Raw genomic sequence first — 72089 nt, 5'->3', positions numbered from 1 at the left:
AGGTGTCCCCACACTTGGACTTTGCTCCATGTGCTTCTCTTCTATTTCTTCTTGGTGAACTTCAGCTACAGTTTCATCAATAATGTCGCACTGGAAGATAGAATGATCTTCCGGAGGGTGCTTCATAGCTTCATTTAAACTGAATTTCACTGCTCTGCCATCTATCTCAAAGGAATAAGTTCTTGAAAATGCATCCAGCTTGAATTTCGAAGTCTTCAGGAATGGTCTTCCAAGCAAGATTGATGATGGTCTTCCTGAGTCATTAGGGGGTATTTCCAGGATATAAAAGTCAATGGGAAATGTGAGCCCCTTAATGCTCACTAATACATCTTCAGCAATTCCAACTACTGTAATAATGCTTTTATCTGCTAACACAAAACGAGCTGCCGACCTTTTTAAGGGAGGAAGCCTCAAAGTATCATATATAGACAAAGGCATTATACTAACACACGCTCCTAAATCGCACATGCAGTCAGAAAATATTACACTTCCAATGGTACAGTTAACCATACATGGACTTGGATCACTACATTTTTCAGGTATACCTCCCATTAAAGCAGATATAGAACTACTTAAAGGAATGGTTTCTAATTCATTAATTTTATCTTTATGTATGCTCAAATCTTTTAGAAACTTTGCCTATTTAGGTACCTGCAGAATAACATCAAAAAGGGGAACAATTACTGGTGAACAAAATTGTGATCCCTGGTAACGGCGCCACAAACGTAATATGCACGTTCATAATCTCAATTCTTTTTCACAACTCCGCACAACTAACCAGCAAGTTTACTGGGTCGTCCAAGTAATAAACCTTACGTGAGTAAGGGTCGATCCCACGGAGATTGTCGGCTTGAAGCAAGCTATGGCCATCTTGTAAATCTCAGTCAGGTAGATTCAAATGGTTATGAGGTTTTGATAATTAAAATATAAATAAAATAAGATAGAAATACTTATGTAATTCATTGGTGAGAATTTCAGATAAGCGTATGGAGATGCTTTGCTCCTTCTGAATCTCTGCTTTCCTACTGTCTTCATTCAATCATTCATACTCCTTTCCATGGCAAGCTGTATGTTGGGCATCACCGTTGTCAATGGCTACTTCCGGTCCTCTTAGTAAAAATGGTCCAAATGCGCTGTCACCGCACAGTTAATCATTTGTCGCTTCTCGATCATGTTGGAATAGGATCCATTGATCCTTTTGCGTCTGTCACTACACCCAACACTTGCGAGTTTGAAGCTCGTCACAGTCATCCCTTCCCAGATCCTACTCGGAATACCACAGACAAGGTTTAGACTTTCCGGATCTCAGGAATGGCCGCCAATAATTCTAGCCTATACCACGAAGGTTTTAATCTTAGATTAGAAACCCAAGAGATACACATTCATGTATAGAGACTCTTTTTGGAGTTAAACGCCAGGTTGTAGCCTGTTTCTGGCGTTTAACTCTGATTTGCAACCTGTTTCTGGCGTTTAACTCCAGAATAGGGCAGAAAGTTGGGGTTTGAACGCCAATTTGCGTCGTCAAAACTCGTGTAAAGTATAGCCTATTATATATTGATGGAAAGCCCTGGATGTCTACTTTCTAACGCAATTGAGAGCACAAAAATTGGGTTTCTTTAGCTCCAGAAAATCCATTTCGAGTGCAGGGAGGTCAGAATCCAACAGCATCTGCAGTCCTTCTTCAGCCTCTGAATCAGATTTTTGCTCAAGGCCCTCAATTTCAGCCAGAAATTACCTGAAATCACAGAAAAACACACAAACTCATAGTGAAGTCCAGAAATGTGATTTTTATTTAAACACTAATAAAAATATATTAAAAACTAACTAAATCATACTAAAAACTCTGTAAAAACAATGCCAAAAAGCGTATAAATTATCCGCTCATCACAATACCAAACTTAAATTGTTGCTTGTCCCCAAGCAACTGAAAATCAAATAGGATAAAAAGAAGAGAATATACTATAAATTCCAAAATATCAATGAAACTTAGCTCCAATTAGATGAGCGGGACTAGTAGCTTTTTGCCTCTGAATAGTTTTGGCATCTCACTTTATCCTTTGAAGTTCAGAATGATTGGAATCTATAGGAACTCAGAATTTAGATAGTGTTATTGATTCTCCTAGTTCAGTATGTTGATTCTTGAACACGGCTACTTTATGAGTCTTGGTCGTGGCCCTAAGCACTTTGTTTTCCAGTATTACCACCGGATACATAAATGCCACAGACACATAACTGGGTGAACCTTTTCAGATTGTGACTCAGCTTTGCTAGAGTCCCCAATTAGAGGTGTCTAGGGTTCTTAAGAACACTCTTTTTGCTTTGAATCACGACTTTAACCGCTCAGTTGATGCCAGGGCATTTTGGCCAGTTTCACTGACCTTTTCTTTACTGTTTTAGGGTAGTTTCATGCATTTTCTTAGGAAATAAGCAAGTTTTAGGTAGAATTTCACTTACATCTTGATTCAAGAAAACATTGTGAATTTTATATGATTTCATGAGAATTATGCATGAATTTAATGACAAATTGGATGATGCATGACTCATAACTTGGATTAGAGCTTTGATGCACTTTATTTGCTTGATTTCAGGACAAAGGACGCAAGGAAAGCCACGTTAGTAGCCATGTTAGTCTAACTAACGTGTCCACTAACGTGGAATGGGAGCCAGCTTGCAACGTTAATGAGAAAAGTGATCGCTGATAAACCACTATTTTATGGTTTATAATGTGTTTAATTGTGTGGTTTTATCATGATCTTTACCCACTTATTCATATAATCAGCATGCATTTATATTTCCTTCCTAAAATTATTACACGATTGAAAACTTGCTTCCTAGAGACTTTTAATTATGTATTTTAATTCTCTCTTATTCCATTCGATGCCGTGATCTGTGTGTTAAGTGTTTCAGGCTTTATAGGGCACGAATGAGTTGGAGATTGGAAAGGAAGCTTGCAAAAATGGAAGGAACACAAGAAGTTAAGGAGATGGCCAGCGAGAAGTGACGCGGCCGCATGGCTCACGCAACCGCGCGAAAGAGAGGAAATCGTAGTGACGCGGCAGCATGGCTCACGCGACCGCACGGATTGTAATAGCACGAGTGACGCGGAGGCATGGACGACGCATCCGCGTGGAAAAGCAAAATGCCAAATGATGCGTCCGCATGAATGACGCGATCGCATGATGTGCGCGATCTGCATAATCTGCAGAATCGCTGGGGGCGATTTTGGGCCCTGTTTCAACCCAGTTTTTGGCCCAGAAAAGCAGACTAGAGCAAGGAACATGCAGAAACCAACAACAACATTTATTCTGCATTGTTTTAGTTTTTCAGATCTAGTTTTCCTCTCCTCTAGGTTTTCTTTTCTCTCTACACATTCATAGTTCTTAGGATTTTTATTGCTTTTTGCATTGGGATTTTGAGAAGAGTTATTACCTCATCAAGACTTCGTCATTTTGGTTTGTTTTCTTTACTTGGCTTTACTTTTCCATGTCCTTTAATTTACTTAATTTTACTATTGGATTATTTTAGAATTTATTAATACAAGAGTTATTTTTATTTTTAATTAATTCCTTTGAGTTTTATTTATCATGTCTTTCTTTAATTCCCTTCCCTATGTTATGAATTCCACATTCACAATGAGTGAATAGTTCCCTAACTTGATGGGGAGTTGATTGAAAGGAACCCTTGAGTTGGAATGCTCAAAGGAGAAATTGTAATTGGGTTTATTGTTGGATTGCTCTCTAGTCACTAACGCTAGTCCTTCCAGGTAAGCGGACTGGAACTTGTGAATAGAAACAACATTCCAACTTGTTTGAATTTCCCTTACCTAGTAAGGGATAACTAAACAGAACAACCCCCAATTATCAATTAATCTTGAAAGTACTGCAACAAGAATAGGGCTTCCAACTAATCTACTCCCAGTCAAGGCTTTTATTTAAATTACATTAATTCTCTGATTTAATTTCCTGTCATTCAACTCAAATCTTTTTTGAAAACCATCTGATTAATAAAATAGCACACTTTCCTTTAAGTCGTTGGAAGACGACCTGGGATTCATACTCCCAGTATTTTAACTTTAATTTTTGTGACACCCTTTTTAAATTGATAAGCAGATTTCTGGTTGGTTGAGAACTATACTTGCAACGCATATCTTATAACAATTCTTAACTCGCCAATTTCTGCCACCATCAATCGCCAATAACGTCTTCAAAGCCATCATAGCCCACGTTAATTACCACGTTAACTACATTAACGTGGTAGTTAACGTGGAGGAAAAGGAAGCTCCAAGCGTTAGTGGTAAAAGTGAGTGCCACTAACGCTCCAAAAGGGCAATTGGCCACATTAAGAGTCACGTTAACTCAGTTAACGTGAACTCTAACGTGGAAGAGGAAGATAATGCCAACGTTAGTGACACTCACCTTTGTCACTAACGTTAGACTAAGCCTATATTGGCTACGTTAAGAGCCACGTTAACTTAGTTAACGTGAACTCTAACGTGGAAGGAGCAAGGAATCGCCAACGTTAGTGACACTCACCTTTGTCACTAACGTTGGACTAAGCCACTATGAGCCATGTTAGTTACCACATTAATTACATTAACGTGGAAGCTAACGTGGAGGAAAGGGATGATGAGCCAACGTTAGTGACACTCACCTTTGTCACTAACGTTAGAGATGGCAATCAACACCACGTTAGTGGTCACGTTAATGTAATTAACGTGACGCACTAACGTGGAAAAGGGGCGTTTTGGAGCGTTAGCGAAAAAGGTAGCTGTCACTAACGCTCTCAAAGATTTGGCAAGCCTACGTTAAAGGTCACGTTAACTATACTAACGTGAACTCTAACGTAAGGAGAAAGGGGTACTCTCAACGTTATTGGGAAAGGTAAACCCCAGTAACGTTTGCAAAGGGCCAAGATGCAACATTAGTGGTCACGTTAGTGCCACTAACGTTGAAGTTAACGTGGACCATTTTGGGTTAGGAACGTTAGTGAAAAAGGTGATTGTCACTAACGTTCTCGACCCCACATTTTCACTTAACGTTAACACCACTAACGCCCTAAGCTAAGGTCCATTCCTACTGCACACTTACTCTGCAAGTGAAGCTGAGCCCACTAAAGATGATAAATGCTTCAACTCAAGATCCAAAGGCCCATATCCAAGACTTGAAGAGCCATCTAGAAGATCAAAACAGTAGTATAAATAGGAGTAGTTTTGAACTAGAGAGGAGCTTTTGGGATTGAGAGGACTACTCTCTGTATAATTTTACTTTCTCTGCAACTTCTAGTTTTACTTTCAGAATGCATTCTCCATCTTTGTTTTCCATTTCTAGAGCCATGAACAACTAAACCCCTTTCGTTGGGTTAGGGAGCTCTGTTGTAATTTGATGGATCAATAATAGTTTTCATTATTATTCTTCTTTCTTTTCTCTTGATTTTACTAGAAAGCTTTCAATCTTCATCCAATTGTGTAATTGTCTTGGAAAAGAAGCTATTCATACTTGGATCTCTTCGGAACCTTGGAAGAGGAATGAAGGGATCATCCTAGAAATGCTTTCTCATGTTGGACCAAATTGGGGGTTAGGCGGATATGGTGACATATAATTCTCCCAATACTTTGATTTGGAAATACATGTGGTACAATCAGTGACCATACTTTATCTCTTCTCATGAGCAATTAGACCAAGAAATTGGCTATTGATCAAGACTTGAGAGATTGAATTACCAAGGAATTGGAATTCAATCACTTAAGATTGCCAAGGAGATCAATGAATGCATTGATTGAGGAAGAGATGAAAATGAACTTGATCCGGAGAATGCAACATCTCCTAAGCCCAATGAATCCCCCATTTCTAATCTTACCCGTTCTCTTTACTTTCTGCCATTTACTTTCATGCTAAATTCCCCATTCCCCATTTAAGATTCTGCAATTTACTTTCCGTCATTTATATTCAGCTCTTTATTTCCAGCATTTACATTTTCTGCCATTTACTTTCCCGCCATTTAATTTCCTACAATTCTCAAATCAAATTCTGCTTAGCTCAACTAGAACATTCCTCCAATTAAAGTTGCTTGACCAATCAATCCCTGTGGAATTCGACCTCACTCTATTGTAAGTTTTTACTTGACGACAATTCGGTATACTTGCCGAGGGAAATCTGTTGAGAGACAAGTTTTCGTGCATCATCAGTCTCAAGCTTTTCACTTGACACCTTCACGCCACAAGCACATGGTTAGGGATAGCTTGGTTTAGCCGTTTAGGCCAGGATTTTATTCCTTTGGGCCCTCCTATCCATTAATGCTCAAAGCCTTTGATCCTTTTTTTATTACCTTTGCCTTTTGGTTTAAAGGGTTACTGGCTTTTTCCTCTTGCCTTTTGGTTTAAATAGCTATTGGCTTTTTCTGCTTGCTTTTTCTTTTTCTTTCTTCTCTTTTTTCTTTTATTTTCGCCATATTTTTTTTTGCATGCCTTGTTATTCACTACTTTTTCTTGCTTCAAAAATCAATTCTTTGATTTTTCAGATTATCAAATAACTTTTCTCCTTTTTCATCATTCTTTTAAGAGCCAACAATTTTAACATTCATAAATAACAAATTCAGAAGACATATGCATTGTTCAAGCATTCATTCAGAAAATAAAAAGTATTGTCTCCACATCAAAATAATTAAACTAATTTCAAAGATGAATTTGAAATCATGTACTTCTTGTTCTTTTGTGATTAAAAGATTTTTCATTTAAGAAAGGTGATGGATTCATAGGACATTCATAGCTTTAAGGCATAGACACTTAAACCCTAATGATCACGTAATAAAGACACAAACATGAATAAAACATAAAGCATAGAGAACGAAAACAGAAAAATAAATAGACAAGGAGATTCAGGAACGGGTCCACCTTAGTGAGGGTGGCGTCTTCCTCCTCTTGAAGAACCAATGGTGCTGTTGAGCTCCTCTATGTCTCTTCCTTGCTTTTGTTGCTCCTCCCTCATAGCTCTTTGATCTTCTCTAATTTCATGGAGGAGGATGGAATGCTCTTGGTACTCCACCCTTAGTTGTCCCATGTTGGAACTTAATTCTCCTAGGGAGGTGTTAATTTGCTCCCAATAGTTTTGTGGAGGGAAATGCATCCCTTGATGCATCTCAGGGATTTCATGATGAGGAATTTCCTCATGCTCTTGTTGAGGTCCATGATTGGGCTTTCTTGTTTGCTCCATCCTCTTCTTAGTGATGGGCTTGTCCTCTTCAATGAGGATGTTTCCCATTGAGCTCCTTCCACAGAATTGTCCTTAAGGACTGGGTCCAACCTTTGATCAAAATTGACCCTTCTAGTGAAAGGGTAAGGATCACCTTTTTCTTTGCCACAACTTCATAGAAGTGGCCTTGATGGACCTTTGAGATGAATATTTCCATCTTCCATGACTTAGAGGTGGAAGCAATTGCCTTCCCTTTCCTCTTTCTTGAGGTTTCTCTGGCCTTAGGTGCCATTAATGGTTATGGAAAAACAAAAAACAATGCTTTTACCACACCAAACTTAAAATGTTTTCTCGTCCTCGAGCAAAAGAAAAAGGAAAATAGTAGAAGAAGAAGAAAATGGAGGAGATAGAGGGGAAGTGTGTATTCAGCCAAGAGGGAGAATAAGTGTTTGTAATGTGTTAAAATGAAGTAGTGTTAAGGGGTTTATATAGGGGTGGGGGGAAGGTTAGGTTTTGTGTATTAGAGTTGGGTTTGGGAGGGAAATGGATTTTGAATTTAGAGGTAGGTGGGGTTTTTGGGGAAGAGTGGATGAATGTGAGTGGTGAAGGGTATTTAGGGAAGAGATATGGAAGTGATTGGTGAAGGGTATTTGGGGAAGAGTGTTATGAAAGGGTGTAAAGAGGAGAGAAGAAGAGGTGGGGTAGGTGGGGATCCTGTGGGGTCCACATATCCTGAGGGGTCAAGGACTTAACATCCCTGCTCCATTTAGGTGTGCAAAATGCCCTTAGAGTGCATTTCTGGCATTAAACGCCAGGTTGCTGCTTGTTTCTGGCGTTTAACGCCAGCTTTTCTCCCATTCTTGGCATTAAACGCCAATTAGATGCTCTGTTCTGGCGTTAAACGCCATTCTGGTGCCTGTTTCTGGCGTTAAATGCCAAGAATGGTGCCAGACTGGGTGTTTAACGCCCATTCTGCTACTCTTACTGGCGTTTAAACGCCAGTATGCTCTTCCTCCAGGGTAAGCTATTTTTTATTATGTTTTTCATTCTGTTTTTGATTTTTCAGTTATTTTTGTGACTTCACATGATCATCAACCTAAAGAAAACATAAAATAGCAATGGAAAATAAATAGATATAATTAAATAACATTGGGTTGCCTCCCAACAAGCGCTTCTTTAATGTCAATAGCTTGACAGTGAGCTCTCATGGAGCCTCACAGATAATCAGAGCAGGGTTGGGGCCTCTCAACACCAAACTTAGAGTTTGGTTGTGGCCTCCCAACACCAAACTTAGAGTTTGAATGTGGGGGTTTTGTTTGACTCTGTATTGAGAGAAGCTTTTCATGCTTCCTCTCGATGGTTACAGAAGGAGAACCTTGAGTTTGATATACAAGGTAGTCCTCATTCAACTGAAAAACCAACTCTCCTCTATCAACATCAATCACAGCTTTTGCTGTGGCTAGGAAAGGTCTGCCAAGGATGATAGATTCATCCTCATCCTTCCCAGTGCCTATGATTATGAAATTAGCAGGGATGTAAAGGCCTTCAACCTTTACTAGCACGTCCTCTACTAGTCCATAAGCCTGTTTCATTGATTTGTCTGCCATCTCTAGTGAGATTCTTACAGCTTGTACCTCAAAGATTTCCAGTTTCTCTATTACAGAGAGTGGCATGAGGTTTATCCCTGACCCCAGGTCACACAGAGCCTTCTCAAAGGTTATGGTGCCTATGGTACAAGGTATGAAGAATTTTTCGGGATCCGGTTTCTTCTGAGGTAATGTCTGCCTCATTAATGCATTTAGTTCATTGGTGAGTAAGGGGGGTTTATCCTCCCAAGTCTTAGAACCAAATAACTTGGTATTCAGCTTCATGATTGCTCCTAGATATTTAGCAACACTCTCTTCAGTGATGTCTTCATCCTCTTCAAAGGAAGAATATTCATCAGAGCTCATGAATGGCAGAAGGAAGTTCAATGGAATCTCTATGGTCTCTTTATGAGCTTCAGATTCCTTTGGTTCCTCAAAGGGAAACTCCTTTCTATCCAGAGGACGTCCCAAGAGGCTTTTCTTACTGAGACTCACGTCCTCCTCACTCTCTCCAGGTTCGGCCATGTTGGTCATGGTTATGGCCTTGCACTCTCTCTTGCGATTTTCTTCTGCATTGCTTGGGAGAGTACTGGGAGGAGTTTCAGTAATCTTCTTACTCAGATGACCCACCTGTTCCTCCAAATTTCTAATGGAGGACTTTGTTTCATTCATGAAACTTAGTGTGGTCTTGGATAGATCAGAGACTATGGTTGCCAGGCCAGAATGGCTTTGTTCAGAATTCTCTGTCTGTTGCTGAGAAGATGATGGAAAAGGCTTGCTATTGCTAAACCTATTTCTTCCACCATTATTATTGAAGCCTTATTGAGGCTTCTGTTGATCCTTCTATGAGAGATTAGGATGATTTCTCCATGAAGGATTATAGGTGTTTCCATAGGGTTCTCCCATGTAATTCACCTCTGCCATTGCAGGGTTCTCAGGATCATAAGCTTCTTCTTCAGAAGATGCTTCTTTAGTACTGTTGGATGCAGCTTGCAATCCATTCAGACTCTGAAAAATCATATTGACTTGCTGAGTCAATATTTTGTTCTGAGCCAATATGGCATTCAGAGTATCAATTTTAAGAACTCCATTTTTCTGAGGCGTCCCATTGTTCACAGGACTCCTGTCAAAGGTGTACATGATCTGGTTATTTGCAACCATTTCAATGAGTTCCTGAGCTTCTGTAGGGGTTTTCAGATGAAGAGATCCTCCTGCAGAATGGTCCAATGACATTTTTGACAACTCAGACAGACCATCATAGAATATACATATGATGCTACATTTTGGAAACATGTCAGTAGGACACTTTTTGATCAATTGCTTATATCTTTCCCAAGCTTCATAGAGGGACTCTCCTTCCTTCTGTCTGAAGGTTTGGATTTCCACTCTAAGCTTGCTCATATTTTAAGGTGGAAAGAATTTGGCCAGGAAAGCACTGACCAGCTTTTTCCAAGAGTTCAGGCATTCCTTAGGTTGTGAATCTAACCATGTTCTAGCTCTGTCTCTTACAGCAAAAGGGAAAAGCATAAGCCTGTAGACCTCGGGATCAACTCCATTGGTCTTGACAGTGTCACAGATTTGCAAGAATTCAGCTAAGAACTGATGAGGATCTTCCAATGGGAGTCCATGAAACTTGCAATTCTGTTGCATTAAAGAAGCTAATTGAGGCTTAAGCTCAAAGTTGTTTGTTCCAATGGCAGGAATTGAGATGCAATGAAGTCACCAAGCATCTTCCTTGCATTCTTGGCATTGTTGTTATTTTTGGCCATGTCTCCTTCTTTTTCGAAAAATTCTGTCAGGTCCTCTCCAGAGGGTTGTGCTTTAGCTTCTCTTAGTTTCCTCTTAAGAGTCGTTTCAGGTTTAGGATCAGCTTCAATAAGAATGTCTTTATCCCTGTTCCTGCTCATATGAAAAAGAAGAGAATAGAAAAGAAGAGGAATCATCTATGTCACAGTATAGAGATTCCTTTATGTGAGTAGAAGAAGAGAAGAATAGAAGAAGGAGATGAGAGGGGGAAGAATTCGAAAATAAAATAAAAATATTTTTGTTTTTATTTTAAATATTAGTTATAATTCAAAAATTAAAAAAATTAAATTAAATTAAAATTAAAACAATTAGTTAATTAAAATGAATTTTGAAAAAGTGTGAGTGATTTTCGAAAATCAGAGAGAGGAAAGTAGTTAGATAGTTTTGAAAAAGATAAGAATTTTAAAATCAAACAAAAAGTCAAGTGGTTAATTGAAAAAGATTTTGAAAATCAATTTTGAAAAGATAAAAAGTTAGAAAAGATTTTGAAATTGAGTTTTGAAAAAGATACGATTGAAATTTATTTTTAAAAAGATTTGAAAAAGAAATTTAAAAAGATTGAATTTTGAAATTAAAGTTGATTACTGACTAACAAGAAACTAAAAGATATGATTTTAAAATTTAAAGATTGAAACTTTTCTTAATAGGCAAGTAACAACTTAAAATTTTTAAATCAAAATATTAATTGTTAGCAGATAAAATAAGAAAAAGATTTTGAAAATTAAAATTTCAAAAAAATTCAAAAAAATATATAAAAATAAATGAAAAAGATTTGATTTTTGAAAAATATTTGAAAAGATAGAATTTTTAAATTGAAAATTTGACTTGACTTATAAGAAACAACTAGATTTTTAAAAATTTTTGACTAAGTTAATCAAAATTTTTGAATTTTATGAGAAAAATAAGGGAAATATATTTTTTTGATTTTTAAATTTTTAATGAAGAGAGAGAAAAACACTAAAATGACGCAAAATATGAAAATTCAAGATCAAAACTAATAATGCATGCAAGAACACTTTGAATATCAAGATGAATACCAAGAACACTTTGAATGTCAAGATGAACACCAAGAACTTATTTTTGAAAATTTTTAAGAAAAGAAAGACATGCAAGACACCAAACTTAAAAATTTTCAAAATTTAGACACTAACAAATTGAAAATGCAAATGAAAAATAAGAAAAGACACAACATGAAAATGCAAAGATCAAACAAGAAGATCATCAAGAACAACTTGAAGATCATGAAGAACACTTTGCATGAATTTTCGAAAATAAGAAAATTGCAATTGACACCAAACTTAAAATTTGACACTAGACTCAAACAGGAAACATCAAATTATTTTTAGTTTTATGATTTTATTAATTTTTTTGGATTTTTCGAAAATAATTTGGAAAAAGAAAAATAAGGATTGAAGAACATAAAATAATTTATTTTTTTTTTGAAAATTTTTCGAAAATAAAAGCTTTAAAATTAAAATAAAATTACCTAATCTGAGCAACAAGATTAACCGTCAGTTGTCTAAACTCGAACAATCCTCGGCAACGGCGCCAAAAACTTGGTGCACGAAATTATGATCTCTGGTAACGGCGCCACAAACCTAATACGCACATTCATAATCTCAATTCTTTTTCACAACTCCGCACAACTAACCAGCAAGTGCACTGGGTCATCCAAGTAATAAACCTTACGTGAGTAAGGGTCGATCCCACAGAGATTGTCGGCTTGAAGCAAGCTATGGTCATCTTGTAAATCTCAGTCAGACAGATTCAAATGGTTTTGAGGTTTTGATAATTAAAATATAAATAAAATAAGAAAGAAATACTTATGTAATTCATTGGTGAGAATTTCAGATAAGCGTATGGAGATGCTTTGCTCCTTCTGAATCTCTGCTTTCCTACTATCTTCATTCAATCATTCATACTCCTTTCCATGGCAAGCTGTATGTTGGGCATCACCGTTGTCAATGGCTACTTCCCGTCCTCTCAGTGAAAATAGTCTAAATGCGCTGTCACCGCATGGCTAATCATCTGTTGGTTCTCGATCATGTTGGAATAGGATCCATTGATCCTTTTACGTCTGTCACTACGCCCAACACTTGCGAGTTTAAGGCTCGTCACAGTCATCCCTTCCCAGATCCTACTCGGAATACCACAGACAAGGTTTAGACTTTCCGGATCTTAGGAATGGCCGCCAATAATTCTAGCCTATACCACGAAGGTTTTAATCTTAGATTAGAAACCCAAGAGATACACATTCAAACTTGTTTGCATGTAGAACAGAAGGGGTTGTCAGGCACGCGTTCATAAGTGAGAATGGTGATGAGCGTCACATAATCATCACATTCATCATGTTCTTGTGTGCGAATGAATATCTTAGAGAAGAAATAGGCTTGAGTTGAATAGATAAACAATAGTACTTTGCATTGATTCATGAAGAACAGCAGAGCTCTACACCTTAATCTATGGGGTGTAGAAACTCCACCGTTGAAAATTACATAAGTGAAAATGGTCCAGGCATGGCCGAATGGCCAGCCTCTAAGGTCTAGGGACTAAATGTCCAAAGATGGTCAAAAAGACGACAATACAATAGTAAAAAGTCCTATTTATACTAAACTAGTTACTAGGGTTTACAGAGATGAGTAAATGATGCAGAAATCCACTTCCGGGCCCACTAGATGTGTGCTTGGGCTGATCATTGAGCTTTCATGTGTAGAGACTCTTTTTGGAGTTAAACGCCAGGCTGTAGCCTGTTTCTGGCGTTTACTCTGATTTGCAACCTGTTTCTGGAGTTTAACTCCAGAATAGGGCAGGAAGTTGGCGTTTGAACGCCGGTTTGCATCATCAAAACTCAGGCAAAGTATGGACTATTATATATTGCTGGAAAGCCCCGGATGTCTGCTTTCCAACGCAATTAAGAGCGCGCCAATTGGATTTCTGTGGCTCCAGAAAATCTATTTCAAGTGCAAGGAGGTCAGAATCCAACAGCATCTGCAGTCCTTCTTCAGCCTCTGAATCAGATTTTTGCTCAAGTCCCTCAATTTCAGCCAAAAATTACCTGAAATCATAGAAAAACACACAAACTCATAGTGAAGTCCAGAAATATGATTTTTATTTAAAAACTAATAAAAATATACTAAAAACTAACTAAATCATACTAAAAACTATGTAAAAACAATGCCAAAAAGCATATAAATTATCCGCTCATCAGTTACCTCAAGGTGGATGTGAATATCTCAGGCTCCTCCCTGCTTGGGGCAACATGACTCAGAGGCTTCTTGAGGTGGGTGTATCGGCGGTGGTTGCGCCGCTCATACCTATCCAGCTTCCGGTGAAGATCTTCTATCCTTTGATTTGTGGATCTCAGTGGTGGTGATGATGAGCTCGAGGGACAAAGAAGTGGCAGGACCATGTCGAGGCTTGGTTTGTTCATGGGAAGATATTGGTATTTTCCGCTTGGGACCACATCGCCCTTAGCCGGAACCATGATCTTCTTATCCTTGACTTCCCAAGAAACACCCGCAGCAGAAACTAAGTCAGATACCAAAGCTGGAAATGGCAGGTTACCTCGGTCGTGGACTTGACTCATTGCTCGCTTGACAAGAAATAGAATGTTCACCGGCTTCTTCGTGAGGATACACCAGACAAGCAAAGCAAGGTCCGCTGTGATGGATGACCTGTGAGTGCTAGGTAACACATAGTGGGAAAGGATCTGTGCCCAGGTTCTAGCTTCCATAGTGAGGGAGCGAGCATTGATACTCTTGGGCCTCATCCGCTGGCTACCATGGATCCAAAATGCTTCAGGCTCAGCGATGACTTGGAGAATTGATTCCCAATTAAATCCGTACTCCACTCACTGACACAAGACTTCTTTGTATCCATCCATGTCAATTGGCACTGGTAAAACATTGAGCACCTGCTGAATAGCCTCTTCTGAAACTGAAACTTGCTTCCGGCGCATATACACCGATCGAAGAGAGGAGAGATGGTAGTTAGTGTAAAATTCTTCCACCCAAGAGAGGTTGATTTCCCTTGGTTTCCTCAAAAGAAACCCCCATCCTCACTTTTCGATACGGGGTAGGATATAAGGAGCAACCTTATCCGGCGGAGCGAGTAAGTGCTCAGGATGATAGTTCCTTACCGCTATGGAGGGGAACCAAAGTTCACAAAAGCGGTTAGGGAACCTTGATGAGTCTCTTGCCGGTTTGCCCTTGTTATCCTCATCAATAAGAGCGGGTGTCTTTCTGTTCTTTCATAAAGGTTTGGCTCCTATTGAAGAACGCGCCTTAGAATTTGATCCTTGGGGCACCCTTTTTGCGGCCGGTTTCCTCGAAGCTACCTCCTTGCCCTTTTTGGTGGCCATCCTAAAAGGAAAGGGGAGGAAGGAAAACATTAAACCCAAGAAACAAATTGATGAAAACATGCAAGTGATTTGTCATGCCCATGATGAATATGAATGCAGGGGTTATATCACTTGGCATGTGATGCAAGAGAAGGTAAGGCATGCAAAAGCATGAGAAGAGTAGTCTCAAGCATCCTTAGTAAAAGCAAGTTATGTTCAATTAATATGGGATTGGCAAGTATGAACCTTAAGCACATAAATTAGACTCAATGCATTTAAGAGGAAGCAAGTGAATGAGAAGGGAGCACCAATTTGAAAGTGTATGACAAAAAATGAGCCAAAATGGTAGTTGTGCATTTCGTCGAACACTTGGCGTGCAATAATCAAGCAATGAGAAATTATAAAATACTAAACCAATCTAAAGCCCAAAATAGAACATCAATCACCACATAAACATCACACAATGGTAAAAGAGTGACAAAAGATCTAGTAATGCAAATTAAGTTCAAGTTCAACATCCATGGATAAACAAAGAAAAGAGAGGGAAAATAAGCAAACAAAAACAAGAAATATCATTAACAAGCAAAAGAGAAACTAAGTAAGATGGCAAGAAGCAATTGATTAAAAGAAATAGCATAAAGGAAAGTGGAAGTAAAGGAAAGGAATTAGTTGAACCTTGAAGAGTATGAAAAAGCAAGGTTGAATCTTCTTTTGTGAAGATGAGAGAGGAAATAAGAGAAATGTAGCGCCACCGGAAAAGGTGGTTGTCACCGGTGAGTGGCCGGAGACAATGGTGTGGGTTGTGGAAGAAGAAGAAGAGAAGAGAAATGATGAAGAGAGGGGAAGAGTGAACTAAGAAAGAAAAAGAAGAGAATGTGAGTGAGAAAGGAGTGAAACGGCGCAAAGTATTAAACTGATTCGCGTAGATGGCGCGCGCGCGCAAGATGCGCTGACGCGTCGTGAAGGTGCTAACTGAGGGCGCATGCGCGGCAGTGGCGCGCGCGCGAGAGGAGTTGTGCCCCAGGCACAAAAGTGGCATAAACCTGGCTCAAGTCTCTGGTTTTTGTACCAGGGTGACCCAGGGAGGCATGCGCGCGGACGCGCACCATGCGCGGGCGCGTGCTTGTGGTATTCGAGAGCTGGCGCGGGCGCGCACTACGCGCGGACGCGTCAGCTTCGGCACAAAGTTGGCCCAATTGTGGCACAACTCTCTGGAAAATGTACCAGAGACTCCACAAAGCCCCATCGGCGTGCGCGCGCACTGTGCGCTTGCGCGTCGATGATCAACTGGCAATGTTGCACGCAGGCGGCATGTACGCGAACGCGTGGGTGCCTGGCGCGAGTTGGGCACAAAGTTGGCCCAACTCTCGGGTTTTTGGCCTGAAAATGGGAATTCGCAGCCGGCGCGTGCGCGCACTGTGCGCTTGCGCGTCGGTGCTCTTTTTTGAAAGAAAAAAATTGTGTTTTCTTTACCTCTTTCACAACCTATCTAAATGAACATTCTATCTATCTAAGAGAATCAACAAAGCTAGCATCTCTAAGCACTCAATCAATCATCAAAAGATCATAAAATTCAAGGAATTAAAGATACTACAAGATGGTATAAACAAGGAAGATCTTACCACGGTGGGGTGCCTCCCACCAAGCACTTTTCTTTTACGTCCTTAAGTTGGACGGTCCTCTTGTCAAGCTTCATCTCTACTTGGTGCATCCTCCAATATGTACACCTCTAGCTCCCTTGGAGGTTTGCAACCATGATATTTCTTCACTCTATACCCATTCACCTTGAAAGTCGCTTCACCTTTGGGATCAAACAATTCCACCACTCCGTAGGGCTTCATTTCTTTCACCTTAAAAGGTCCTTCCCACCTAGAACGGAGCTTGCCAGGCATAAATCGGAGCCTTGAGTTGTAGAGGAGGACTTCATCTCCTTCTTTAAAATCCTTCTTCCGAATGTGATGGTCATGGAATGCCTTAGTCTTCTCCTTGTAAATTTGGGCATTTTCATATGATTCGTTCCTCAAACACTCAAGCTCTTCTAATTGTAACTTCCTAGCTTCACCCGCCTTGGCCAAATCCATGTTGCACTGCTTTACCGCCCAGTATGCTCGATGCTCAATCTCCACTGGAAGGTGGCATGCCTTACCATAGACGATCCAAAAGGGACTCATCCCTATCGGAGTCTTGTAAGCCGTTCTGTATGCCCATAGTGCATCTCCTAGCCGAAGGCTCCAATCCTTTCTTTGTGGATTGACCACTTTTTCCAAGATTCTCTTGATTTCCCGGTTGGAAACTTCCGCTTGCCCATTTGTTTGCGGATGATAAGCAGTAGCAACCTTATGCGATACTCCATAGCGCTTGAGCAATGCTTCTACCTTCTTGTTACAAAAGTGGGATCCTTGGTCGCTCACGATTGCTCGTGGCGACCCATAACGGCATACAATGTGATTCCTCGTGGCGTCGTCAAGGCAGGTGGGTATGGCCTCCACCCACTTTGACACGTAGTCAACCGCTAACAGAATGTACAGATACCCACCAGAGTTAGGAAACGTTCCCATAAAGTCAATGCCCCACACATCAAATATCTCACAGAATAACATAGGTTGCTGAGGCATTTCATCCCTTTGGGATGTGTTTCCTGACTTTTGACACTGATGACAAGACACACATAGCCGTTTAGCATCCTTGAATAAGGTTGGCCACTAGAATCCGCAATCCAACACCTTTTTGGCGGTCCTTTGTGGGCCAAAGTGGCCACCACAGTCGGACGAATGACAAGCATCCAGAATTGGTTGAAATTTGGATTCCGGGACACACCTTCGGATTACTTGGTCTACACCTCTCTTCCACAAGTGAGGGTCATCCCAAATGTAGTATTTGGAATCACTCCTCAACTTGTCCCTTTGATTTTTCGAAAAGTTGGGAGGGAAGATTCTTGCAACCAAGTAGTTCGCCATTGGGGCAAACCAAGGAAAACTAGCTGACACAGCATGCAAACTTTCCAATGGAAATGAGTCATTGATCGGAAATGGATCAGTTTTTAAATTCTCAATGCGGCTTAAGTGATCCGCAACCAGGTTTTGAGATCCACTCTGGTCCCTAATCTCAATGTCGAATTCTTGCAAAAGCAAGATCCAACGTATGAGTCTAGGCTTTGACTTATTCTTTGTCAATAAATACTTCAAAGCTGCATGATCCGTGTATACCACTATCTTTGAACCTAGCAAATAAGATCTGAATTTATCTAAGGCATGAACAATGGCTAAGAGTTCTTTTTCGGTAGTGGTATAGTTAGATTGTGCGGCATCTAGCGTCTTAGAAGAATAAGCAATAACATAAGGAAGTTTACCCTCACGCTGTGCAAGCGCGGCACCCACAGCATAGTTTGACGCATCGCACATTATCTCAAACGGCAACGTCCAGTTGGGGCCTCGCACAATCGGTGCTATGGTGAGAATTTTCCTCAAGTCTTCAAAAGCTTTTACACATTCACTGTCAAACTCAAAATCCACATCTTTTTGGAGTAGGCGCGGCAGTGGCAAAGCAATCTTACTGAAGTCTTTGATGAAGCGCCTATAAAATCCTGCATGTCCCAAAAACGAGCGGACCTCCCTCATGGATGAGGGGTGAGGCAGAGTAGTAATAACATCGGCCTTAGCCGGGTCCAGAGAAATGCCTTCATGAGATACTACATGTCCTAACACTATACCTTGTCGTACCATAAAGTGACCTTTTTCAAAATTTAAGACAAGGTTGGTGTCAACACATCTAGCTAGGTCCTTGGCCAAGCTCTCCAAACAACAATCAAATGAGACACCATAAACACTGAAATCATCCATAAAAACCTCTAGACAATTCTCCATTAGATCGGAGAAGACACTCATCATGCACCTCTGAAAAGTGGCGAGTGCGTTACATAGTCCAAATGGCATCCTTTTATAGGCAAAGGTGACAAACGGACATGTAAACGTGGTCTTCTCCTGATCTTCAGGAGCAATATGTATCTGAAAATATCCAGTAAATCCATCAAGAAAACAGCAGTGAGATTTACCTGCCAAATGGTCTAGCATCTGATCGATGAAGGGTAAGGGGTAATGGTCCTTCCGTGTGGCGGCATTCAATCTTCTGTAGTCAATACATACTCGCCACACATTTTGCATCCTTTTAGTGACCATTTCTCCGTCTTCCTTCTTGACCGTTGTGATGCCCGACTTCTTGGGAACAACTTGAACCGGGCTCACCCACTCACTGTCGGAAATAGGGTATATGATATCCGCATCCAGTAGTCGGGTGACCTCTTTCTTCACTATGTCGAGGATGGTTGGGTTGAGCCTCCTTTGCGGTTGCCGAACCGGCTTGGCTCCATCTTGGAGAAATATCCTATGCATGCACTTATGCTGGTCAATCCCCACAATATCCGCAAGGCTCCAACCTATCGCTTTCTTGTACTTTCTTAGAACGTCTAGGAGTTTTTTCTCTTCTTCACTTGAGAGTTCGCTAGCAATAATAACCGGAAACCCACAGTTGTCTTCTAAGAACGCATATTTCAGATGAGAGGGAAGGGGTTTCAGTTCACTTGCTACCTTAAGATGAGGTTCCTTTTCATCAAGCTCATGGGACTCATTCTTGGCAACTTCTTTAAGTTCATCCTCTTGGTCATCTATCTCCTCAACAGTGGGGTAGCACGACTTGTCATGATCTTCTTCTTGTACTTCCGCTACCACTTTATCAATTATGTCACATCGGAGCATAGAATGTTCTTTGGGAGGATGTTTCATGGCTTCCTCTAAATTGAACTTGATAGTCTTGTCTCCAACTCCAAAGGAATATATACCAGTGAAGGCATCTAGCTTGAATTTGGAGGTTTTGAGGAAAGGTCTACCAAGTAGGACGGAGGATGAGCTTCTACCTTCCGTTGGGGGTGATGCGGGAAAAACTTGTCTCTCAACAAATCTTCCTTCGGCAGGTGTACCGAAGTTGTCATCAAGTAAAAACTCACAATAGAGTGAGGTCGAATCCCACAGGGATTGATTGATCAAGCAACTTTAACTAGAAGAATGTTCTAGTTCAGCGAGTCCAGAATTTGGGTTGAGAGTTACAGAAAATAAAATGGCGGGAATGTAAATAACAGAAAAGTAAATGCTAGAATTAAAGAACTGGAAGTAAATGACTGAAAATAAATTGCAGAATTATAAATGGGAATGGGGGATTTGCTCATAAAAGTAAATCGCAGAAATTAAAGAGAATGGGTAAGATTAGAGATGGGGAGTTCATTGGGCTTAAGAGATGTTGCAATTCTCCGGATCAAGTTCATTTTCATCTCTTCCTCAATCAATGCACTCATTGATCTCCTTGGCAATCTTAAGTGATTGAATTGCAATTTCTTGTAATTCAATCTCTCAAATCTTGATCAATAGCCAATTCCTTGGTCAATTGCTCATGAGAAGAGATGAAGTATGGTCACTAATTATACCACATGCATTTCCCAAACCAAGTATTGAGAGGGTTACAGTCACATACCCATCCAAACCCAATTTGGTCCAGCATGAGAAAGCATTTCTAGCTTGATCTCTTCATTCCTCTTCCAAGGTTCAAAAGAGATCCAAGTTTGAATAGCTTCTCTTCCAAGATAACTACTCAATTGGATGAAGATCGAAAGCTTTCAAGTAAAATCAAGAGGAAAGATAGAAGAAGAACAATGAAGATTAGTATTGATCCATCAAATTACAACAGAGCTCCCTAACCCAATGAAAGGGGTTTAGTTGTTCATAGCTCTTGAAGATGAAAACAAAGATGGAGAATACATCATAAAACTAGAAATTGCAAAGAAAGTAAAATACAGAGAGTGGTTCTTCAGCCTCCAGAACTCCTTTACAATTCAAAGCTACTCCTATATATACTTCTCTTCTCAGCTTCTAGTTCACTCTCCAAGTCTTGGGCCTTTGGATCTTGAGTTTGAAGCAGTTCCTTTCTTTATTTGGGCTTGGCTTTACTTGTAGAGAGAAAGTGCGGAGTGGGCAGAGACTTAAGCTCAGGGCGTAAGGAGTGTTAATCATTTAGTGAAAGTCCAAGTTCGGGAACGTTAGTGACACTTAACATTGTCACTAACGTTCCAATGCACCCCTTTTTCTTCACGTTAAAACCCACGTTAATTAGGTTAACGTGGCTTTTAACGTTGCCTTGTCAACCTTCGAGAACGTTAGTGACACTCAACATTGTCATTAACGTTCCAGTGTGCCCCTTCTTGCTTCACGTTAAAGCTCACGTTAACTAGGTTAACGTGGCTTCTAACGTGGCCTTTGCCATCCTTCGAGAACATTAGTGACATTCAACATTGTCACTAACGTTCCAATGTGCCCCTAGGTCTCACGTTGGAGTCCACGTTAACTAGGTTAACGTGGCTTCTAACGTGGCCATCTTTTAGCCATCCCAACATTAGTGATAATGTTGAGTGTCACTAACGTTGGCTCATCCTTCATTTCTCATCGTTAGCTTCCACGTTAACCAAGTTAACGTGGAAGTTAACGTGACTCTTGGGGGTTGTGTGGTTGCTTCAACGTTAGTGACAATGTTGAGTGTCACTAACGTTGTCGACAACTCTTCATCCTCTACGTTAGTTCCCACGTTAACCAAGTTAACATGGGAGTTAACGTGGTACTTTGCACTATAGGCCAACGTTAGTGACAATGTTGAGTGCCACTAACGTTGGCTTCTCTTCCCCCCTTTAACATTAGAGGCCACGTTAACCAGGTTAACGTGGCTTCTAACGTGGCCACTTATGAGTGATTGCCAACGTTAGTCACAATGTTGAGTGTCACTAACGTTGGCTCATCTTCTCTTCTTCACGTTAACTTGGTTAACGTGACTCTCTAACTTGGGCATTGATGGCTTTTTGAAAGTGTTATTGGCAATCACTTTTCTCATTATCCTTGCAAGTTACCTCCCCTTTTCTTGCTTCTTTTTTGTCCTTAAATCAAGCAATAAAGTGCATCAAAGCTCTAGTCCAAGTCATGAGTAATGCAACATAATATTTGTCACTAAACTTATGCAAAATCCTCATGAAATTATGTAAATGCACAATGTATGCTTGAATCAAGGCATAAGTGAATATCTACCCAAAAGTAGCTTATTTCCTAAAGAAATGCATGAAACTAACCTAAAAACAGTAAGGAAAAGGTCAGTGAAACTGGCCAAGATGCCCTGGCATCACAACACCAAACTTAAAGCATGCTTGTCCCTAAGCAAGTACTGGAACAAAAAAATGATGAATGGAATATCCAGAGGAATGAGTCATTCTTGTGGAAGTCATATTACTGATTTTATGGTGGTTTCATGCATAGCAACTTAGGTTCATTCCATTACTGGCTTTCAGACCTTTTTTCTGTCCTAAAACACCCACTTTGTTCATATCCCATGAGAATTTTATTCATTGATCCTTTTATTGTTATTACAAGGGTTGTTTGTGTTATTTAGGCTAAGTGCTCTGTAAGGGGGCAACTCTTTAAGATAAGCTTTCAGCCAACACTCCCGAACCAGTTGGTTCAAGGTGCTAGGTGTTGAGACACCCCTAAGGACTTACTCCCTCAAGCCTATCCCCCATACATACACACTACAGGCATTTAGTTTATTTATTTTCTTTTCTTGAGACCTTGGTGTCCAGCACCTCTTTGGGTTATTAAGTGTTCTGTAGTGAAGGTTACTCTTGATAGTGGACTTTCAGCTGATAATCCCGAGTTAGTTAACCCAAGTTACCAAGTGATAAGGCACCCCTAAGAGCTTATTCATCCAAGTAGATCCCTCACACAGGAGCACCACAGACACTTGCCTCAAGCTTAAAACCATTGATGCCTAGCCTTATTGCTTACTCTTTTTCTTTTGTTTTTCACTTCCATTGTTCTTTCCCTTTTCTTTTCTTAGGATCTTGTTATTAACCTAGTCTCACGAGTGTATCCAAAGCAAAGTATTCAGGATAGATAGTTGTCCTCCTAGCCTTGTGGTTGAACCAACTTAGCTAACTTATGACTACCCCAAAGATTCATGAATGCACTTCCACAATATGAACTCCACTCTGGTCTTTTAAAAACATAATCCTTTTCTTCTTCAATTTGATTTAAAAAGGGACAAGCTTACAAGAAAGCGAAGTAATGATGCAGTGACATAAAGACCAGTAATCATGGACCTATTCAGAAGGAAAAACTTAAAAGAAAGAATTTTTTAAAAAGAGTTCAACTGCAAGTAACTACAAATCAAAAGTGCAATTCGGAACTCCAACTTTCAACAATTCTAAGTACAATGGAATCAGGTAACAATACAACCTTCGGGTGATGATCTCTGGTCCCCCTCTCTCTTTGTCATCCTCCTAGTTTTTGCTGCCTCGCTTCTTTGGGTGAAGGTGCACCATTTCCTTATAAGATTCCTACAAGGTCACTGGAAGTTGCTTGTTCCCAAAGCACTTGAGACATAGTTAGCTTATATGTATGCTTGTGCCTCTTGAACTCAGTTTGGTGTGTGAACACCAAACTTAGTTCTTTGCCCAGTACACAACATTGCATATATGCAGAGACCCTCATATCTTGTTATCAACAAAGCAATGATCACCTATAGTCTAACTACACCTAAGTGGTTTCTCTTGGTTGGATGGAGCTAGCAATGTTCTTTTGGGAGTGGGGTGTAATTCTAACCAATGTCCTTTAGTGGAACACCAAACTTAGAATTACACCATCACTCTTGGATTGTTCTTGTGTGGAACACCAAACTTAGCTCCTTTCAATACAGGGGAAACCACTTGTGACTTTTATTGAAATAAAGATGAAATTGAAACTACCTGAGGTTGGGTTGCCTCCCAACAGAGCGTTCTTTTATCGTCGCTAGCTCGACGAGTTCTTAATTATTTGAGATGGTACTTTACTCTGGGGTCTTTCCCCATGTTGCCCAGATAATGCTTGAGTCTTTGTCCATTCACTGTAAAAGTCCTCTTTGAACCTTCATCCGTGATTTCGATATGGCGATATGGTGATACTTTTGTAACCAAGAAAGGTCCGGACCACCTTGACTTGAGTTTCCCTGGGAACAGCCTTAATTTAGAATTGTAAAGGAGTACTTGCTGCCCTTTTTCGAAACTCCTGGGTGCCAAATGCATGTCATGTTTTCTTTTTGCCTTCTCTTTATACATCTTAGTGTTTTCATAGGCTTGTGACCTGAATACCTCCATCTCTTGCAGTTGCAAGATTCTTTTTGCACCAGCAGCAATGCTGTCAAAATTTAGTATCTTGATAGCCCAAAGAGCTTTATGTTCCAGCTCCAGTGGTAAATGACAAGCTTTCCCATAGACTAATTGATATGGAGACATTCCAAGTGGGGTTTTGAATGCTGTTCTGTATGCCCACAGAGCATCATCCAACTTCTTCGACCAATCCTTTCTAGATGCGCCCACAGTCTTTTCCAGGATCCTCTTCAGTTCTCTGTTGGATATCTCAGTTTGCCCACTTGTTTGAGGATGGTAAGGTGTGGCTACTTTGTGTTTTACCCCATATCGTAAGAGGAGAGCTTCTAGTGGTTTGTTACAAAAGTGGCTCCCTCCATCACTGATGAGGGCTCTTGGGACTCCAAACCGGCTAAAGATATTCTTCCTGAGGAAGTTCATGACTACCTTGTTATCATTAGTTGGGGTTGCAATAGCCTCTACCCACTTGGAAACATAATCTACTGCTACCAGGATGTAATTGTTTGCATATGAGGTTGGGAATGGTCCGATGAAATCAATTCCCACACATCAAACAGTTCAAGTTCCAAGATGAAATTTTGTGGCATGGCGTTTCTTTTGGGCAGGTCTCCAGATCTTTGGCATTCATTGCAGCTTTTTACTAGCTCTTTGGCATCCTTGAAAAGAGTGGGCCAAAAGAATCCGTTTTGTAAAACCTTTGCTGCAGTTCTGTCCCCTCCAAAGTGCCCGCCATAGCATGAACCGTGGCAGTTCCACAGGACTTCTCTCCCTTCCTCTTCCGAGACACATCTTCTAAGAATCCCATCTGAACATTTCTTGAAGAGATATGGCTCGTCCCAGACAAAGTATTTTGCATCATTCATGAGCTTCCTCTTTTGGTGTTTATTGATCCCTGGGGGTAATGCCCCAGTTGCCTTAAAATTTGCAATATCTGCGAACTATGGTGCTTTATGAACTGTCATCAACTGCTCATCAGGGAAGAGCTCGTTAACATTTGTATCATTTTTTCCACCTTGATCATGAGGGATTCTAGATAAGTGATCTGCCACCTTGTTCTCCACTTCCTTCTTGTCTCTGATTTCAATATTGAATTCCTGCAACAGTAAGATCCACCTTATTAGTCTTGGCTTCGATTCTTACTTGGCAAACAAATATTTAAGTGCTGTGTGATCTGTAAAAACGATCACTTTAGCACCAATGAGGTATGATCTAAATTTGTCAAATGCAAAAACTATTGCTAGCAACTCCTTTTCAGTAGTGGTATAATTTCTTTGAGTTTCATTAAGGACTTTGCTAGCATAGTATATCACACGAACTAGGTTATCTTTCCTTTGTCCTAACACTGCCCCAACTGCAAAATCAGATGCATCGCACATCAATTCAAATGGTAGGTTCCAATCAGGTGGGGAAATGATAGGAGCAGAGGATAACCTCATTTTCAAATGTGCAAATGCTAGCATGCAGGTTTCATCAAAGATGAATGGTGTATCAGACACAAGGAGATTGCTTAAGGGCTTGGCTATCTTTGAAAAATCTTTAATAAATCTTCTGTAAAAACCAGCATGCCCTAAAAAACTTCTAATTGCCTTGACATCACTGGGTGGGGGTAGCTTTTCAATAAGTTCCACTTTAGCTCTATCAACCTCAATGCCTTGGTGAGAGACTTTGTGACCAAGGACTATTCCCCCTGTCACCATGAAGTGGCATTTTTCCCAGTTCAAGACCAAATTGGTCTCTTGGCACCTTTTCAATACCAAGGCGAGGTGATGTAGGCAACTAGGAAAAGAATCTCCGAATACCGAGAAATCATCCATAAAAACTTCAATGAATTTTTCTATCATATCTGAAAAGATAGAAAGCATGCAGCGTTGGAAAGTTGCAGGGGCATTACATAACCCAAATGGTATGCGCCTATAGGCAAACACTCCATACGGACAGGTAAATGAGGTTTTCTCTTGGTCTCTTGGATCAACCACTATTTGGTTGTATCCTGAATAACCGTCGAGAAAACAATAATAAGCGTGCCCTGCAAGTCTTTCCAACATCTGATCCATGAATGGAAGGGGAAGATGGTCCTTTCGTGTAGCCTCATTGAGCTTCCTGTAGTCTATGCACATCCGCCATCCTGTGACGGTCCTTGTAGGTATGAGCTCGTTCTTCTCATTGGTAACCACAGTGATCCCTCCCTTCTTTGGTACAACATGTATGGGGCTAACCCAAGGGCTGTCCGAAATTGGGTATATGACTCCTCCTTGCCAAAGCTTCATAATCTCTTTCTATACCACTTCCTTCATGATTGGGTTCAGCCTTCTTTGGGATTGAATGGATGGCTTGGCGTCATCTTCCAACAGTATTTTATGCATGCATATGGCTGAACTGATTCCCTTCAAGTCAGCAAGGGTCCATCCAATGGCATCCTTATGCTCCCGCAGCACCTTGAGTAGCTCGTCCTCTTGATCTTGACTGAGGGATGAATTTATGATCACTGGGTAGTTTTCATTTCTCCTAGATATGCATATTTGAGAGTGGGTGGCAATGCCTTGATTTCAAGTTTGGGTGCTTCTGATTTTTCGTTCCCTTCCTTTGGTGCATCTAGTATATGTGTTTCTGTTGTAGCTACCTCTTCACTTGATTCAGATTCTTCCTCCACCAATCTCTCGTTCTCTTCAGGTTTATCTTCTTCAAAATTCTCCTGCACTTCATCCTCAAGTGCATCTAACCTCATGCATTCCCCCAATTGTTCCGGTGGATAACTTATGGCCTTGAACACATTGAATGTCATCTTTTCATTGTGTAATCTAAGGGTGAGGTCACCCTTTTGAACATCAATGACAGCTCCAGCAGTGGCCAAGAATAGCCTTCCCAAAATGATGGAGGTTTTGGCGTCTTCCTGCATGTCCAGCACCACAAAATCTGCTGGGAATATGGAATCTCCTACTTTTACTAGCAAATCCTCCACTATCCCGTGAGGGAATTTGAACGATCGGTCTGCCAGTTGTAGAGCCATTTTTGTTGGTTTAGCCTCCTCAATTTTCATCTTTCTCATCATAGCTACTGACATCAAATTGATGCTGGCCCCTAACTCACAAAGAGCATTTTCTACTGTGATTTCTCCTATAATGCAAGGGATCTGAAAACTCCCAGGATCCTTCAGTTTCTGAGGTAGTTTATGCTGAATGATAGCACTGCACTCTTCAGTTGGTATCACAGTCTCATTGTTCTTCCAGCTTCTCTTCTTAGTCATTAGCTCCATCAAAAACTTGGCATAAAGTGGCATTTGTTCTATGGCTTCAGCAAATGGTATGTTGATTTGTAGCTTCTTGAAGATTTCCAAAAATCTCAAGAACTGGTTGTCATCTTCCTTTTTCTTCAATAGCTGGGGGTATGGAGCCCTTGAGACGTTGAGTTGGGGTATCTTTTTCTCTTTCTGCAAACATGGCGTGGGGGTTTGCATTCCATCTTGCTCCTCTTCCTCTTCAATTGAGCTTTCTTCTAGTGGTTTTTGGGGATGTTCCTTCAGTTCCTTCCCACTCCTAAGTGTGATAGTTTGACACTCCTCTCTTTTGCTTGAATGGGCATCATAGCAAAAATTGTGGTTCGGAAGCTGCTTAAAAAGATAGCTGATTTGTGTCTCCAGTTTTGTGATGGCAGCATTTTGATTCTGCATGTTTGACTGCACTTCCTCTCTGAATGCTTTACTGTCTTGAATGTCTCTGCATATTCCTTCAATGAAGGTTTCAATCTTAGAGAGCTTGTCATCAATTGATGAGTGGTTCGGAGCAGATGTGTTGTTTTGGTTTTGATAAGTATGTGGAGAAGTGTTGTTGTGGGGGTGTTGAGATGTCCTCTGGGTGAATTGTTGGTGAGCTGCATTGTTGTTGGAGTTGTAACGTCTCTGGTCTTGGTTTTGATCTTGCTCACTTCCCCACCCAAAGTTCGGGTGATTTCTCCATCCAGGGTTGTAAGTCTTGGAGTATGGATCATAGTTTTTCCTTGGTGAATTCCCAATGTAGTTGGCTTGCTCCTGACTCCCTTCTGCTTCTTGGTTTTCTCCTTCTTGTGTTGTTGATGAAGTGGAGATTGCTGCTACTTGGTTCATCTCTATCTTCTTGGTGAGGTCAGCCAGCTGCTGGGTAATGAGCTTGTTTTGGGCCAACAGAGCGTCTACATTGTTTAGCTCCATCACTCCTCTTGTGTTCCCTCTTTCGGAAGCATAGAAGTAGTCGTTTTCTGCTACTCTTTCAATAACATCTATGGCTTCCTCAATGGTCTTCTTCTTGTTCAAAGATCCTCCAGATGAATGGTCTACGGCCTTCTTTGACTCATAAGAGAGCCCTTCATAGAAAATGTGCAGCTGCACCCATTCGTTGAACATGTCAGGTGGACACCTCCTTGTTAAGTCTTTGAACCTCTCCCATGGTTCATACAAAGTCTCACCATCCTGTTGCCTGAAGGTTTAAACCTCAGCTCTTAGCCTATTGATTCGTTGAGGAGGGTAGAATCTTGCTAAGAATTTGTTCACCACATCCTCCCAAGTTGTCAAGCTCTCCCTTGGGAAGGATTCCAGCCACTTGGCTGCCTTGTCTCTGAGTGAGAAGGGAAATAAGAGCAATCTATAGGCGTCAGGATGAACAGCATTAGATTTCACTGTGTCACATATTCTCAGGAAGGTGCTCAAATATTGGTTGGGATCTTCTTGAACTCCTCCTCCAAACGAACAGTTGTTCTGAACAAGGGTGATGAGCTGTGGTTTAAGTTCAAAGTTGTTGGCATGGATTGTTAGCTTTTGGATGCTACTTCCACAATTGCCTGGGTTCGGATTAATGTAAGAGCCCAAAACTCTTCTATCCTCCCCAGCATGATTTGCTCCACCTCCTCTGCCATGGTTGTGAGTCTCTTCTTCATGATGATTTTCCATGTTTTCTTCCATGTTTGGTTCAAAGTATTCCTCAAACTGTTCCTCCTCTTCTTCAGCACCAACTACTCATTTTTCTTTTGCCTCCCTCCTTAGTCTAAGGAAGGTTCTCTCCGGTTCAGAATCAAAGAAAGTTGAAGCCGCACTTCTTCTCCCTGTCATACAACCAGCAAGTACAAGCAGAGAAAATAGGTGCAGACAGTATTTGTGTCAGAATTGATGTTAGTTGTGGGTGATGCAATATATCAAACAGTTAGTGGGTTAGCAAATAGAATTGAAAATAACAAAGAAAAACAAAAGAGTGGATGGAGAAGGGAAGAAGTTTAACTAAAACAAAAAGTAAATCACTCAAACAGAAAATGAAATTCACAAAATAAAATGCTCAATCTAGTGATCTTCCAATCTAATCATTGTTGATGCACAATCAATCCCCGGCAACGGCGCCATAAACTTGATGCGGGAAAAACTTGTCTCTCAACAAATCTTCCTTCGGCAAGTGTACCGAAGTTGTCGTCAAGTAAAAACTCACAATAGAATGAGGTCGAATCCCACAGGAATTGATTGATCAAGCAACTTTAATTAGAAGAATGTTCTAGTTCAGCGAGTCCAGAATTTGGGTTGAGAGTTGCAGAAAATAAAATGGCGGGAATGTAAATAACAGAAAAGTAAATGCTAGAATTAAAGGACTGGAAGTAAATGACTGAAAATAAATTACAGAATTGTAAATGAGAATGGGGGATTTGCTCATAAAAGTAAATCGCAGAAATTAAAGAGAATGGGTAAGATTAGAGATGGGGAGTTCATTGGGCTTAGGAGATGTTGCAATTCTCCGGATCAAGTTAATTTTCATCTCTTCCTCAATCAATGCACTCATTGATATCCTTGGCAATCTTAAGTGATTGAATTGCAATTTCTTGCAATTCAATCTCTCAAATCTTGATCAATAGCCAATTCCTTGGTCAATTGCTCATGAGAAGAGATGAAGTATGGTCACTGATTATACCACATGCATTTCCCAAACCAAGTATTGAGAGGGTTACAGTCACATACCGATCCAAACCCAATTTAGTCCAGCATGAGAAAACATTTCTAGCTTGATCTCTTCATTCCTCTTCCAAGGTTCAAAAGAGATCCAAGTTTGAATCGCTTCTCTTCCAAGATAACAACTCAATTGGATGAAGATCGAAAGCTTTCAAGTAAAATCAAGAGGAAAGATAGAAGAAGAACAATGAAGATTAGTATTGATCCATCAAATTACAACAGAGCTCCCTAACCTAATGAAAGGGGTTTAGTTGTTCATAGCTCTTGAAGATGAAAACAAAGATGGAGAATACATCATAAAACTAGAAATTGCAAAGAAAGTAAAATACAGAGAGTGGTTCTTCAGCCTCCAGAACACCTTTACAATTCAAAGCTACTCCTATATATACTACTCTTCTCAGCTTCTAGTTCACTCTCCAAGTCTTGGGCCTTTGGATCTTGAGTTTGAAGCAGTTCCTTTCTTTATTTGGTCTTGGCTTTACTTGCAAAGAGAAAGTGCGGAGTGGGCAGAGACTTAAGCTCAGGGCGTAAGGAGTGTTAATCATTTAGTGAAAGTCCAAGTTCGGGAACGTTAGTGACACTTAACATTGTCACTAACGTTCCAATGCACCCCTTTTTCTTCACGTTAAAACCCACGTTAACTAGGTTAATGGTGCACAAAATTGTTACTTGGTGCACAAAATTGTTACTCTCTTACAATTTCGCACACATTACTCTCTTACAATTTCGCACACATGACCAGCAAGTGCACTGGGTCGTCCAAGTAATACCTTACGTGAGTATGGGTCGAATCCCACGGAGATTGTTGGTTTGAAGCAATCTATGGTTATCTTGTAAATCTTAGTCAGGAAGTCAATTATGTTTATCAGTTGAATTATGAATATCCAGTAGAGCATAAATTAAAAGTTACTTGTTGTGTAGTAATGGAGAATATGTTGGAGTTTTGGAGATGCTTTGTCTTCTGAATCTCTGCTTTCCTCTGTCTTCTGATTCACGCACGCACGTCCTCCTATGGCAAGCTGTGTGTTGGTGGATCACCGTTGTCAAGGGCTACCTTCCATCCTTCCAGTGAAAACTACGCTCACGCGCTCTGTCACAGCACGGCTAATCACCGGTTGGTTCTCGATCCGGTTGGAATAGGATTTACTATCCTTTTGCATCTGTCACTAACGCCCAGCCTTCAGGAGTTTGAAGCTCGTCACAGTCATTCAATCCTTGAATCCTACTCGGAATACCACAGACAAGGTTTAGACTTTCCGGATTCTCATGAATGCCGCCATCAGTTCTAGCTTATACCACGGAGATTCTGATTAAGAGATCTCAGAGATATTCATTCAATCGGATATAGAACGGAGGTGGTTGTCAGGCACATGTTCATGGTTTGAGGAAGGTGATGACTGTCACTGATCATCACCTTCATCACAGTTAAGCGCGAATGAACATCTTAGATAGGAACAAGCGTGTTTGAATAGAAAACAGAAATACTTGCATTAATTCATCGAGACACAGCAGAGCTCCTCACCCCCAACAATGGGGTTTAGAGACTCATGCCGTCAGAGAATACAAAGTTTAGATCTGAAATGTCATGAGATACAAAATAAGTCTCTAAAAGTTGTTTAAATACTAAACCAGTAGCCTAGGGTTACAAAATATGAGTGGACTATGATGGATGATGCAGAGATCCACTTCTGGGGCCCACTTGGTGTGCTGGGGCCCACTTGGTGTGTGCTGGGGCTGAGACTTTAAGCAATTCACGTGCAGAGGCCATTTGTGGAGTTGAACGCCAGTTTTTATGCCAGTTTGGGCGTTCAACTCCAGTTTTTGATCCAATTCTGGCGCTGGACGCCAGAATTGGGCAGAGAACTGGCGTTGAACGCCAGTTTACGTCGTCTATTCTTGTGTAAAGTATGGACTATTATACATTGCTGGAAAGCCCTGGATGTCTACTTTCCAACGCAATTAGAAGCACGCCATTTCGAGTTCTGTAGCTCCAGAAAATCCACTTTGAGTGCAGGGAGGTCAGAATCCAACAGCATCAGCAGTCCTTTTTCAGCCTGAATCAGATTTTTGCTCAGCTCCTTCAATTTCAGCCAGAAAAATACCTGAAATTACAGAAAAACACACAACTCATAGTAAAGTCAAGAAATATGAATTTTTCCTAAAAACTACTAGAAATAGACTAAAAACTAACTAAAACATACTCTAAACTATATGAAATTATCCCCAAAAAGCGTATAAAATATCCGCTCATCACAACACCAAACTTAAACTGTTGCTTGTCCTCAAGCAACTTAGACAAATAAAATAGAAGACTAATAAGTTGAGAAGCAATAATATCTCAGAGTTTTTGAGTGAAGCTCAGATTCTAATTAGATGAGCGGGACTAGTAGCTTTTTGCTTCTGAACAGTTTTGGCATCTCACTTTATCCATTGAAGCTCAGAGTGATTGGCATCTATAGGAACTCAGAATTCAGATAGTGTTATTGATTCTCTTAGTTCAGTGTGATGATTCTTGAACACAGCTTCTTTATGAGTCTTGGCCGTGGCCCTAAGCACTTTGTTTTCCAGTATTACTACCGGATACATAAATGCCACAGACACATAATTGGGTGAACCTTTTAGATTGTGACTCAGCTTTGCTAAAGTCCCCAATTAGAGGTGTCCAGAGTTCTTAAGCACACTCTTCTTTTTGCTTTGGACCTTGACTTTAACCGCTCAGTCTCAAGTTTTCACTTGACACCTTCACGCCACAAGCACATGGTTAGGGACAGCTTGATTTAGCCGCTTAGGCCAGGATTTTATTACTTTTTGGCCCTCCTATCCACTGATGCTCAAAGCCTTGGGATCCTTTTTATTACCCTTGCCTTTTGGTTTTAAGGGCTTTGGCTTTTTGCTCTTGCCTTTTGGTTTTAAGAGCTTTGGCTTTTTCTGCTTGCTTTCTCTTTTTTCTTTCTCTTTTTTTTTTTTTTTTTTCTGCAAGCTTTGTTCTTTGCTGTTTTTTCTTGCTTCAAGAATCATTTTTATGATTTTTTAGATTCTCAATAACATGTCTCATGTTCATCATTCTTTCAAGAGCCAACATATTTAACAGTCTTAAACAACAAATTCAAAAGATATATGCACTGTTCAAGCATTCATTCAGAAGACAGAAAGCATTGCCACCACATTTAACTAATTAGAATTTCTCTTATTAAAACTCAAAATTTTATTGCTTCTTATTCAAAAGATCTACTACTTTATTCATGTTTGCTGATGATGAGAAAAATAAACTATAGCTTAATTGGAGATAAAATCAAAATAGATACTAATTACTACTATATGACTCCTAAGGTAAAATTAAAATAAGAACAGTTATCACAGAGTTAAGGCTAAGATTAGAACTCAACAACCTTGAGGTTTGGGAAGTGGATGTTCCTCTAGTCTGTGAGGTGCTTGGTCCTTCAAGAGAGAATTTCTGGCGCTTCAGTTCCTATAAATCACGCCCTTGCTCCTCTTGGAGTGGGTTGTTTTCCTTTAGGGGCCATGATCTTAGTGATCACGGACAAACACACCAAACTTAGAGCTTTGCTTGTCCTCAAGCAAAAGAAAAAGAAAGAGATGGGTAGAAGGAGAGCTCCTCCCCACCATCCTGGCGTTTGAACGCCCAAACACTGCCTGTTTTGGGCGTTCAACGCCCAAATGCGGCTCTCCTGGGCATTCAACGCCCAGTTGTTGTCCCTTTTCTGGCGTTGAACACCAGATAGCTATCCTTACCGGCATTCAGCGCCCACTGGATGCCCATTTTTGGGCGCTGAACGCCCAAAATGGCCTTCACTGGCGTTTTCTTGCCAGTAAGCTCCCTATCTCTGTTTTGTGTGTAGATTCCTTCTGTAACCCTGTAAACTTATGCAAATGATTCTTTACCTTAGTGTCAGTGAACTTTATATAAACAAATAAAATAGAAATAGGGCACAATGCTTAGAGGATTGTTGCCCCATGGCTGGGTTGCCTCCCAGCAAGCGCTTCTTTATTGTCTTTAGCTGGACCTTGCTGAGCTTTTAATCTAGCTTTAGCTTTGAGCATTCTTGCTCAGTGTTGCCTTCAAGATAATGCTTGATTCTCTGTCCATTGACAATGAACTTCTTATCAGAATCAATATCTTGAAGCTCCACATAACCATATGGTGACACACTTGTAATCACGTATGGTCCCCTCCACCGGGATTTCAGTTTCCCGGGGAATATCCTGAGTCTAGAGTTAAACAACAGGACCTTCTGTCCTGGTTCAAAGATTCTAGATGACAGCTTTCTGTCATGCCATTTTTTTTATTTTTCTTTATAAAGCTTGGCATTTTCGAAAGCTGTGAATCTGAATTCCTCTAGCTCATTTAGCTGGAGCAATCGTTTTTCTCCTGCTAATTTGGCATCTAAGTTTAGGAATCTGGTTGCCCAGTAGGCCTTATGTTCCAGTTCCACGGGCAAGTGGCATGCCTTACCATACACGAGTTGGTATGGAGAGGTCCCTATAGGGGTCTTGAATGCTGTTCTGTAAGCCCACAGAGCATCATCCAAGCTCCTTGCCCAATCCCTTCTACGGGTATTTACTGTCCGTTCCAGGATTCTCTTTAATTCTCTGTTAGAGACTTCAGCCTGCCCATTGGTTTGTGGATGATATGGAGTGGCCACCTTGTGGCGAATTCCATACCGAACCATGGCAGAGTAAAGCTGTTTATTGCAGAAGTGAGTGCCCCCATCACTGATTAACACTCTAGGGACACCAAACCTGCTAAAGATATGTTTCTGGAGGAACTTCAGCACTGTTTTAGTATCATTGGTGGGTGTGGCAATAGCCTCAACCCATTTTGATACATAGTCAACTGCCACCAGAATATAAGTGTTTGAGTATGATGGTGGGAAAGGTCCCATGAAGTCAATTCCCCATACATCAAACAACTCTATTTCCAAGATTCCTTATTGAGGCATGGCGTAACCATGAGGCAGATTACCAGGTCTTTGGCAACTGTCACAATTACGTACAAACTCTCGGGAATCTTTATAGAGTGTGGGCCAATAGAAGCCACATTGGAGGACCTTGGTGGCTGTTCGCTCACCTCCGAAATGGCCTCCATATTGAGATCCATGGCAATGCCATAAGATTCTCTGTGCTTCCTCTCTGGGGACACACCTACGGATAATTCCGTCTGCACATCTCTTAAAGAGATAGGGCTCATCCCACAAGTAGTACTTTGCATCAGTAATTAGTTTCTTTTTTTGTATTCTATTGTACTCCTTGGGTATGAACCTTGCAGCTTTATAGTTTGCAATATCGGCAAACCATGGTGCTTCCTGAATGGCAAATAGATGCTCATCAGGGAATGTCTCAGAGATCTCAAGGAAGGGGAGGGACGTCCCTTCCACTGGCTCTATCCGGGACAGATGATCAGCTACTTGGTTCTCTGTCCCTTTTCTGTCTCTTATTTCTATATCAAACTCTTGCAGAAGCAATACCCATCTGATGAGCCTGGGTTTTGAATCCTGCTTTGTGAGTAGATACTTAAGAGCAGCATGGTCAGTGTACACAATCACCTTTGATCCTACTAAGTAAGATCTGAACTTGTCAATGGCGTAAACCACTGCAAGTAATTCCTTTTCTGTGGTTGTTTAATTTTTCTGGGCATCATTTAAAACGCGACTGGCATAATAAATGACATGCAGAAGCTTGTCATGCCTCTGTCCCAATACTGCACCAATGGCATGATCACTGGCATCACACATTAACTCAAATGGCAATGTCCAGTCTGGTGCAGAAATGACTGGTGCTGTGACCAGCTTAGCTTTCAGCGTTTCAAACGCCTGCAGGCATGCTGTGTCAAACACAAATGGTGTGTCAGCAGCTAGCAGATTGCTTAGAGGTTTTGCGATTTTTGAAAAATCCTTTATAAACCTCCTATAGAATCCTGCATGCCCCAGAAAGCTTCTGATTGCCTTAACATTGGCAGGTGGTGGTAATTTTTCAATTACCTCTATTTTTGCTTGATCCACCTCTATTCCCTTGTTTAAGATTTTATGCCCAAGAACAATTCCTTCAGTCACCATGAAGTGACACTTTTCCCAGTTTAAAACTAGGTTGGTTTCTTGGCATCTTTTCAGAACAAGTTTTAGGTGATCAAGACAGGAGCTGAATGAGTCTCCATATACTGAGAAGTCATCCATGAAGACTTCCAGAAATTTTTCCACCATATCAGAGAAAATAGAGAGCATGCATCTCTGGAAGGTTGCAGGTGCATTGCATAGCCCAAAGGGCATCCTTCTATAAGCAAACACTCCGGATGGACATGTGAATGCTGTTTTCTCTTGATCCTGGGGATCTACTGCAATCTGGTTATAGCCTGAGTAGCCATCCAAAAAGCAGTAATAATCATGACCTGCTAGTCTCTCTAGCATCTGGTCTATGAATGGTAAAGGAAAATGATCCTTTCTGGTGGCTGTATTGAGCCTTCTGTAGTCAATACACATGCGCCACCCTGTAACTGTTCTTGTAGGAACCAGTTCATTTTTTTCATTATGAATCACTGTCATGCCTCCCTTTTTTGGGACGACTTGAACAGGGCTCACCCAGGGGCTATCAGAAATGGGATAAATAATCCCAGCCTCTAGTAATTTGGTAACCTCTTTCTGCACCACTTCCTTCATGGCTGGATTTAGCCGCCTCTGTGGTTGAACCACTGGTTTGGCATTATCCTCCAATAGGATTTTGTGCATGCATCTAGCTGGGCTTATGCCCTTAAGGTCACCTATGGACCACCCAAGAGCTGTCTTGTGTGTCCTTAGCACTTGAATGAGTGCTTCCTCTTCCTGTGAATTTAAAGCAGAGCTTATGATCACTAGAAAAGTGTCACCTTCTCCTAGAAATGCATATTTCAAGGAAGGTGGCAGTGGCTTGAGCTCTGGTTTAGGAGGTTTTTCCTCTTTCAGAAGAAAGTTCAGAGGCTCTTTCATGTCCCCTGAATCCTCCAAATCAGGCTGAACATCTTTAAAAATGTCTTCCAACTCTGATTCGAGACTCTCAGCCATGTTGATCTCTTCTACCAAAGAGTCAATAAGGTCAACTTTCATGCAGTCTGTTGATGTGTCTGGATGCTGCATGGCTTTGACAGCGTTCAACTTGAACTCGTCATCGTTGACTCTCAGGGTTATTTCCCCCTGCTGGACGTCAATGAGGGATCGTCCAGTTGCTAGGAAGGGTCTTCCTAGAATGAGAGTAGCACTCTTGTGCTCCTCCATTTCCAGCACAACAAAGTCAGTGGGAAAGGCGAATGGCCCAACTCTGACAATCATGTCCTCAATCACGCCTGATGCGTATTTAGTGGAACCATCAGCAAGTTGGAGACATATCCGGGTTGGTTTAACTTCCTCAGTTAAGCCAAGCTTCCTGATAGTGGATGCAGGTATTAGGTTGATGCTTGCCCCAAGATCGCATAAAGCTGTCTTGGTGCAATCACCTTCTAATATGCATGGTATCAGAAAACTCCCAGGGTCTTTAAGCTTTTCAGGAAAGCTTTTCAGAATGACTGCACTGCATTCTTCAGTGAGGAGAACTCTTTCTGTTTCTCTCCACTCCTTTTTATGACTCAAGATCTCTTTCATGAACTTGGCATAAGAAGGTATTTGCTCAAGTGCCTCTGCAAATGGAATCTTTATTTCAAGAGTCCTTAGATAATCTGCAAAGCGAGCAAATTGCTTATCCTGCTCCTCTTTCCGGAGTTTTTGAGGATAAGGTATCTTGGCTTTATATTCCTCAACCTTAGTGGTTAAAGAAGCCTTTTTAGAGGGGTTGTTATCAGCACTTATGTGTGTCTGATCCCTCACTAGCAATTGCGTACCAGAGTCAGAAGCTGGAGTGACGTTAGACGCCAACTCACTGTCTGTTCCTGGCGCCTGAATGCCAGAAATGTGCCCATTTTGGGCGTTCAGCACTGGATTTTGCACCAATTGGGCGTTCAACGCCAGATTCTTGCCCATTTCTGGCGTTGAACGCCAATCCTGCCTTGTTTCTGGCGCTGAACGCCAGTTTTGGGCATGGTCTGGGCGTTTAGCGCCAGCCTTCCACCCATTTTCTGGCGTTTTAGTGCCAGAATTATTTTTCCCTGGGCTCTTACTGTCCTCAGGGGAATATTTGGTGGGTTGCTCATTTCTTGAATTTTTGATGCCTTGAGGTGGGGCATTTAATGTTTTCCCACTTCTTAATTGAACTGCTTGGCATTCTTCTGCTATTTGCTTTGATAGCTGCTGCTTTGTTTGCTTAAACTGTTCTTCCATATGTATATTAGCTATCCTTGTCTCCTGTAACCTGTCTTTGAATTTAGCTAGCTGCTTTGTTAGAAAATCTAATTGCTGATTGAATTCAGCAGCTTGTTTTACAGTACTGAATTCAGCAGTTACTGTTTTAACCTCTTCATTCATGGAAGGGTTGCTGCTTAGATACAGATGCTGATTCCTGGCAACTGTATCAATGAGCTCTTGAGCTTCTTCAATTGTCTTTCTTATATGGATAGATCCACCAGCTGAGTAATCTAAAGACATTTGAGCTCCTTCTGCAAGCCCATAGTAGAAGATGTCTAACTGAACCCACTCTGAAAACATTTCAGAGGGGCATTTTCGTAGCATCTCTCTGTATCTCTCCCAGGCATCATAAAGAGATTCATTATCTCCTTGTTTAAAGCCTTGGATGTCCAGCCTTAGCTGTGTCATCCTTTTTGGAGGGAAATATTGATTCAGGAATTTTTCTGTCAGCTGTTTTCATGTTCTTATGCTGTCCTTAGGTTGGTTATTTAACCACCTTTTAGCTTGATCTTTTACAGCAAATGGAAACAGTAATAGTCTGTAGACATCTTGATCTATTTCCTTATCATGTACTGTGTCAGCAATTTGTAAAAATTGTGCCAGAAACTCTGTAGGTTCTTCCTGTGGAAGACCGGAATACTGGCAACTTTGCTGCACCATGATAATGAGCTGAGGATTCAACTCAAAGCTACTAACTCCAATGGAGGGTATGCAGATGCTACTCCCATATGAAGCAGTAGAGGGGTTAGAATATGACCCCAAAGTCCTCCTGGACTGTCCATCTCCACTTATGTCCATGATGGATATGTGGATATAACTTGGACTGATTTATCTTTTTATTTATTTTATTTTATAAAAAGTAAATACTTAAATAAAATAAAATAACTAAAAAGAATTTGAATTTTGAAAAAAAATTTTTTTTTTCGTAAAAAAAAAATAAAAATTAATTAGTTAAAAAAAGAAGAAATTTTTGAAAAAGAAGGAAGCTATTTTCGAAAATTAGGGAGAGAGAGAGTTAGTTAGGTAGTTTTGAAAAAGTTAAGAAACAAACAAAAAGTTAGTTAGTTAGTTGAAACAAATTTTGAAAAGATAAGAAGTTAGGAAGTTAGAAAAGATATTTTAAAAAGATATTTTTGAATTTAGTGAGGAGAGAGAAAAACAATAAGATAGTACTAGATTTAAAATTTTTAGATCTAATGCTCCTTGTTTTTCGAAAATTTTGGAGGGAAAACACCAAGGAACACCAAACTTAAAAATTTTAAGATCAAGACACAAGGAAAACTCAAGAACACTTTGAAGACTCACAAGAATACAAGAACATGAAGGAAGAACACCAAACTTAAAATTTTTTGAAAACCAAACAAAATTTTCGAAAATCAAAGGGAAATCAACAAGAAAACACTAAACTTAAAGTTTGGCACAAGATTTAATAGAAAAAAAATATTTTTGAAAAAGAATGTTTTGAAAAGAGTATAAAAGATTCAAACCCAATCAAATTAATGTTCTAGCCAAATGAGTTATGGGACCTTATTTTAAGAAAGATTATTTTTGAAAACACCAAACTTAAAGTTTGGCACAGGATTTAATAGAAAAATTATTTTTGAAAAAGGTTTTTAAAAAATATGATAGCCAATTATCATGAACATAAACACCACGCTCTAACTAACTGAGTTATAAATTTAAAGTGTTTTAACAAGGGATAAATAATAAAAGACTCTAAACCAAAAAGAAAGATTTTTTTTCCTAATCTAAGCAACAAAATAATCCGTCAGTTGTTCAAACACGAACAATCCCCGGCAACGGCGCCAAAAACTTGGTGCACAAAATTGTTACTTGGTGCACAAAATTGTTACTCTCTTACAATTTCGCACACATTACTCTCTTACAATTTCGCACACATGACCAGCAAGTGCACTGGGTCGTCCAAGTAATACCTTACGTGAGTATGGGTCGAATCCCACGGAGATTGTTGGTTTGAAGCAATCTATGGTTATCTTGTAAATCTTAGTCAGGAAGTCAATTATGTTTATCAGTTGAATTATGAATATCCAGTAGAGCATAAATTAAAAGTTACTTGTTGTGTAGTAATGGAGAATATGTTGGAGTTTTGGAGATGCTTTGTCTTCTGAATCTCTGCTTTCCTCTGTCTTCTGATTCACGCACGCACGTCCTCCTATGGCAAGCTGTGTGTTGGTGGATCACCGTTGTCAAGGGCTACCTTCCATCCTTCCAGTGAAAACTACGCTCACGCGCTCTGTCACAGCACGGCTAATCACCGGTTGGTTCTCGATCCGGTTGGAATAGGATTTACTATCCTTTTGCATCTGTCACTAACGCCCAGCCTTCAGGAGTTTGAAGCTCGTCACAGTCATTCAATCCTTGAATCCTACTCGGAATACCACAGACAAGGTTTAGACTTTCCGGATTCTCATGAATGCCGCCATCAGTTCTAGCTTATACCACGGAGATTCTGATTAAGAGATCTCAGAGATATTCATTCAATCGGATATAGAACGGAGGTGGTTGTCAGGCACACATTCATGGTTTGAGGAAGGTGATGACTGTCACTGATCATCACCTTCATCACAGTTAAGCGCGAATGAACATCTTAGATAGGAACAAGCGTGTTTGAATAGAAAACAGAAATACTTGCATTAATTCATCGAGACACAGCAGAGCTCCTCACCCCCAACAATGGGGTTTAGAGACTCATGCCGTCAGAGAATACAAAGTTTAGATCTGAAATGTCATGAGATACAAAATAAGTCTCTAAAAGTTGTTTAAATACTAAACTAGTAGCCTAGGGTTACAAAATATGAGTGGACTATGATGGATGATGCAGAGATCCACTTCTGGGGCCCACTTGGTGTGCTGGGGCCCACTTGGTGTGTGCTGGGGCTGAGACTTTAAGCAATTCACGTGCAGAGGCCATTTGTGGAGTTGAACGCCAGTTTTTATGCCAGTTTGGGCGTTCAACTCCAGTTTTTGATCCAATTCTGGCGCTGGAAGCCAGAATTGGGCAGAGAACTGGCGTTGAACGCCAGTTTACGTCGTCTATTCTTATGCAAAGTATGGACTATTATACATATCTGGAAAGCCCTGGATGTCTACTTTCCAACGCAATTGGAAGCACGCCATTTCGAGTTCTGTAGCTCCAGAAAATCCACTTTGAGTGCAGGGAGGTCAGAATCCAACAGCATCAGCAGTCCTTTTTCAGCCTGAATCAGATTTTTGCTCAGCTCCTTCAATTTCAGCTAGAAAAATACCTGAAATTACAGAAAAACACACAACTCATAGTAAAGTCCAGAAATATGAATTTTTCCTAAAAACTACTAGAAATAGACTAAAAACTAACTAAAACATACTCTAAACTATATGAAATTATCCCCAAAAAGCATATAAAATATCCGCTCATCAGTTAACGTGGCTTTTAACGTTGCCTTGTCAACCTTCGAGAAGGTTAGTGACACTCAACATTGTCACTAACGTTCCAGTGTGCCCCTTCTTGCTTCACGTTAAAGCTCACGTTAACTAGGTTAACGTGGCTTCTAATGTGGCCTTTGCCATCCTTCGAGAACGTTAGTGACATTCAACATTGTCACTAACGTTCCAATGTGCCCCTAGGTCTCACGTTGGAGTCCACGTTAACTAGGTTAACGTGGCTTCTAACGTGGCCATCTTTTAGCCATCCCAACGTTAGTGACAATGTTGAATGTCACTAACGTTGGCTCATCCTTCATTTCTCATCGTTAGCTTCCACGTTAACCAAGTTAACGTGAAAGTTAACGTGACTCTTGGGGGTTGTGTGGTTGCTTCAATGTTAGTGACAATGTTGAGTGTCACTAACGTTGTCGACAACTCTTCATCCTTTACGTTAGTTCCTACGTTAACAAAGTTAACGTGGGAGTTAATAACGTGGTACTTTGCACCATAGGCCAACGTTAGTGACAATGTTGGGTGTCACTAACGTTGGCTTCTCTTCCCCCCTTTAACGTTAGAGGCCACGTTAACCAGGTTAACGTGGCTTCTAACATGGCCACTTATGAGTGATTGCCAACGTTAGTGACAATGTTGAGTGTCATTAACGTTGGCTCATCTTCTCTTCTTCACGTTAGAGTTCACGTTAACTTGGTTAACGTGACTCTCTAACATGGGCATTGATGGCTTTTTGAGAGTGTTATTGGCAATCACTTTTCTCATTATCCTTGCAAGTTACCTCCCCTTTTCTTGCTTCTTTTTGGTCCTGAAATCAAGCAATAAAGTGCATCAAAGCTCTAGTCCAAGTCATGAGTAATGCAACATAATATTTGTCACTAAACTTATGCAAAATCCTCATGAAATTATGTAAAATGCACAATGTATGCTTGAATCAAGGCATAAGTGAATATCTACCCAAAACTAGCTTATTTCCTAAAGAAATGCATGAAACTAACCTAAAAACAGTAAAGAAAAGGTCAGTGAAACTGGCCAAGATGCCCTGGCATCAAGAGGCATCTCAAGGATGTAAAAGTCAACCGGAAAAACCAAATCCTTAATTGCCACAAGTACATCTTCATGTATTCCCATTACTGTGATCACACTTTTATCGGCTAAGGCAAACCTCGCCGCCGACTTCTTCAATGGAGCTAAATTCAACCGCACATAGATGGAAAGCGGCATGATGCTAACACAAGCTCCCAGATCACACATACAGTCATGAAAAGTGTATCCACCAATACAACAAGACACTAAGCACGGTCCAGGGTCACCACATTTTCTTGGAATAGGCTCCATCAAGGAAGAAATCGAGCTACCCAAGGATAGTGTCTCCAATTCCCCTATTCTACCCTTGTGTGTACACAAGTCTTTCAAAAATTTTGCATACTTGGGGATTTGTTTAATAGCGTCAAGGAGTGGTATGGTTAGCTTGACCTTTTTGAACACTTGGAGCATGTCTAATTAATTCAATGGCCTTGCACTCTCCTTTTGGATTCTCTTCTGTATTGCTTGGGAGAGTATTAGGAGGGATTTTAGTGATCGTTTTACTCAGCTGGCCCACTTGTGCTTCCAAATTTCTAATCGAGGATCTTGTTTCATTCATGAAACTCACAGTGGCCTTAGATAGATCAGAGACTAAATTTGCCAAGCTAGATCGATTCTGCTCAGAATTCTCTGTCTATTGCTGAGTGGATGATGGAAAAGGTTTACTATTGTTAAACCTATTTCTTCCACCATTATTAAAGCCTTGTTGAGGCTTTTGTTGATCCTTCCATGCGAGATTTGGGTGATTTCTCCATGAGAGGTTATAGGTGTTTCCATAAGGTTCACCCATGTAATTCACCTCTGCTATTGCAGGGTTTCCAGGATCATAAGCTTCTTCTTCAGAAGATGCCTCTTGAGTACTGTTGGATGCAGCTTGTATTCCATTCAGACTCTGAAAAATCATATTGACTTGCTGAGTCAATATTTTATTCTGAGCCAATATAGCATTCAGAGTTTCAATTTCAAGAACTCCCTTCTTCATAGGCGTCCCATTATTCACAGGATTCCTTTCAGAAGTGTACATGAACTGGTTATTAGCAACTATGTCAATGAGTTTTTAAGCTTCTGCAGGTGTTTTCTTTAGGTAAATGGATCTACCTGCAGAAGTATCCAATAACATTTTAGCTAATTCAGATAGACCATCATAGAATATATCCAGGATGGTCCATTCTGAAAGCATGTCAGAAGGACACTTTTTGGTCAGTCCTTTGTATCTCTCCCAAGCTTCATAGAGGGATTCACCTTCTTTCTGTCTGAAGGTCTGAACATCCACTCTAAGCTTACTCAGCTTTTGAGGAGGAAAGAACTTGGCTAAGAAAGCCTTGACCAGCTTATCCCAAGAGTTCAGGCTATCCTTAGGTTGAGAGTCCAACCATACTCTAGCTCTGTCTTTTATAGCAAAAGGGAAAAACATGAGCCTGTAGACTTCAGGATCTACTCCATTAGTCTTAACAGTATCACATATCTGCAAGAATTCAGTTAAGAACTGAAAAGGATCTTCAGATGGAAGTCCATGAAACTTGCAGTTCTGCTGCATCAGAGAAACTAATTGAGGTTTAAGCTCAAAATTGTTTGCTCCAATAACAGGAATGGAGATGCTTCTTCCATGTAAATTGGAATTAGGTGCAGTAAAGTCACCAAGCATCCTCCTTGCATTATTATTATTTTCGGCTGCCATCTCCTCTTCCTGCTGGAAAATTTCTGAAAGGTGCTTGCTGGATTGTTGTAATTTAGCTTCTCTTAGTTTCCTCTTCAGAGTCCTTTCAGGTTCTGGATCTGCTTCAACAAGAATATTCTTTTCCTTGCTCCTGCTCATATGAAAAAGAGGAAACAGAAAAATAATAATAGGGATCCTTTTTACCACAGTATAGAGGTCCTTGTGTGGGTAGATGAATAAATAAATAGAAGGAGATGAGAGAGAAAGAGAATTTTCGAAAATTATTTTTGAAAAAATGGTTAGTGATTTTCGAAAATAGTTTTTGAAAAAGGTTAGTAATTTTCGAAAATTAAAATCAGAAATTAAAATAATTAGTTAATTAAAAAGAAATTTTGAAAAAGAGGGGGATATTTTCGAAAATTAGAGTGAGAGAGTTAGTTAGGGAGTTTTGAAAAAGATAAGAAACAAACAAAAAGTTCGTTAGTTAGTTGAAACAAATTTGAAAATCAATTTTGAAAAGATAAGAAGATAAGAAGTTAGAAAAGATATTTGAAAATCAAATTTTTGAAAAAAGATAAGATAAGAAGATATTTTTGAAAAGATATGATTGAAATTAGTTTTGAAAAAGATTTGATTTTTAAAATCACAATTAATGACTTGATTCACAAGAAATCATAAGATATGATTCTAGAACTTAAAGTTTGAATCTTTCTTAACAAGCATGTAACAAACTTGAAATTTTTGAATCAAAACATTAATTGATGATATTATTATCGACAATATGATGTAAAATTACGAAAAAAATTTTTGAAAAATATTTTAAAAATTTTTGAAAATAAATAAGAAAACTGAAAAAGATTTGATTTTTGAAAAAGATTTTGAAAAAGATAAGATTTTTAAATTGAAAATTTGATTTGACTCATAAAAACAGCTAGATTTTAAAATTTTTTGAAAAAGTCAAATCTAATTTTCGAAATTTTAAGAGAGAAAAAGGGGAAGATATTTTTTTAATTTTTGAATTTTTAATGATGAGAGGGAAAAACATGAAAAAGACTCAATGCATGAAAATTTTGGATCAAAACAATGAATGCATGCAAGAATGCTATGAATGTCAAGATGAACACCAAGAACACTTTGAATGTCAAGATGAACATCAAGAACTTATTTTTGAAAAATTTTTTATGCAAAGAAAACATGCAAGACACCAAACTTAAAAATTTTTCATGTATAGACACTATGAATGCAAGAATGCATATGAAAAACAAGAAAAGACACAAAACATGAAAACATCAAGATCAAACAAGAAGACTTACCAAGAACAACTTGAAGATCATGAAGAACACTATGAATGCATGAATTTTTCGAAAAATGCAAGATGAATATGCAATTGATACCAAACTTTCAACTTGACTAAAGACTCAAACAAGAAACATGAAATATTTTTTATTTTTATGATTTTATTAAATTTTTTTGGATTTTTCGAAAATTAATGTGAAAAAGAAAAATAAGGATTCCAAAATTTTTAATGTGAATTCTAGGAATCTTGTGCTCTTTAGTCTAAAGCTCCAATCTGAGGGTTAGGCATGGCTTAATAGCCAGCCAAGCTTTAGTATGTAACTCAGACATGACATGCCTAACATTCCCTATCCAAAAGAATTAGACATGACTTTACAGCCAGCCAGGCTTCAACATGCTTCATGAAACACTAGAATTCATTCTTAAAAATTCTGAAGAAAAATATATTTTTGAAAACATTTTTATTTTAAAATTTTTTTTCGAAAACAAAGGAGAAATTTTTGAAAGATTTTTTTAAAAAAATTTTTGAAAATAAAACAAAAAGAAAATTACCTAATCTGAGCAACAAGATGAACCGTCAGTTGTCCAAACTCGAACAATCCCCGGCAACGGCGCCAAAAACTTGGTGCACGAAATTGTGATCTCTGGCAACGGCATTAAAAACTCTGTACGCACGTCTTAATAAATCGTTTTTCATTCACAACTTCGATACAACTAACCAGCAAGTGCACTGGGTCGTCCAAGTAATAAACCTTACGTGAGTAAGGGTCGATCCCACGGAGATTATTGGTGTGAAGCAAGCTATGGTCACCTTGTAAATCTCAGTCAGGCGGATATCAAAAGGTTATGGAGTTTTCGAAATTAAATAATAAGTAAACATAAAATAAGGATAGAAACACTTATGTATATCATTGGTGAGATTTTCAGATAAGTGTATAGAGATGCTTTCGGTCCTCTGAACCTCTGTTTTCCTGCTGTTTTCATCCAATCAGTCTTACTCCTTTCCATGGCTGGCTTTATGTAAGGACATCACCGTTGTCAATGGCTACTTTTTATCCTCTCTGGAAAATGGTCCGATGCGCTGTCACTGCATGGCTAATCGTCTAGAGGCATCACCCTTGTCAATGGCTGCATCCCATCCTTTTATGAAAATGGTCCAAATGCTCTGTCACAGCACGGCTAATCATCTGAGGTTCTCAATCATACTGGAATAGGATTCACCCTCCTTTTGCGTCTGTCACTACGCCCAGCACTCGCGAGTTTGAAGTTCGTCACAGTCATTCAATCCCAGAGTCCTACTCGGAATACCACAGACAAGGTTTAGACTTTCCGGACTCTCATGAATGCCGCCATCAATCTAGCTTATACCACAAAGATTCTGATTAAGAGATCCAAGAGATACTCATTCAATCTAAGGTAGAACAGAAGTGGTTGTCAGGCACGCGTTCATAGGGAATGATGATGATTGTCACGTTCATCACATTCAGGTTGAAGTGCGAATGAATATTGATGAGCGGATATTTTATACGCTTTTTGGGGTTAATTTCACATAGATTTTAGTATATTTTAGTTAGTTTTTAGTTTATTCTCATTAGTTTCTAGGCAAAATTCATATTTCTGGACTTTACTATGAGTTTGTGTGTTTTTCTGTAATTTCAGGTATTTTCTGGCTGAAATTGAGGGAGTTGAGCAAAAATCTGATTCAGGCTGAAAAAGGACTGCTGATGTTGTTGGATTCTGACCTCTCTGCACTCAAAATGGAATTTCTGGAGCTACAGGAGTCCAAATGGTGCGCTTTCAATTGCGTTGGAAATTAGACATCCAGGACTTTCCAGCAATATATAATAGTCCATACTTTGCTCAAATATAGTTGACGTAAACTGGCGTTCAACGCCAGTTCCATGCTGCTGTCTGGCGTCCAGCGCCAGAAACAGGTTACAAAGTGGAGTTCAACGCCAGAAACAGGTTACAACCTGGCGTTGAATGCCCAAAACAGCCCAGGCACGTGAGAAGCTTTAGTCTCAGCCCCAGCACACACCAAGTGGGCCCCAGAAGTGGATTTCTGTACTATCTGTCATAGGCTACTCATTTTCTGTAAACCTAGGTTACCAGTTTTGTATTTAAACAACTTTTAGAGATTTATTTTGTATCTCATGATATTTTAGATCTGAACTTTGTACCTTTTGATGGCATGAGTCTCTAAACTCCATTGTTGGGGGTGAGGAGCTCTGCTGTGCCTCGATGAATTAATGCAAGTATCTCTGTTTTCCATTCAAATATGCGTGTTCCTATCTAAGATATCCATTCGCACCTAATTATGGAGAAGGCGATGACCTGTGACATTCATCATCTTCCTCAATCCATGAACGTGTGTCTGACAATCACCTCCGTTCTACATCAGATTGAATGAATATCTCTTAGATTCCTTAATCAGAATCTCCGTGGTACAAGCTAGAATCCATTGGTAGCATCCTTGAGAATCCGGAAAGTCTAAACCTTGTCTGTGGTATTCCTAGTAGGATTTTGGGATTGGATGACTGTGACGAGCTTCAAACTCACGAGTGCTGGGCGTAGTGACAGACGCAAAAGGATAGCGAATCCTATTCCGGTATGATCGAGAACCTACAGATGATTAGCCATGCGGTGACAGCGCACCTGGACCATTTTCACTGAAAGGAAGGATGGTAGCCATTGACAACGGTGATCCTCCAACACACAGCTTGCCATAGGAGGGACGTGCGTGCGTGAAGAAGAAGATAGGGAGAAAACAGAGATTCAAAGGACAAAGCATCTCTAAAACTCCAACATATTCTCCATTACTGCATAACAAGTAACCTTTAATCCATGCTCTCTTGTTTATTCGCAATTCAACTGATAAATATAATTGACTTCCTGACTAAGAATTGTAAGATAACCATAGATTGCTCCAAACCAACAATCTCCGTGGGATTCGACCCTTACTCATGTAAGGTATTACTTGGACGACCCAGTGCACTTGCTGGTTAGTGGTACGAGTGTGAAAAGTGTGATTCACAATTCGTGCACCAAGTTTTTGGTGCCGTTGCCAGGGATTGTTCGTGTTTGAACAACTGACGGTTTATTTTGTTTCTTAGATTAGGAAAATTTTTCTTTTTTGGTTTAGAGTCTTTTATTATTGTTCTTGGTTAAAAATATCCTTCTTCAAAACAAGTGTTACATTTACTGTCCAATTGGCTAGAGCGTTAGTCTAAGTCCGTGGCAGTTTGGTATACCTTTTTTAAAATCTTTTTCAAAAATAATAATATCTCTATTAAATTTTGTGCCAAACTATAAGTTTGGTGTTTTCTTATTGATTTCCCTTTGATTTTCGAAAAATTTAGTTTGGTTTTCTAAAAATTTTAAGTTTGGTGTTCCTTATTCATGTTCTTGTGTTCTTGTGAATATTCAAAGTGTTCTTGAGTTTTTCCTTGTGTCTTGATCTTAAAATTTTTAAATTTGGTGTTCCTTGGTGTTTTCCCTCCAAAATTTTCAAAAACATGGAGCATTAGATCTAAAAAATTTTAAATCTTGTGCTATCTTATTGTTTTTCTCTCTCCTCTTTAAATTCAAAAATATCTTTTCTCTCTATTTTAAAGCAAATTTTCGAAACTTACCTTTAAAATTCAGATTTTTTTTTTTAAATTTAAAACTTTTTTTCAAAAAATCATCATATCCTTTTCAAAACTTCCTAACCACTTTCTCTCTCCTTATTTTTTATTTTTTTTTTCGAAAATTTTCAACCATTTATGTTTATTTTATTTTAATTTGTTTCATTTTCGAAGAAAATAAATAAATAAATAAATAAAAATAAATTTTTATTTGACATCATCTCCCTTTCTCCATCATGGAGCTAAGTGGAAATGAACAGTCCAGGAGGACTCTGGGGTCATATGCTAACCCCTATACTGCTTCATATGGGAGTAGTATCTGCATACCCTCCATTGGAGTCAGTAGCTTTGAGTTGAATCCTCATCTCATTATCATGGTGCAGCAAAGTTGCCAATATTCCGGTCTTTCACAGGAAGAACCTACAGAGTTTCTGGCACAATTTTTACAAATTGCTAACACAGTACATGATAAAGAAATAGATCAGGATGTCTACAGACTATTACAGTTTCCATTTGCTGTAAAAGATCAAGCTAAGAGGTGGTTAAATAACCAACCTAAGGCCAGCATAAGGACATAGAAATAGCTGACAGAAAAATTCCTGAATTAATACTTTCCACCAAAACGGATGACACAGCTAAGGCTGGACATCCAAGGCTTTAAACAAGGAGATAATGAATCTCTTTATGATGCATGGGAGAGATACAGAGAGATGCTACGAAAATGCCCTTCTGAAATGTTTTCAGAGTGGGTTCAGTTAGACATCTTCTATTATGGGCTTGCGGAAGGAGCTCAGATGTCTCTAGATTACTCAGCTGGTGGATCTATCCACATGAGAAAGACAATTGAAGAGGCTCAAGAGCTCATTGATACAGTTGTCAGGAATCAGCATCTGTACCTAAGCAGTGACCCTTCCATGAAAGAAGAGGTTAAAACAGTAACTGCTGAACTCAGCCCTGTAAAACAAGCTGCTGAATTCAATCAGCAATTGGACTTTCTAACAAAGCAGTTAGCCGAATTCAAGATAAACTACAAGAGACAAGGATGGCTAATATAAATATGGAAGAACAATTGAAGCAAACAAAGCAGCAGCTGTCAAGACAAATAGCAGAAAAATGCCAAGCAGTTCAATTAAGAAGTGGGAAAACATTAAATACCCCACCTCATCAAGGCAGCAAAGAGCTAAGGAATGAGCAAACCACCCAAAATTCACCTGAGGACAGTAAGAGCCCAGGGAAAAGTAATTCTAGCATTAAAACGCTAGCAATCTGGTGGAAGGCTGGCGCTGAACGCCTAGACTATGCCCAAGACTGGCGTTCAACGCCAGTAACAAGCAAGGACTGGCGTTCAACGCCAGAAACAAGCAAGGATATGGCGCTGAATGCCCAAACTGGGCAAGATCTGGCGCTGAACGCCCAAAATGGGCACAGTTCTGGCGTTCAGACGCCAGGAACAGACAAGGAGTTGGCGTCTCACGTCACTCCAGCTTCTAACTCTGGCAATCAATTGCCAGTGAGGGATCAGACACACACAAGTGCTGATGACAACCCCTCTAAAAAGGCTTCTTCAACCACTTCTGTAGGCAATAAACGTACAGCAACTAAGGTTGAGGAATATAAAGCCAAGATACCTTATCCTCAAAAACTCCGGAAAGAGGAACAGGATAAGCAATTTGCTCGCTTTGCAGATTATCTCAGGACTCTTGAAATAAAGATTCCATTTGCAGAGGCACTTGAGCAAATACCTTCTTATGCCAAGTTCATGAAAGAGATCTTGAGTCATAAAAAGGATTGGAGAGAAACAGAAAGAGTTCTTCTCACTGAAGAATGCAGTGCAGTCATTCTAAAAAGCTTTCCTGAAAAGCTTAAAGATCCTGGGAGTTTTCTGATACCATGCATATTAGAAGGTAATTGCACCAAGACAGCTTTGTGCGATCTTGGGGCAAGCATCAACCTAATACCTGCATCCACTATCAGAAAGCTTGGCTTAACTGAAGAAGTTAAACCAATCCGGATATGTCTCCAACTTGCTGATGGCTCCATTAAATACCCATCAGCCGTGATTGAAGACATGATTGGCAAAGTTGGGCCATTCGCCTTTTCCACTGACTTTGTAGTGCTGGAAATGGAGGAGCACAAGAGTGCTACTCTCATTTTAGGAAGACCCTTCCTAGCAACTGGACGAACCCTCATTGATGTCCAACAAGGGGAAATAACCCTGAGAGTCAATGATGATGAGTTTAAGTTGAATGCTGTCAAAGCCATGCAGCATCCAGACACATCAAAAGACTGCATGAAAGTTGATCTTATTGACTCTTTGGTAAAAGAGATCAACATGGCTGAGAGTCTCGAATCAGAGTTGGAAGACATCTTTAAAGATGTTCAGCCTGATTTGGAGAATTCAGAGGAGATGAAAGAGCCTCTGAAATTTCCTCTGGAAGAGGAAAATCCTCATAAGCCCGAGCTCAAACCATTACCACCATCCCTGAAATATGTATTTCTGGGAGAAGGACTTTTCCAGTGATCATAAGCTCTGCTTTAAATCCACAGGAAGAGGAAGCACTTATTCAAGTGCTAAGGACACACAAGACAGCTCTTGGGTGGTCCATAGGTGACCTTAAGGGCATAAGCCCAGCTAGATGTATGCACAAAATCTTATTGGAGGATAATGCTAAACCAGTGGTTCAACCACAGAGGCGGCTAAATCCAGCCATGAAGGAAGTGGTGCAGAAAGAGGTCACTAAATTACTAGAAGCTGGGATTATCTATCCTATTTCTGATAGCCCCTGGGTGAGTCCTGTCCAAGTCGTCCCAAAAAAGGGAGGCTTGACAGTGATCCATAATGAAAAAAATAAACTTGTTCCTACAAGAACAGTTACAGGGTGGCGCATGTGTATTGACTACAGAAGGCTCAATACAGCCACCAGAAAGGATCATTTTTCTTTACCATTTATAGACCAGATGCTAGAAAGACTAGCAGGTCATGATTATTACTGCTTTTTGGATGGTTACTCAGGCTATAACCAGATTGCAGTAGATCCCCAGGATCAAGAGAAAACAGCATTCACATGTCCATCTGGAGTGTTTGCTTATAGAAGGATGCCATTTGGGCTGTGTAATACGCCTGCAACCTTCCAGAGATGCATGCTCTCTATTTTCTCTGATATGGTGGAAAAATTTCTTGAGGTCTTCATGGATGACTTCTCAGTATATGGAGACTCATTCAGCTCCTGTCTTGATCACCTAAAACTTGTCCTGAAGAGATGCCAAGAGACCAACCTAGTCTTAAACTGGGAAAAATGTCACTTCATGGTGACTGAAGGGATTGTCCTTGGGCATAAAATCTCAAACAAGGGAATAGAGGTGGATCAAGCAAAAATAGAGGTAATTGAAAAATTACCACCATCTGCCAATGTTAAGGCAATCAGAAGCTTTCTGGGGCATGCAGGATTCTATAGGAGGTTTATAAAGGATTTTTCAAAAATTGCAAAACCTCTAAGTAATCTGCTAGCTGCTGACACACCATTTGTGTTTGACACAGAGTGTCTGCAGGCGTTTGAAACGCTGAAAGCTAAGCTGGTCACAGCACCAGTTATTTCCGCACCAGACTGGACATTACCATTTGAGCTAATGTGTGATGCCAGTGATCACGCCATTGGTGCAGTATTGGGACAGAGGCATGACAAGCTTCTGCACGTCATTTATTATGCTAGTCGCGTTTTAAATGATGCCCAGAAAAATTACACAACCACAGAAAAAGAACTACTTACAGTGGTTTATGCCATTGACAAGTTCAGATCATACTTAGTAGGATCAAAAGTGATTGTGTATACTGACCATGCTGCTCTTAAATATCTACTCACAATGCAGGATTCAAAACCCAGGCTCATCAGATGGGTGTTGCTTCTGCAAGAGTTTGATATAGAAATAAGAGACAGAAAAGGGACAGAGAACCAAGTGGCTGATTATCTGTCCCGGATAGAGCCAATAGAAGGGACGTCCCTCCCCTCTCTTGAGATCTCTGAGACTTTTCCGGATGAGCATTTATTTGCCATTCAGGAAACACCATGGTTTGCCGATATTGCAAACTATAAAGCTGCAAGGTTCATACCCAAAGAGTACAACAGGCAACAAAAGAAAAAATTAATCACTGATGCAAAGTACTACTTGTGGGATGAACCCTATCTCTTTAAGAGATGTGCAGACGGAATAATCCGTAGGTGTGTTCCTAGAGAAGAAGCACAGAGGATCCTATGGCATTGCCATAGATCTCAATATGGAGGCCATTTCGTAGGTGAGCGAACAGCCACCAAGGTCCTCCAATGTGGCTTCTATTGGCCAACACTCTATAAAGATTCCCGAGAGTTTGTACGTAACTGTGACAGTTGCCAAAGAACTGGTAATCTGCCTCATGGTTACGCCATGCCTCAACAAGGAATCTTGGAGATTGAGTTGTTTGACGTATGGGGAATTGACTTCATGGGACCTTACCCACCATCATTCTCAAACACTTATATTCTGGTGGCAGTTGACTATGTATCAAAATGGGTTGAGGCCATTGCCACACCCACCAATGATACTAAAATAGTGCTGAAGTTCCTCCAGAAATATATCTTCAGCAGGTTTGGGGTCCCTAGAGTACTAATCAGTGATGGGGGCACTCACTTTTGCAACAAACAGCTTTACTCTGCCATGGTCCGGTATGGGATTCGCCACAAGGTAGCGACTCCATATCATCCACAGACTAATGGACAAGCTGAAGTCTCTAACAGAGAGCTAAAAGGAATCCTAGAACGGACTGTAAATACCCGTAGAAAGGATTGGGCAAGAAGCTTGGATGATGCTCTGTGGGCATACAGAACAGCATTCAAGACTCCTATAGGGACCTCTCCATACCAACTGGTCTATGGTAAGGCATGTCACCTGCCCGTGGAACTGGAACATAAAGCCTACTGGGCAACCAGATTCCTGAACTTTGATGCCAGATTAGCTGGAGAAAAAAGGTTGCTCCAGCTAAATGAGCTAGAGGAATTCAGATTCACTGCTTTCGAAAATGCCAAGCTTTATAAAGAAAAATAAAAAAAGTGGCATGACAGAAAGCTGTCATCTAGAATCTTTGAACCAGGACAAAAGGTTCTGTTGTTCAACTCCAGGCTCAGGCTATTCCCTGAGAAACTATAGTCCCGGTGGAGGGGACCATATGTGATTACAAGTGTATCACCATATGGTTATGTGGAGCTTCAAGATATTGATTCTGATAAGAAGTTCATTGTCAATGGACAGAGAATCAAGCACTATCTTGAAGGCAATGTTGAGCAAGAGTGCTCAAGGCTGAAGCTAGACTAAAAGCTCAGCAAGGTCCAGCTAAAGACAATAAAGAAGCGCTTGCTGGGAGGCAACCCAGCCATGGGGCATCAATCCTCTAAGCATTTTGCCCTATTTTTATTTTTATTTGTTTATATAAAGTTCACTGATCCTAAGGTAAAGAGTCAATTGTATAAGTTCACAGGGTTACAGAAGGATTCTGCACACAAAACAGAGAAAAAGAGCTCACTGGAAAGAAAACGCCAGTAAAAGTTTGTTTTGGGCGTTCAACGCCCAACAGAAGCATCCACTAGGCATTGAACGCCAGTGAGGATAGCCATCTGGGCGTTAAACGCCAGAAATAAGCTCTTTCTGGGCGTTTAACGCCAGATTTACAGCATTCTGGGCGTTCAAAAAAACGCCCAGTAAAAAAGGACTTCCTGGCGTTCAATGCCAGAAAGAAGCAGCAGCTGGGCATTGAACGCCCAGGAGAGGCAGCATTTGGGCGTTGAACACCCAAAACATGCAGCGTTTGGGCGTTCAAACGCCAGGATGGTGGGGAGGAGGTAAATTCATTTCTTCTTCATATTTTTCATTTTAATCTTAATTTTCATGCTTCAATTCATGATTTCTTGCATAAACATGTTAAGAACCCTGATTTCTAAAATCCCTAATTTCTGAACACCCTACCTTAAAAATATCAAAGGTATCTTAATCCATAAGCACAAACCCTCTTTTTCAAATTCAATCCAACTCTTTTTCAAAATTTCAAAACAAATTTATTTTTTCAGCTAATATCTTTTTCAAATCTCCACATTATCTTTTTCAAAATCTAGATTTATCTTTTTCAAAAATTTTTCATATCTTTTCAATTTTAAACTATATCCTCTCTTATCATATCTTCTATCTTATCTTTTCCAAATCAATCTTTTTATCATATCTTTTCAAAATTTTCGAACCCACCCCCTCCCTTTATATATGGGCTCGGCCTCCACCCTCTTCCATCAACAATTGCACCTAGCTCTCCTTCTATCCCTCTCCTTTCTTTTCTTTAGCTTGAGGACAAGCAAACCTCTAAGTTTGGTGTGTTTATCCGTGATCACTAAGAGCATGGCTCCTAAGGGAAAACAACCCACTTCAAGAGGCAAGAAAGAGAGCGTTCCAAAACCACTTTGGAATCAAGGGAAGTTCTTATCTAAAGAACATTCAGACCATTATTATAAAATAATGAGTCTAAGATCAGTGATCCCGGAAGTTAGATTCGATCTGAAAGAAGACGAATATCCGGAGATGCAGGAGCAAATTCGAATTAGGAACTGGGAGGTCCTAGCTAATCCTGAAACGAAAGTGGGAAGGAATATGGTCCAGGAGTTCTATGCTAATATGTGGCATACAGACAGGAAAAGACTATCTGGATCTGATATCTATGACTATCGAACCATGGTCAGAGGAAAGATTATTCATACCCACTCTGACAAGATCAGAGAGATCTTAAAGCTACCTCAGCTGACAGATGATCCAGACTCCTTCAATAGGAGAATGATGAGAACAAATAAGAGCCTGGATAAGATTCTAGAAGACATATGCATCCCTGGAGCCAGGTGGACCACCAGCACGAAGGGTGTTCCTAATCAACTCAAAAGAGAAGATCTCAAACCAGTGGCCAAAGGCTGGCTGGACTTCATTGGGCATTCTCTGCTGCCCACTAGCAACCGTTCTGAAGTCACTGTTAAAAGAGCAGTGATGATCCATTGCATCATGATGGGAAAAGAAGTGGAAGTTCATCAACTGATTTCAACTGAATTCTACAAAATTGCTAACAAAAATTCTAAAGAGGCCAGGTTGGCTTACCCAAGCTTGTTTTCTCTGCTCTGCAAGGACGCTGGAGTAAGGATGGGAATAACTGAGTATATCTCATTTGAGAAACCAATCACCAAAGCATTAATGGAAAAACAACAAGCACATGATGACCCCATCAAGAAGAAAACACAGGAATTTCTCCCAGAAATCCCTCAATCTGAATATTGGGAGTATCTTGAAACATCAGTTACCAAGATGCAAGAAGCTATGGAACAAATAATAAAGGAACAGAAGGAACAAAGTCAAATTCTTTGCTACTTGATTAAAGAATAGGAAGAGCAAGGGCGTGACTTGAGGGAATTAAAGCGCCAGAAGTTATCTCTTGAAGGACCAAGCACCCCACAGATCCGAGGAACATCCACTTCCCAGAACAAAGGTTGTTAAATTTTAATTTCTGCTTTAACTCTGTGATAGTTGTCATTATAGGAGTTTACCTTAGGAGTCATATAATAGTAATTAGTGTCTATTTTGATTTTATCTCCAATTAAGTTATAGTCTATTTTTCTCATCATCAGCAAACATGAATAAAATAGCAGATCTTTTGAATAAGAGGCAATAAAATTCGAGTTTTAATAAGAAAAAAATTCTAATTAGTAACATGTGGTGGCAATGCTTTCTGTCTTCTGAATGAATGCTTGAACAGTGCATATATCTTTTGAATTTTTTGTTTAAGACTGTTAAATATGTTGGCTCTTGAAAGAATGATGAACATGAGACATGTTATTGATAATCTGAAAAATCATAAAAATGTTTCTTGAAGCAAGAAAAAGCAGCAAAGAACAAAGCTTGCAGAAAAAAAAATATAGAAAGAAAAAGAAAAGCAAGCAGAAAAAGCCAAAAGCTCTTAAAACCAAAAGGCAAGGGTAAATAAAAAGGATCCCAAGGCTTTGAGCATCAGTGGATAAGAGGGCCTAAAGGAATAAAATCCTGGCCTAAGCGGCTAAACCAGGCTGTCCCTAGCCATATGCTTGTGGCGTGAAGGTGTCAAGTGAAAACTTGAGACTGAGCGGTTAAAGTCAAGGTCCAAAGCAAAAAGAAGAGTGTGTTTAAGAACCCTGGACACCTCTAATTGGGGACTTTAGCAAAGCTGAGTCACAATCTAAAAGGGTTCACCCAATTATGTGTCTGTGGCATTTATGTATCCGGTGGTAATACTGGAAAACAAAGTGCTTAGGGCCACGGCCAAGACTCATAAAGTAGCTGTGTTCAAGAAATATCATACTGAAATAGGAGAATCAATAACACTATATGAATTCCAAGTTTCTATAGATGCCAACCACTCTGAGCTTCAATGGATAAAGTGAGATGCCAAAACTGTTCGGAAGCAAAAAGCTACTAGTCCCGCTCATCTAATTAGAATCTGAGCTTCACTCAAAAACTCTGAGATATTATTGCTTCTTGACTTATTAGTCTTCTATTTTATTTGTCTAGTTGCTTGAGGACAAGCAACAGTTCAAGTTTGGTGTTGTGATGAGCGGATATTTTATATGCTTTTCGGGGTTAATTTCATATAGATTTTAGCATGTTTTAGTTGGTTTTTAGTTTATTTTCATTAGTTTCTAGGAAAAATTCATATTTCTGGACTTTACTATGAGTTTGTATGTTTCTCCGTGGTACAAGCTGGAATCCATTGGCAGCATCCTTGAGAATCCGGAAAGTCTAAACCTTGTCTGTGGTATTCCTAGTAGGATTCTGGGATTGGATGACTGTGACGAGCTTCAAACTCGCGAGTGCTGGGCGTAGTGACAGACGCAAAAGGATAGCGAATCCTAATCCGGTATGATCGAGAACCTACAGATGATTAGCCATACGGTGACAGTGCACCTGGACCATTTTCACTGAAAGGAAGGATGGTAGCCATTGACAACGGTGATCCTCCAACACACAGCTTGCCATAGGAGGGACGTGCGTGCGTGAAGAAGAAGATAGGGAGAAAGCAGAGATTCAAAGGACAAAGCATCTCCAAAACTCCAACATATTCTCCATTACTGCATAACAAGTAACCTTTAATCCATGCTCTCTTGTTTATTCGCAATTCAACTGATAAATATAATTGACTTCCTGACTAAGAATTGCAAGATAACCATAGATTGCTCCAAACTAACAATCTCCGTGGGATTCGACCCTTACTCACGTAAGGTATTACTTGGACGACCCAGTGCACTTGCTGGTTAGTGGTACGAGTGTGAAAAGTGTGATTCACAATTCGTGCACCAAATATCTTAGAAGCGGAATAAGTTGAATTGAATAGAAAAACAGTAGTACTTTGCATTAATTCATGAGGAACAGCAGAGCTCCACAACTTAATCTATGGAGTGTAGAAACTCTACCGTTAAAAATACATAAGTGAAAGGTCCAGGCATGGCCGAGAGGCCAGCCCCCATGATCTAAGAACTAGGCATCCAAAGATGTTCCAAAGATCAAAAGATAATCTAAAGATGTCTAATACAATAGTAAAAAGTCCTATTTATACTATACTAGTTACTAGGGTTTACAGAAGTAAGTAATTGATGCATAAATCCACTTCCGGGGCCCACTTGGTGTGTGCTTGGGCTGAGCTTGAATGTTACACGTGCAGAGGCTCTTTCTGGAGTTGAACACCAGGTTGTAACGTATTTCTGGCGTTCAACTCTGGTTTGTGACGTGTTTCTGGCGTTTAACTCCAGACAACAGCGTAGAACTGGCGTTCAACGCCCTTTTACGTCATCTAAACTCGGCCAAAGTATGGACTATTATATATTTCTGGAAAGCCCTGGATGTCTACGTTCCAACGAAATTAAAAGCGCTCCATTTTGAGTTCTGTAGCTCCAGAAAATTCACTTTGAGTGCAGAGAGGTCAGAATCCAACAGCATCAGCAGTCCTTCTTCTACCTCTGAATCTGATTTTTGCTCAAGTCCCTCGATTTCAGCCAGACAATACCTGAAATCACAGAAAAACACACAAACTCATAGTAAAGTCCAGAAATGTGAATTTAACATAAAAACTAATGAAAACATCCCTAAAAGTAACTAGATTCTACTAAAAACATACTAAAAACCATGCCAAAAAGCGTATAAATTATCCGCTCATCACAACACCAAACTTAAATTGTTGCTTGTCCCCAAGCAACCGAAAATCAAATAGGATAAAAAGAAGAGAATATAGTATAAATTCCAAACTATCAATGAAACATAGCTCCAATCAGATGAGCGGGACTTGTAGCTTTTTGCCTCTTGAATAGTTTTGGCATCTCACTTTATCCATTGAAGTTCAGAATGATTGGCGTCTATAGGAACTCAGAGTTCAGATAGTGTTATTGATTCTCCTAGTTCAGTATGATGATTCTTGAACACAGCTATTTTATGAGTCTTGGCCGTGGCCCTAAGCACTTTGTTTTCCAGTATTACCACCGGATACATAAATGCCATAGACACATAACTGGGTGAACCTTTTCAGATTGTGACTCAGCTTTGCTAAAGTCCCCAATTAGAGGTGTCCAGGGTTCTTAAGCACACTCTTCTTTTGCTTTGGACCTTGACTTTAACTGCTCAGTCTCATGTTTTCACTTGACACCTTCACACCACAAGCACATGGTTAGGGACAGCTTGGTTAGCCGCTTAGACCAGGATTTTATTCCTTTAGGCCCTCCTATCCACTAATGCTCAAAGCCTTGGGATCCTTTTTATTTACCCTTGCCTTTTTGTTTTAAGGGTTATTGGCTTTTTGCTCTTGCCTTTTGGTTTTAAGAGCTTTGGCTTTTTCTGCTTCCTTTTTCTCTTCTTTTTTTTTCGCTATTTTTTTCTCTTTTTTTTTTTTCTGCAAGCTTTGTTTTTTGCTACTTTTTCTTGCTTCAAGAATCATTTTTATGATTTTTCAGATTATCAAATAACATGTCTCCTTATCATCATTCTTTCAAGAGCCAACATATTTAACATTCTTAAACAACAACTTCAAAAGACATATGCACTGTTCAAGCATTCATTCAGAAAATAAAAAGCATTGTCACCACATCAATATAATTAAACTAAGTTCAAGGATAAATTCGAAACGCATGTACTTCTTGTTCTTTTGAATTAAAACAGTTTTCATTTAAGAGAGGTGATGGATTCATAGGACATTCATAACTTTAAGACAAAGTTACTAAATACTAAAGATCATGTAATGAAGACACAAACATGGATAAGCACTTAACATAGAGAAAATGAAAAACAGAGAATGTAAGAACAAGGAATGAGTCCACCTTAGTGATGGTGGCGTTTCCTTCTTGAGGAACCAAGGATGTCCTTGAGCTCTTCTATGTCTCTTCCTTGTCTTTGTTGCTCCTTCCTCATTGCTTTTTGATCTTCTCTTATTTCATGAAGGATGATGGAGTGCTCTTGATGTTCCACCCTTAATTGTCCCATGTTGGAACTTAATTCTCCTAGGGAGGTGTTGATTTGCTCCCAAAAATTCTGTGGAGGAAAGTGCATCCCTTGAGGTATCTCAGGGGTTTCTTGATGATGAGCTTCTTCATGTGACTGTTGAGATCCATGAATGTTCTCTCTTGTTTGCTCCATCCTTTTCTTAGTGATGGGCTTGTGAGATGAATCTTTCCATCTCCCATGGCTCAGAGGTGGAAGCAATTATCTTCCCTTTCCTCTTCTTGAGGTTTCTCTGGCCTTAGGTGCCATTAATGGTAATGGAAAAACAAAAAGCTTATGCTTTTACCACACCAAACTTAGAATATTGCTCGCCCTCGAGCAAGAGAAGAAAGAATAGATGAAGAAGAAGAAGATATGGAGGAGATGGAGGGATGTGTGTATTTGGTCATATGGGTGGGATTGGGTGGGAAAGAGATTTTGAATTTTTAAGGTAGGTGGGGTGTATGGATGTGAGTGGTAAAGTAGTGATAGGGAAGAGAGATTGAGGTGATTGGTGAAGAGTTTTGGGGAAGAGTGTTTATGGGATGGTGTGAAAGAGGGTTGAGAAGAAGTGAGTAGAGGTAGGTGGGGATCCTGTGGAGTCCACAGATCCTGAGGTGTTCAAGGATTTACAACCTTGCACCAAATTAGGCATGCAAAATGCCCTTGCACACAACTCTGTGCGTTCAGCGCCAGATTGGTGCTTGTTCTGGGCGTTGAACGCCCATTTGTGGCCCATTTCTGGCGTTGAACACCAGAACCATGCTTGTTCTGGGCGTTCAGTGCCAGCTCTTCTCCAGGGTGTAATTCTGGCGTTCAAACACCCAGATGCTGCCAATTTTGGGCGTTCAGCGCTAGAACCATGCTCTGTTCTGGCGTTGAACGCCAGCCAGATGCTTCTTACTGGCGTTTAAACGCCAGTAAGGTCTTCTTCTAGGGTGTGATTTTTCTTCTGCTGTTTTTGATTCTGTTCTTAATTTTTTGATTTATTTTGTGACTCCACATGATCATGTACCTTTAAAGACATATAACTAATAAAATATAATTAAATAAAAATTGGGTTGCCTCCCAACAAGCGCTTCTTTAATGTCAATAGCTTGACAGTGGGCTCTCATGGAGCCTCACAGATGTTCAGAGCATTGTTGAGACTTCCCAACACCAAACTTAGAGTTTGGATATGGGAGTTCAACACCAAACTTAGAGTTTGGTTGTAGCCTCGCAACACCAAACTTAAAGTTTGACTGTAGGGGCTCTGGTTGACTCTGCTTTGAGAGAAGCTTCTTATGCTTCCTCTCCATGTTTACAGAGGGATGACCTTGAGTTGTAAACACAAGGGAGTCCTCATTCAATTGAAGGACTAATTCACCTCTGTCAACATCAATCACAGCTCTTGCTGTGGCTAGGAAAGGTCTTCCAAGGATGATGGATTCATCCTCATCCTTCCCAGTATCAAGGATTATGAAATCAGCAGGGATGTGCCTTCAACCTTTACTAACACGTCCTCTACTTGTCCATAAGCCTGTTTTCTTGAATTGTCTGCCATCTCTAATGAGATTTTTGCAGCTTGCACCCCATAGATTCCCAGTTTCTCTATTACAGAGAGGGGCATAAGGTTTATCCCTGAACCAAGGTCACACAGAGCCTTTTCAAAGATCATGTTGCCTATGCTGCAAGGTATTACGAACTTTCCAGGATCCTGTTTCTTCTGAGGCAATGTCAGTTGATCCAAATCACTTAGTTCATTGGTGAGCACGGGAGGTTCATCTTCCAAGTCTCAATACCAAATAACTTGGCATTCAGCTTCATGATTGCACCAAGAAACTTGGCAGCTTGCTCTTCAGTAACATCCTCATTCTCTTCAGAAAAGGAATACTCATCAGAGCTCATGAATGGCATAAGGAGGTTCAATGGAATTTCTATGTTCTCTAGATGAGTCTCAGATTCCTTTGGTTCCTCAGAGAGAAACTCCTTATTGATCACTGGACGTCCCAGGAGGTCTTCCTCCTTGGGATTCACGTCCTCTCCCTCCCTTACAGGTTCGGCCATGGTAATTAATTCAATGGCCTTGCACTCTCCTTTTGGATTCTCTTCTGTATTGCTTGGGAGAGTACTAGGAGGGATTTTAGTGATCCTTTTACTCAGCTGGCCCACTTGTGCTTCCAAATTTCTAATGGAGGATCTTGTTTCATTCATGAAACTCATAGTGGCCTTAGATAGATCAGAGACTAAATTTGCCAAGCTAGATCGATTCTGCTCAGAATTCTCTGTCTGTTGCTGAGTGGATGATGGAAAAAGTTTACTATTGTTAAACCTATTTCTTCCACCATTATTAAAGCCTTGTTGAGGCTTTTGTTGATCCTTCCATGAGAGATTTGGGTGATTTCTCCATGAGGGGTTATAGGTGTTTCCATAAGGTTCACCCATGTAATTCACCTCTGCCATTGCAGGGTTTCCAGGATCATAAGCTTCTTCTTCAGAAGATGCCTCTTGAGTACTGTTGGATGCAGCTTGCATTCCATTCAGACTCTGAGAAATCATATTGACTTGCTGAGTCAATATTTTATTCTGAGCCAATATAGCATTCAGAGTATCAATTTCAAGAACTCCCTTCTTCATAGGCGTCCCATTATTCACAGGATTCCTTTCAGAAGTGTACATGAACTGGTTATTAGCAACCATGTCAATGAGTTCCTGAGCTTCTGCAGGCGTTTTCTTTAGGTGAATGGATCTACCTGCAGAAGTATCCAATAACATTTTAGCTAATTCCGACAGACCATCATAGAATATATCCAGGATGGTCCATTCTGAAAGCATGTCAGAAGGACACTTTTTGGTCAGTCCTTTGTATCTCTCCCAAGCTTCATAGAGGGATTCACCTTCTTTCTGTCTGAAGGTCTGAACATCCACTCTAAGCTTACTCAGCTTTTGAGGAGGAAAGAACTTGGCTAAGAAAGCCTTGACCAGCTTATCCCAAGAGTTCAGGCTATCCTTAGGTTGACAGTCCAACCATACTCTAGCTCTGTCTTTTATAGCAAAAGGGAAAAACATGAGCCTGTAGACTTCAGGATCTACTCCATTAGTCTTAACAGTATCACATATCTGCAAGAATTCAGTTAAGAACTGAAAAGGATCTTCAGATGGAAGTCCATGAAACTTGCAGTTCTGCTGCATCAGAGAAACTAATTGAGGTTTAAGCTCAAAACTGTTTGCTCCAATAACAGGAATGGAGATGCTTCTTCCATGTAAATTGGAATTAGGTGCAGTAAAGTCACCAAGCATCCTCCTTGCATTATTATTATTTTCGGCTGCCATCTCCTCTTCCTGTTGGAAAATTTCTGAAAGGTGCTTGCTGGATTGTTGTAATTTAGCTTCTCTTAGTTTCCTCTTCAGAGTCCTTTCAGGTTCTGGATCTGCTTCAACAAGAATATTCTTGTCCTTGCTCCTGCTCATATGAAAAAGAGGGAACAGAAAAATAATAATAATAGGGATCCTTTTTACCACAGTATAGAGGTCCTTGTGTGGGTAGATGAATAAATAAATAGAAGGAAATGAGAGAGAAAGAGAATTTTCGAAAATTATTTTTGAAAAAATGGTTAGTGATTTTCGAAAATAGTTTTTGAAAAAGGTTAGTAATTTTCGAAAATTAAAATCAGAAATTAAAATAATTAGTTAATTAAAAAGAAATTTTGAAAAAGAGGGGGATATTTTCGAAAATTAGAGAGAGAGAGTTAGTTAGGGAGTTTTGAAAAAGATATGAAACAAACAAAAAGTTAGTTAGTTAGTTGAAACAAATTCGAAAATCAATTTTGAAAAGATAAGAAGATAAGAAGTTAGAAAAGATATTTGAAAATCAAATTTTTGAAAAAAGATAAGATAAGAAGATATTTTTGAAAAGATATGATTGAAATTAGTTTTGAAAAAGATTTGATTTTTAAAATCACAATTAATGACTTGATTCACAAGAAATCATAAGATATGATTCTAGAACTTAAAGTTTGAATCTTTCTTAACAAGCAAGTAACAAACTTGAAATTTTTAAATCAAAACATTAATTGATGATATTATTTTCGAAAATATGATGTAAAATTAAGAAAAAAATTTTTGAAAAATATTTTTAAAATTTTTGAAAATAAATAAGAAAAATGAAAAAGATTTGATTTTTGAAAAAGATTTTGAAAAAGATAAGCTTTTTAAATTGAAAATTTGATTTGACTCATAAAAACAACTAGATTGTAAAAATTTTTGAAAAAGTCAAATCTAATTTTCGAAATTTTAAGAGAGAAAAAGGGGAAGATATTTTTTTGATTTTTGAATTTTTAATGATGAGAGGGAAAAACATGAAAAAGACTCAATGCATGAAAATTTTGGATCAAAACAATGAATGCATGCAAGAATGCTATGAATGTCAAGATGAACACCAAGAACACTTTGAATGTCAAGATGAACATCAAGAACTTATTTTTGAAAAATTTTTTATGCAAAGAAAACATGCAAGACACCAAACTTAAAAATTTTTCATGTATAGACACTATGAATGCAAGAATGCATATGAAAAACAAGAAAAGACACAAAACATGAAAACATCAAGATCAAACAAGAAGACTTACCAAGAACAACTTGAAGATCATGAAGAACACTATGAATGCATGAATTTTTCGAAAAATGCAAGATGAATATGCAATTGATACCAAACTTTCAACTTGACTCAAGACTCAAACAAGAAACATGAAATATTTTTTATTTTTATGATTTTATTAAAATTTTTTGGATTTTTCGAAAATTAATGTGAAAAAGAAAAATAAGGATTCCAAAATTTTTAATGTGAATTCTAGGAATCTTGTGCTCTTTAGTCTAAAGCTCCAATCTGAGGGTTAGGCATGGCTTAATAGCCTGCCAAGCTTTAGTATGTAACTCAGACATGACATGCCTAACATTCCCTATCCAAAAGAATTAGACATGACTTTACAGCCAGCCAGGCTTCAACATGCTTCATGAAACACTAGAATTCATTCTTAAAAATTCTGAAGAAAAATATATTTTTGAAAACATTTTTATTTTAAATTTTTTTTTCGAAAACAAAGGAGAAATTTTTGAAAGATTTTTTTTAAAAAATTTTTGAAAATAAAACAAAAAGAAAATTACCTAATCTGAGCAACAAGATGAACCGTCAGTTGTCCAAACTTGAACAATCCCCGGCAACGGCGCCAAAAACTTGGTGCACGAAATTGTGATCTCAGGCAACGGCGCTAAAAACTCTGTACGCACGTCTTAATAAATTGTTTTTCATTCACAACTTCGATACAACTAACCAGCAAGTGCACTGGGTCGTCCAAGTAATAAACCTTACGTGAGTAAGGGTCGATCCCATGGAGATTGTTGGTATGAAGCAAGCTATGGTCACCTTGTAAATCTCAGTCAGGCGGATATCAAAAGGTTATGGAGTTTTCGAAATTAAATAATAAGTAAACATAAAATAAGGATAGAAACACTTATGTATATCATTGGTGAGAATTTCAGATAAGTGTATAGAGATGCTTTCGTTCCTCTGAACCTCTGCTTTCCTACTGTCTTCATCCAATCAGTCTTACTCCTTTCCATGAATGGCTTTATGTAAGGACATCACCGTTGTCAATGGCTACTTTTTATCCTCTCTGGAAAATGGTCCGATGCGCTGTCACTACATGGCTAATCGTCTGGAGGCATCACCCTTGTCAATGGCTGCATCCCATCCTCTTGTGAAAATGGTCCAAATGCTCTGTCATAGCACGGCTAATCATCTGAGGTTCTCGACCATACTGGAATAGGATTCACCCTCCTTTTGCGTCTGTCACTACGCCCAACACTCGCGAGTTTGAAGTTCGTCACAGTCATTCAATCCTAGAGTCCTACTCGGAATACCACAGGCAAGGTTTAGACTTTCCGTACTCTCATGAATGCCGCCATCAATCTAGCTTATACCACGAAGATTCTGATTAAGAGATCCAAGAGATACTCATTCAATCTAAGGTAGAACGGAAGTGGTTGTCAGGCACGCGTTCATAGGGAATGATGATGATTGTCACGTTCATCACATTTAGGTTGAAGTGCAAATGAATATCTTAGAAGCGGAATAAGTTGAATTGAATAGAAAAACAGTAGTACTTTGCATTAATTCATGAGGAACAGCAGAGCTCCACACCTTAATCTATGGAGTGTAGAAACTCTAACGTTAAAAATACATAAGTGAAAGGTCCAGGCATGGCCGAGAGGCCAGCCCCCATGATCTAAGAACTAGGCATCCAAAGATGTTCCAAAGATCAAAAGATAATCCAAAGATGTCTAATACAATAGTAAAAAGTCCTATTTATACTATACTAGTTACTAGGGTTTACAGAAGTAAGTAATTGATGCATAAATCCACTTCCGGGGCCCACTTGGTGTGTGCTTGGGCTGAGCTTGAATGTTACACGTGCAGAGGCTCTTTCTGGAGTTGAACGCCAGGTTGTAACGTATTTCTGGCGATCAACTCTGGTTTGTGATGTGTTTTTGGCGTTTAACTCCAGACAGCAGCGTAGAACTGGCGTTCAACGCCCTTTTACGTCGTCTAAACTCGGCCAAAGTATGGTCTATTATATATTGCTGGAAAGCCCTAGATGTCTACTTTCCAACGCAATTGGAAGCGCGCCATTTTGAGTTCTGTAGCTCCAGAAAATCCACTTTGAGTGCAGGGAGGTCAGAATCCAACAGCATCAGCAGTCCTTCTTCTACCTCTGAATCTGATTTTTGCTCAAGTCCCTCGATTTCAGCCAGAAAATACCTGAAATCACAGAAAAATACACAAACTCATAGTAAAGTCCAAAAATGTGAATTTAACATAAAAACTAATGAAAACATCCCTAAAAGTAACTAGATTCTACTAAAAACATACTAAAAACAATGCCAAAAAGGGTATAAATTATCCGCTCATCAAGTTCCAAAGTGTAAGTACACTTTGACTTCCTTGTTTTGTGAGTTGTTCACAATGTGGGCCCCATATTTTCTCCTGAAATTGAAACTGAAACCCATTAGTAATGACAAAAGAATCCTTCACATTCTTTTTTATCATGAGTGATTCAGATTGCAACTGATGGGTGTCCCTTGGGACACCAAACTTAATCCTTTAGCATCTTATTAAATTGGTTCCATCATTGTGTATTTAATGTGTTCATAAGGATGAAATAACTCCAATCTTTTCATTTTCTTTTGATTCCAACCTCCTCTGAACACATTAAACCACGTTCAGGCTCTTGCCTAAAACATTAAGTGCTTTCAAATTGGGTAAACTTGGGCTTGCTAGGTGATCCTTGATGGTGGCCACACCAAACTTAATCTCTGGACTTACTCTCCAAGATTAAGATATTAAAATGGTTGTAAGCCTAGATTAAGTGGGTGAGTGGCCACACCAAACTTAGCATTCTAGCTAGTTCTCAGCCCATTTACTCATCATTAGTAATGCATTCATCAAATTGCAATCCCAGAAAAAAGAATGTAAGAGTAATCTACTACCAAAGCTAGTATCAAACTTCCTAACCTACTATTGCAATCTAACTCTAATTGGTAATGTAACACAAATGTGAGACTGAAACTTAAACTATCTAAAGCAATAGATTTTAAACTACTTCTAAGAAAAACAATAAGTCAAAAAGGATAAAGTGTTGGGGTGCCTCCCAACTAGTGATTCTTTATTGTCACTAGCTTGACACTCCTCCATCTTTAGTTAAGCTTGTAGCTCACTCTCTGCTCCTCTAAGGAGCCTCCCAAGTAGTGTTTGAGTCTTTGGCCATTGACAGTAAAGGTTCTCTGAGTCTTGTCCTCCATGAGCTCTACATGACCATAGGGAAACACCTTGATTATGGTGAAGGGTCCTGACCATCGAGACTTAAGTTTCCCAGGGAAGAACTTGAGCCTTGAATTGTAGAGTAGCACCTTCTGTCCTTCAGTGAACTCCCTTCTTACTATCTTTTGATCAAGCCACCTTTTTGTGTTCTCTTTGTAGATTTTTGCATTCTCATATGCTTGATTTCTAAACTCCTCCAGCTCATTGAGTTGCATTAATCTTCTTTCTCCAGCAGCTTGCTCATCATAGTTTAGCATTTTTAAAGCCCAAAATGCTCTATGCTCAAGTTCAACTGGTAAGTGACAAGCCTTGCCATATACCAGTTGGTATGGAGACATCCCAATGGGTGTCTTGTAGGCCGTCCTGTAGGCCCATAATGCATCATCCAGCTTCTTAGAGAAATCTTTTCTTGAGCTTCCAACAGATTTTTCAAGGATTCGTTTTAGCTCTCTGTTGGAAATTTCAGCTTGCCCATTGGTCTGTGGGTGGTATGGAGTTGCCACCTTGTGCTTGACTCCATACCTGAGAAGGAGTGTCTCAAATTGTTTGTTGCAGAAGTGTGTCCCTCCATCACTAATGAGAGCTCTGGGAACTCCAAATCTGCTGAAGATGTTCCTTCTTAAGAAGTTTATCAAAACTTTGTTATCATTTGTTGCAGTGGCTATGGCTTCTACCCACCTTGAGACATAATCAACAGCCACCAATATGTAGCTATTTGAGTGGGAGGTTGGGAAGGATCCCATGAAGTCCATCCCCCATACATCAAATAGTTCCAGCTCTAGTATGAATTGCTGTGGCATCTCATTTCTCTTGGTTAAATTACCAGCTCTTTGGCACTCATCACATCTTGACATTAATTCCTTAGAATCCTTAAACATTGATGCTCACGGAAACTTGTCTCTCAACAATTTTCCTTCGGCAAGTGTACCGAATTTTCATCAAGTAAAAAATCACAATAGAGTGAGGTCGAATCCCACAGGGATTGATTGGTCAAGCAACTTTCATTAGAGGAATGTTCTAGTTGAGCAAAGCAGAATTTGGTTTGAGTGTTACAGGAAATTAAATGGTGAGAAAGTAAATAGCAGAAAATGTAAATGCCGAAAGTAAAGAGCTGAAAGTAAATGGCGGAAGGTAAATTGCAGAATTTAAATAGGAATGGGGAAGATGCTCATAAAAGTAAATTGCAGAAATTAAAGAGAATGGGTAAGATCAGAGATGGGGATTCATTGGGCTTAGGAGATGTTGCATTCTCCGGATCAAGTTCATTTTCATCTCTTCCTCAATCAATGCATTCATTGATCTCCTTGGCAATCTTAAGTGATCGAATTCCAATTCCTTGGCAATTCAATCTCTCAAATCTTGATCAATAGCCAATTCCTTGGTCAATTGCTCATGAGAAGAGATAAAGTATGGTCACTGATTATACCACATGCATTCCCAAATCAAGTGTTAGTAGGATTATAGTCACCATATCCAACCAAACCCAATTTGGTCCAACATGAGAAAGCATTTCTAGCATGATCTCTTCATTCCTTTTCCAAGGTTCAGAAGAGATCCAAGTATGAATAGCTTCTTTTCCAAGATAACTACCCAATTGGATGAAGATTGAAAGCTTTCTAGTAAAATCAAGAGAAAAGATAGAAGAAGAATAATGAAAACTAGTATTGATCCATCAAATTACAACAGAGCTCCCTAACCCAATGAAAGGGGTTTAGTTTTTCATAGCTCTGGAAATAGAAAACAAAGATGGAGAATATATCATGAAAATTAGAACTAGAAGTGCAGAAAAAGTAAATTATACAGAGAGTAGTTCCCAATTTCCAATCCCCCAAAAAGTTCCTTTCCTAATTCAAAACTACCCCTATATATACTACTATTCTGATCTTCTAGTTGGTTCTTCAAGTTTTGGATATGGGCCTTTGGATCTTGAGTTTGAAGCAGTTATCTTCTGCAGTGGGCTTAGCTTTACTTGCAGAGAGAAAGTGTGAAGTAAGCAGGGTGTTTAGCTCAGGACATTAGTGGCGTTAACGTTAAGTGAGAGTGTGGGTTCGAGAACGTTAGTGACAATCACCTTTTTCACTAACGTTCCTCACCCAGGGATGGTCCACGTTAACTTCAACGTTAGTGGCACTAACGTGACCACTAACGTTGCGTCTTGGTCCTTTGCACACGTTATTGGGACTCACCTTTCCCAATAACGTTGAGAGTCTTCCCTTCCCCCTACGTTAGAGTCCACGTTAACAAGGTTAACGTGGCTCTTAACGTAAGCTTGCCAATCCTTCGAGAATGTTAGTGACACTTACCTTTGTCACTAACGTTCCAATGTGCCCCTACTTCCCACGTTAGAGTCCACGTTAACTAGGTTAACATGGCTTCTAACGTAGCAATGATAGCCATTTCCAACGTTAGTGACAAAGGTGAGTGTCACTAACGTTGGTTCATCCTTCCCTTATCCACGTTAGCTTCCACGTTAACTAAGTTAACGTGGGAGTTAACGTTGCTCACATTGGCTCATTCCAACGTTAGTGACAAAGGTGAGTGTCACTAACGTTGGCGATTCTTGCTCCCTCCACCTTAGCTTCCACGTTAACTAAGTTAACGTGGCTCATTGTGTCTTAGCTCAACGTTAGTGACAAAGGTAAGTGTCACTAACGTTGGCTTCTTTTTTTGCTTCTCAACATTAGAGTCCATGTTAACTGAGTTAACGTGGCTCTTAACGTGGCCAATTGTGAGCTTGGTCCAACGTTAGTGACAAAGGTAAGTGTCACTAACGTTGGCTTCATTTCTTTCTTCCATGTTAGAGTTCACGTTAACTTAGTTAACGTGACTCTTAATGTGGGCTATTATGGCTTCGAGGGTGTTATTGGCGATTACTTTTCTCATTAACTTTGCAAGTTAGCTCCCATTCCACGTTAGAGGTCACGTTAGTTAGACTAACGTGGCTGCTAACGTGGTTCTTCCTTGCTTCCTTTGTCCTGAAATCAAGCAATAAAGTGCATCAAAGCTCTAGTCCCAGTCTTGGGAAATGCATCATCCAATTTGTCATTAAATTCATGCAAAATCCTCATGAAATCATGTAAAGTGCACAATGTATGCTTGAATCAAGATGTAAGTGAAATTCTACCCAAAACTTGCTTATTCCCTAAGAGAATGCATGAAACTATCCTAAAAACAA

General features: G+C 39.7%; 4 non-coding genes across 4 annotated transcripts; all 4 read left to right on the top strand.

Annotated features, from left to right (window-relative positions):
• The first annotated feature begins 10064 nt into the window (after positions 1-10064).
• LOC148555647 (small nucleolar RNA R71) lies at positions 10065-10168 on the top strand. The gene has a single exon (XR_015887904.1). It is a non-coding gene; the product is annotated as a small nucleolar RNA R71 (small nucleolar RNA).
• Positions 10169-28514: 18346 nt separating this feature from the next.
• Positions 28515-28618, top strand: LOC148555646 (small nucleolar RNA R71). The gene has a single exon (XR_015886750.1). It is a non-coding gene; the product is annotated as a small nucleolar RNA R71 (small nucleolar RNA).
• Positions 28619-44113: 15495 nt separating this feature from the next.
• Positions 44114-44221, top strand: LOC148555645 (small nucleolar RNA R71). The gene has a single exon (XR_015886739.1). It is a non-coding gene; the product is annotated as a small nucleolar RNA R71 (small nucleolar RNA).
• A 19646-nt stretch (positions 44222-63867) lies between these two features.
• LOC148555644 (small nucleolar RNA R71) lies at positions 63868-63975 on the top strand. The gene has a single exon (XR_015886738.1). It is a non-coding gene; the product is annotated as a small nucleolar RNA R71 (small nucleolar RNA).
• The last annotated feature ends 8114 nt before the right edge of the window (positions 63976-72089 follow it).

The sequence above is a fragment of the Arachis ipaensis genome, chromosome B6, assembly GCF_059453495.1.
Source record: "Arachis ipaensis isolate K30076 ecotype BB chromosome B6, ASM5945349v1, whole genome shotgun sequence".
Taxonomy (NCBI): domain Eukaryota; kingdom Viridiplantae; phylum Streptophyta; class Magnoliopsida; order Fabales; family Fabaceae; genus Arachis; species Arachis ipaensis.
The sequence above is the reverse complement of the archived record's forward strand: the minus strand, read 5'-3'. Positions and strand labels throughout refer to the sequence as shown.